The sequence below is a fragment of the Eublepharis macularius genome, chromosome 4, assembly GCF_028583425.1.
Source record: "Eublepharis macularius isolate TG4126 chromosome 4, MPM_Emac_v1.0, whole genome shotgun sequence".
NCBI lineage: Eukaryota > Metazoa > Chordata > Lepidosauria > Squamata > Eublepharidae > Eublepharis > Eublepharis macularius.
In genome coordinates, this window is record NC_072793.1 from 159,239,094 (window position 1) to 159,310,569 (window position 71,476).

A 71,476-nucleotide genomic window follows, 5' to 3' on the forward strand; every position below is an offset into this window, starting at 1 on the left:
AGGACCTGAGCTACCTAAAAGGTTTTACTTTCTCCCATAGGAACCTCTGTTCCATGTGCTATCAGAGGGGTGAGCATGTATGAGAGCGACATCTTTGTCAATAGAACCAATTGTGGAACTCCCTAAGGAGGCAAACCTTATCTATCCCTGCTAGTATTTAAACAGGCAAGGGTGGGGTTCTAAAAATTCTGAAAGGAGTGCTCTGTTTAGCTTATCTTCTGCTGTTCTGGTTTTGGCTGTTGCTTTCTAGTGGCCCCCTCCCAGCATGTAGGTCAGGGGCTTGAGGGTGCCCCCTCTGAGGCCTGGGAGGAAGCAGACCCATGAATCATACTCCAGAGGCTGAGTTTAAAAGCGCCTTTGTTCCTGGCTGTTCCGAGCCCACAGCACATCTGTCACGTTCTGCCCATCAGGGCTGCTGCAAAATTGGCTGTTCCTCCCAGCTGGCATCTAACCTCCAAACTGCAGGCATTTACACGACTGGCTCCAGCCCAGCCTAACACATCCCCTCTAAGCAGAGCAGAGCTCCGCTGCAGAGTCAAGGCATGAAACGAAGCCGGACGTGGCAGCCGCTGACCTCGGCAGCTGCTGGGTGCAGGGAAAACAATTGACAATAGATGCAGCTGAGAGTCTGGGGGGACAGAAAAGCCACAGGGCAGACTGCTTCCCACGTTTCCTCCTTGTAGACAACAGCGTGACAGCAGGGGGCACAGTGCTGAACAGAAAAAAGGGACCAAAAGCTACCAAAACCACCAACACACAGCAATCTGCCAATCCATAGCTGATTTTTTTTGCACACATACATTTTATTTACTTTATGGACGATTCTTGGGAATGTCTGGACCATCAGCCCCAAGCATTACTAAGTCCCATAGTTACCAGCCTAGGATTCTTTCAGAATTAACATTGGGGCTCCAGACTACAGTGATTGGTTGCCCTGGAGAATCACATTTCTACCAAGTCCTTTCCCCTCCACCCTTCCCAGTCACTACCTCCTAATCAGTAAGAATTTCCCAAGACATAATTTATATACTGCCTTTCAGGACAACTTAATGCCCACTCAGAGTGGTTTACAAAGTATGTTGTTATCCCCACAGCAATCACCCTGTGAGGTGGGTGGGGCTGAGACAATTCCAACAAGTTGTGACTGACCCAATGTCACCCAGCTGTCTTCAAGCAGAGGAGTGGGGAATCAAACCTGACTCTCCGGATTAGAGTCCTGCCACTCCTAACCACTACACCAAACTGGTGTAATCCTACCATCATTTGATTTCTGAATTCAAGAAGAGTAGCTGTGTTAGTTTGTCCCAGCAAAAACAAACTGGAGTCTAGAAGCTCTGACAGGATTAATAAAAGTTTATTCCAGAATAAATTTGCCTCTCAAGAGGAGGCATGTCAAATCACAAGATTTTATGCTGGAATAAATTGTTAAATTTTAAAATTTAGATTCTGGTTGATTTCTTAACCAATGGCAGCAATGCGGTATCCATGGCCTGTCTTCATTGCCAAAGGCAACAGTGAACCAGCTCTCTATACAATCAACACAAATTCTGCAACACAAAAATGACTGTTTGAATGGGCTCAATGATTCTTTGTGCATCTGGTCTGCCATACATTAATCTGCGGCAAGTAGATTTTGGTGAGCAGTAATCTGTCCACATGAACCTCGCATTCTTTCTCTCCCCATCTAACTGGGAGCCTCACTTGGGAATGGAAGATACGTCTCTTACCTCTTCGCCAGGGCTTTTTTTCAGTGGAAACGTGGTGGAACGGAGTTCCAGCACCTCTTGAAAATGGTCACATGGCTGGTGGCCCCGCCCCCTGATCTCCAGACAGAGGGGAGTTTAGATGGCCTTCCACGCTGCTAAGTGGTGCAGAGGGCAATCTAAACTCCTCTGTCTGAAGATCAGGGGGCGGGCCCCCCGGCCATGTGCCATTTTTGCCAAGGGCAATTTAAACTTTAAAAAACTCCCCCCCCCTTGTTCCAGCTGACCCAAAGTGACATAATTGTGTGGTCTTGAGTTCCACCACCTCTTTTCCCAGAAAAAAGCCCTGCTCTTCGCAGCTCTAGTCCCCATTCCATAACTCTGGCAAGTTGCCTTCTTCTGAGAGTTTGGGCCACCATTTCTGTTCGCCTGCTGCCAGGGATTCTAAAATTGTGGCTGAAATTTTGCCAGAGAAGAAGTTCCCTCATGAAAGTCCAGAAAGCTCTATAAGGTACACAAGGCTTGCTGAGGTATTTTTAAAGGCCAGAGCAACAGAAAGGTTTCCTCTGGGATGGGGGCAGTGGTGAAAGTGGGAATAGCAGCAACTGCTGCCTCAGTGGTAAAAAGATCTTGAGCCGCTACTGTCCATCAGACCTTTGTTGTAACTGCTGATTCACAGAATCACCCTTAGCCCAGCAGCCATAACCTGCCTGCACCAGACTGCCACAGAAGGCAGGTAGGCAGGTTTGTAGAGGCCCTATCAGGCCACTATGCTTCACAAGAGGGCAACCGCATCCATCTTTTCAGTCCAGGTCACAATCATGCCGCTTGTCCCATCACCTACTGCCAAGAACAAAATGGAACGATGGTTGTTGTGGATTTTCCGGGCTGTATTGCCATGGTCTTGGCATTGCAGTTCCTGACATTTCGTCAGCAGCTGTGACAGCTGTGTGCTGGCGAAACGTCAGGAACTACAATGCCAAGACCACGGCAATACAGCCCGGAAAATCCACAACCACCATTGTTCTCCGACCGTGAAAGCCTTCGACAATATAACAAAATGGGACATTTACAATTCCAAACAAATGCTAGATGTCCACTGCAATTGTAACAGCTTTGGCTGAAGTTTAGATTTTATGTTGTATCCATATTCCTGCTACCTCCGAAGTAGCAGGCCTGTCCTATAATCTGTTTGTTTTCACATCTGACCTTATAGTAGTATCCAGTACAAATTTAGTACTTAGTGGTGTGGCACACACAGTAGATGGGAGTGATAAGGAAAACAGCATCACAACTCTATTCAAGAAAGACCAGGGGGAGGATTACCTCAGAATTCCCAGTATAGCAGTGGTTCTCAACCTTTTTGGTATGGTGACCCACAAGTCTAAATTTATTTCATATGGTGACCGAACCAGGGCTGGCTCAAAAGACTGAGAAGGCGCTGGGTGGGGGCCTTAGGTTGAGGAGATGTGGGAAGATGGCAAATGTCAACAAAGAGGTGGGTGGCAAGTGGCTTTCCCCGCATCAGGTAGAAGGCAGAGAGGTGAGGTAGCGCAGGGACTGGGCAAGGTTTTACTGCTGAAGGTGCAGTGCCAGGACACAACCTGCACTCACACGTACCTTTCCTCGTTTTTCCATGCGCTGAACAGCTCTCACCTACTCTCCAGCCTTCCCCTTCTTCCAGCTTCCAGAAAGAGGGTGAGGCAAGAATATGTGAGAAGCTGGAAAGGAAAAATATGAAAGAGAAGGATGCAAAGGGAAGGAGCTACCATTAGGGATGGCTGGCCTGTGACCCACTTTCAGACTCTTTGTGACCCCCTTTTGGGTTCTGGCCCACAAGCTGGGAAACACTGTAGTATAGTAACCAATGGGCTCTCCAAGGAGCATCCACTCACTGTCATCAAGAAACTTTAGAGAAACGACAGTATTTATATTCACTCGCGTTATCTATTGATGCCCCAGAAAAAAGGAGACGAGAGGAAAACACTGAAACATTCTGTGCTCTAAAATTATAGCCTGCTGTATGTAAAAACTATTCTGCTGACCAAGCCCAAGTTTCATCTTTCAGCCTAGCATTTGATTAACAACAGAAGCCAACTGTCCTGCAAGTCCTCCACAGCAGTCACGTCAAATGCAACATCAAGTTCGTCCCTTAGATGCTCCCGCAGGGAATGGAGGCATCAGTCTTTCTTTCCCCTCTGCAGCCATTTGTCCTTGTTATCTACTACTCAGAGATATATGGTGGTGGAGAGTGCCCTCAAGTCAGACTTATGGTAACCCCTGGGAGGGTTTTCATGGCAAGAGACTAACAGAGGTGGTCTCCCATCCAATGTCTAACCAAGGCTGACCCTGCTTAGCTGAGGAGATCAGGCTCATCTGGGCTACCCAGGTAAGGGCAGAGAGACATATATACTGCCTCTGAAGGAGGTGGTTCACTTTAACCATCATGACTAATGGGACTATCAATCAATGTCACCTTGTCCATTTACCACCTATGTTGACTTCCTCTACAACTACTATGTACGCAACCATATTCTTTGCTTATGCCCAGTGTGGACCACCCTGGTTCCCAGCTCTAATTGCTATTATCACCTCTGGAGCAGAAGAGGTTTCTCAGCTTCGTAGTGAGGTTCCAACTCCTTACACTCAATTCTTGGGGTAGGGGGAAATCATTTATTATTAATGATATTTAAAAAGTGAACTTTTGCAACCTCAGATTTGTTTGCAGGAGTTTTTAATAGCATTGGTCACAGGGCTGTCCATAGAGCTTCCCCAGGCCTTTGTCCACTGCATTCTGCACACCTTACCTTTGTTATTGGCTTGCTTAGCAGCTGTGGTTTTAGGGAATACTGACAGATGCTCTGACTGCTGAGGGGGAAGTTATCACAAACAGGGAGAGGGAAACAGAACACAACAGGCAGAGCAAGGCACAAGAGAGGCTGGGATACTATTAGAAAGAGAAAAAATACTATTAGAAAAAGAAAGGGCTCTGACTCTAAAAAGCTCATACTCTGGAAATCTAGTTGGTCTTCAAGGAGCTACTGGACCCAAATCTTGCTCACCTGAAACTATTAGAGAGAAATGTTAGAAAGAAAGGCAAGGGTTCCAAGGAGCTTAGAATCTAAGGGGCGGTATGTATGTGTGTGTGTGTACGCGCACGCTTCTCCATCACTTGCCCTCCATGTGGCTGCCATAATATTCTGAATTTCACTGGTTCTTAGATTTATGGATGTGCCTAAATGACAAAGAAATCATTCAAAATTATACATTTTGCATAAATGTGTTTCTGATAGGCCGAGAGTTTCGATTCTGATGAAAGGGCAGAAAGTCTTGCAAATGGTGGTCAGGCTTTGTTTTTGTTTGAAAACCAACTCCTGAGGACAGCCACAGGCAATAATGTTGGGCTTTATTATTAGCTGAGCACTTCAGCGGCAGAATGGCGGAGGGGGGCAAATCCTCCCCCTTTGGTAAAGGTCAGACAAGGCACCGTGCTGAGGCTTCACAACATAGTAAGCAGGGCAAAGGCGTGATACAAACATTTCACGTTCTCCCCCACCCTCCCCATCACAGTTACAAGATACCACTCCGGGTCCCTAACATAGCGACTGCAAACAGACCAAGCGTGCTTTGTTTAAACAGTGTCTAGCGGGGGGTCAAGCTTAGGGACACAGCAGCAGAAGACAAAAGAGTGTGCCCTGGCCACTCACTAGTTAGATTGAGAGGCCAAAGGGCGACTCACGACAGCCTGACTTGGTAGGGCACAACGCTCTACATAAATGCAGTGTTCCTGCAGTCAGACAGCAGAGGTGGTTCTAATACTTTCCCCCAGGGCTTTTTTTCTGGGAAAACAGGTGGTGGAACTCAGTGGGTTGCCCTCGGAGAAAATAGTCACATGGCTCGTGGCCCCGCCCCCTGATCTCTCGACAGAGGGGAGTTTAAATTGCCCTCCGCACCTCTCAACTCCCCTCTGTTGGGAGATCAGGGGGCGGGGCCACCAGCCATGTGACTATTTTCAAGAGGTTCCAGAACTCCGTTCCACCACGTTCCAGCTGAAAAAAAGCCCTGCTTTCCCCCATTTCCAACTGATGTCAAATGAAGGTAGGGGAGACTACCCACAGCCAAGTGCAGAGTTCCAGTTTTGTTTTGCAAGTGAGAGGGGTTATCTGTTGTAATGCTCTCCCCACTTTAAACCACTTCCATGCAGAAAATTAGAGGGAAAGGCTAAACCAAGACCAGTGCTTGTTTGCCATGGACAGCACACTCATATCCCCACGGGAGCCCTCCCCCTCTCAATCAGAAATGGTACACTCCCCTGAGATTATTCCATCTGCTTCTCTTGATTGTATATTCCACTTCTTAAAAAGCTCATGTTCCCCCCACCCCCAGGCACGGGAATGGTAGTGGTGCACGATTGTTCCAGAAATTAAGCAGATATAAGGCACATCCAGGCACTGACTGTTAAATGAAACAAAAACATAACCTGCATACCTCTCTGCCTCTGCAATGCATATCTACCAGAATTCCCCTCCCACAGTGACCCCCCCCCTCCTGTATACAACACAACAGATCGTGTGGAACAGGCCCTTTTGCTTAGTTCTGCCTTGCTGATTTCCTACACTTCTGGGTTTAGGTGCAGAGAAGTCTCTGTAAACACACACTCCTTAAAGAGAGAGCTTGCTGGGAGGAAGGGAAAATCCAGGAATGGCAACAAGGGCAAGAAAATCTGTTTTGCCAAGTGAAGCGTCTTAGCAGGGCACAGCGCTCAAAATTTATGGCACAAAAGGAGAGGTTGAATTGGCACAGGAGTGTGTACGTGGGAAAAGATAGGCGGTTTGCAGTGATTCTAGTTTCAGAAGTCCTTGCACCTTTTTTTAAAAAAAATCAGGATGAGTCAGTAATGAAAAAATGGCCCCCTAGAACTTCTTCATACATTTTAACAGTGCCCTGGGAACCCCCCCCCCCCCCCCGCAATCCTTCGTCAACTCCCAGCACTTACAAAACCTTGTAGCAAAGAGTCCAGCAACTAACTTCAAAGAATAAGCCTCCACTTTTCACCATCATCCAAACTACATTCTTGTTGCCTTCCCAATACTACTAGAAGCAGTTCCTTTCTTAGATCTTCGAAGAGATGCAACTTTTAAGACGTATATAGTGGCCAGGAGTGGCCTGCCGAGGGAGCAAGAACTGGACTTGAGTAAAATGTGGTTACACGTCGGGCAGACTTGGCAGGAAAGAGATCGACGGAACCATGCTTTATATGATGCAGTGGACGTTGGGACAGTCTAAGGTACACACTGGGGTGTCACAGGGACACGACGGGTGCACAAGACCTCAGTAGTGCTGAAGAGTGTTGGCCAACATGCAACAATTCAGTCCTTAAAGGTCTGGCGATCTTTGGGGGGGTGGGGTGGGGGGTCTCTTGATAGGGTAGATCTCTACATCAAACACATATAGACCGGGATCACGGGACTTCATGCTCAAGAAGGATCCCACCCACATTCCCCAAATCTTCAGCATTTAGTTCATTCGTCCTGGCTTCTTCTGGTTTATCTGCTGGCGAGACAAAAACAAAAACACCAGATCAAGGCAATCAACCCTCAGAACACAAATGGAACAGCCAATACACAGTTCTTCTTCAGTGTGGTGCAGAGAGAGTGCAAGAGAAAGATGAGGAAGAGGAGAACGGGGTTTCTAAGAACCTGTACTCCCCCCACCCTTCTCGGACATTCATGGGAGTGTGGTTCTCCACCTCCTTCCACTATCCAAATGTCCATTCATCCTTGTGGTTCCACCTTGCTGCATTTCACTAGACTAGTGGTGGTGGTAAATCCAACTGTTGACAGACCTCTGGGTGGAGATGTGAAAGTCCAGAAAAAGCCCCCTAAAGAATTCAGGAAAATAACTTTTTTTTTCAAGATTTAAAAGGAATCTGAATGGAAAATTAGGAAATGTTTTGTGGGGACTTAACTAAAAATCCTACAAGTATTTTCTTGGTTGGAATGAGGGAAAAGAGAAATTAAGACAAGGTTTTAAACATTCATAACATGTAGGATGAAACTAGTTACATATGAAATGAAATCCTGCTCTCAAGTCATAGTGGACTTATGGCGACCCCCTGGTAGGGTATGGCAAGAGACTAACAGAGGTGGCTTGCCACTGGCTGCCTCTGCAACCCTGGTCTTTGTTGGAGGTCTCCCATCTTATTACTGACCAGGGCCAACCCTGCTTAGCTTCTGAGATGTGATGAGATCAGGCTCTAATGGGCTATCCCAGTCAGGGCCTAGTTACTTATAAGAGAATCTATAACATTAGATAATGATAATGTGTATGTATACTGTAGACACAGACAACATATTTTCAAAGATGTGTTCTTTAAAAGTGAGTATTTTTGTGAATAATATGCTATATACTGTGTTTGATCATACATTATTACAGAGTTCAGTGTTCTCAATGTAAGGAAGTTTTACTTGATAGCCAAATAGGCTTCTAGTCCTACTGTGACTATATATTTCTGTCCAAACAACACTTTCGCTTTTGTTTGCTATAAAATTTGTTTCCTAATCTCAACTTTAATTTTTTCCCCAGCTCTCAGATAACAAAAACAAAATTACATGTGCAAAAACACAACTGTTTGCTGCTTACTGTCTCTGTAAAACTGGTATATTTGCAAATATTCTTATAGAAATTTATACTTAAAGTATTTATACTTATATAAAGACATTTATACTTACAAATTCCATAAATATGCCAAATTTTATATGCTAAGTTTTAAATAAGGTATCTCTATTGTTAACATAGTGAAATAAATGTAGGGTTGATAGGAAAGTAAGCTCTGCATATATTTCAATTCCATCCCACCCCAAAGAAAATAAACTGGAAAAAAAAAACCAATCTTCCCCCATGGCTTCAAAATGTCTGGAAACTAGCAACTCTGAATCCAATTTATCACTCTCAATAGGAGCAAAATTCTGGGGGTGGGTGGAGTGAATGAAGGCTTTGGCAACAGGCACACACGCAGAGTGTATTTCTATTGGTCAAATGCACTGTTTTGATAATTCTTACAACAACCCTGGAATGCAGGCCAGTATCATTTAATAACTAATAACATGACAGAGCTTTGTGAAATGATGCATGGCATAGTGAATGTGGATACAGACAACTTCCTTTGCCCTCTCCCCTAACATCCCAACTTGGGAACACTTAATGAAGATGATGGGCAGTGGATTCAGGAAAGAAACACACGCAAGTCTTCATACCTAATTACTTTGGGGAACTCACTGCCACAGGATGCAGTAGACAGATTTAAAATTGGATCAGACAAAATTATGGAGAATGACTATTAGCCATGCTGACTCAAGAGAACCTCCATGTTTAGAGGCAGTAAATATTGCTAAATGACAGTTGCAAGGAAGCAACAAAAGAGGACGGAGCTTGGGGTCTGTGCCCCTGTTTGTAGGCTTCTCAGAGGTATCCGATTGGCTACTCTGGGAATCAGAATGCTGGGCTAGAAGGACCACTAGTGTGATCCAAAAGGGCTCCTTTTATGTTCGTATCCTCATATCTGAAGCACGCACTTATATACAGATACATACACATACAGTACGTGACTGATGCCCACCTAGCAGGTGCATGACTGAAACAGAATCTGAACCAAGGATTTCTCTCCTATTAACATGACGCTTCTGGGTATAGTCAAGGGGAGTGGTTTGCTGTTTGACATCACCCTGGAGCGTCCCTTCCATTGTTAGCCTCTTGTCAATGACTAGGGCACTAGACACATTCCCCTTCCGCCCCCTGAGAATCCCAGCAACTCAGCCTGGTACCTGAGAAATGCTAATGCCGGTGAGTTTCTCCACGGTGTCGGGCAGTTTGTTCATGATTTCTAGGACCTCCCCCGTGATCTTGGCAGCCCCCACGTCTCCAGTCCCACTGGACACCATCGTGATCTTCTTCACCGAGGTCAAGGGCTTGCTGATCTCTTCAGCCACCTGTGAAGGAAATATACACAAAAGGGGGGTGGGGATAAGCACCAATTGGTTATTTTCTAGGTGCTCAGATTTTGCAAGAAATGCAGACCTTGGCTCAGAATATCCCAAGCCGCTACTCCACAGTAACATGTATTTATTTTTGTAAATGCTCCTAGTGGGTTTTGAAATATCCATAAGCAGAACTGCAAAAGTTTAATTATCTAAGAAGTGGCGTTTGTGATCCTCTAAGCCCCTTCCACATAGCCCTGAGTTACTTTCACCTAACCAAATCCTAACCAACACAGTCCCCATGGCACCTACTATGTGCCCTGATGCCCATTTGCTTCTTCAGCAAACATCTCTTCCACAGTGCAAAAAACCATCATGGCTTTCCTCCACTTTACTAGAGCAGGAGGTGCTTTAAAAGATCCCACTGAGGAATGAATAGCTTTGGATCTGGCAGGGAACACTCATTTGGAAATTGCAGCCTCCTTCATAGGATGCTGCCTGCTTTGGAACGTCCCAACATTTTCTAATTGCTTCCCTACGGCAGCCATTTTGTGGTGGTGCTTACTATCCTCTCTCAAATTTTCAGAGATGCCCACAGGCTCAACAAGGTGAGGATTTATTTAAGGCATTTATAGTCTGCCTTTCTTACTGAGACTTAAGGCAGATTATATAGTGTGCTATTAGTACCGTCAATATCAAGGACATTTCAATAAACAATGCCAAAGGGTAAATAAATGCAAGTAACATTAGCAAAAACCCAATAGTTAAAGAAATGCTGTAACAGAGCATAAGCAGTTCCTACTTGCTTAATCTAGACATCCCCTTCTACCACCTCATACCCCCTTACTATAAAAAACATTTCCTGATGTTAAAGTTTGGAGCTTGAAAGATTTGGCACGGAAAGTGAAAACATTCATCGGCCTTACTAGGAAAGTAGAACTCTTATTTTTCTTCAGGAATAATCTGGACGTACAGTTTAATGAAAATACATATTTCTGGAGCCTCTATTGTTTGTATCTGCAGGAAGCTATAGCACTTAGCTTTTTAAAAAAAGCAGGGCTTGTTCTCAAATATATTCTTGGGACCTGGTCTGATCTTTTCTTAAATACCATTATTACTGATCTCTCTTCAGTTCAGGACCATGTGATTCTTTGTCACATGGTCTCCATTCGTGCGTGTGTGGGGGAGAATACTAACCTCTGGAATCTTCTCCAGAAGCATGTCAACCATGGCTGCCTCCTGGTACTGCTGAAAGGCCTCTGCCTTCTTGGCCATCTGCTCAGCATCAGCCCGGGCTTTGGCCTCGATGGCATAAGCCCGAGCTTCACCCTTCACCTACGGATGGGAATGAAAAGAACAACACTGGAATTAGTTTATTTACCATATTTATAAGCTTGTCTTTCTCACTGCCACAGAGATGCACTCACCCTGACTGCTTCCGCCTCCGCCTCGGCCTGCATGATCAGCTGGGACCTGTTAGAAAAACACAAACAGGAACGTGACCACACTCCTGTGGTCCTGCTCCCGACCACCAACGTGCTTCTCATCTGCTTTGTGCTTCTCAAAATGGAGGAGATGGGAGGAAGAGGAGGGACCATAGCACTCAAATGCGACATGTCGTATGTAAAAAGCTGACACCAGGGAGGAGCGGGTAGTGTGAGGATATTAGAGATCACATATAAAGTCAGACCCAGTGTATGGATTGGCTTACAACAGCTACAATTTCTAATTTGAGCCTTTCTGCTTGGGACAGAGAGTACTCATTCCTGAGAATTAATGGGGGGGAAAAGAGACAAGGAAGACTTTGTGCGAGTGGGACACGGGTGGGACAGCTGAGCCGCAGAGGCTGAGGAAAAAGCCTTGAGATGGAGTCCTAGTTCAAGGCACCTCAGGGCCAAGGTGGCTGTGTAAAGAACAGATGTGTGTGTGAGAGAGATTTCAGCGTGTGACCGTAAGTCATAATGCTGGTAAGTCTGCCCTTACCGTTCAGCTTCTGCCAGTTTCTCCAGCCGGAAGCGCTCTGCTTCAGCGGGTTTCTTGACCCTGGCCTCCAACTCCCGTTCCTTACGAATGATCTCTTGCTCCTGCAATTGAATCTGCTGGGTCCGCTCCACCACCAGCACCTGCATCTTCTGCTCCTCGATCTTCTGCTTCGTCTTGGCTACCTGTGGAGTGGGGAGGACATGGGGGGGGGGTCATCTGGCTGAAGAGGAGTTAGGGGGTCAAGGCGGAACTTTGATGCAGCTCAGAACTGTGGAACACCCAGTAGTTGGGCTTGAAATTTTGTTGCTTTGTTAGCCACCTCAAGTCCAACAAAAGAAGGCAAGATATGAATATTTTAAATAAAACAAATTTAACCTTTGGGTCCACACAGACAGCCAATATATTGAATAGTAACACACACTGCGACACCTTTGCGAAGTTTTTTACTGATAAAATAGCTCGAATTCACTCTGATCTAGATGCCATCTGTAATATAGGAAAAACATAAGGAGTGCTTAACACACTGGGCGGTCTGTTGCTGAATCATTTTAACCATTTATTTAACCATATAATCATTTATCCATCACAGTTACGGACACTGACAGGATTCTAGCATCTATGAAGGCCACTACTTGTAATTTGGATCCTTACCCGTCCTGGCTACTAAAATCTTGCAAAGACCACATAAAGGAGTCCTTGATGTCCATTATAAATCAGTCACTATCTCAAGGCACCTTCCCTCAGCCTTTCAAAGAAGTGATTATCCGCCCACTACTTAAAAAAACATCCTTAGACAAAAATGATGCAGCCAAGTATCACCCAGTCTGTAATCTGCCCTATCTGGGCAAAGTGGATGAGAGAGAGCAATGGCTGACCAAATTCAGGCTTTCTTGGACAATTCTGGTTCCTTGGACCCTTTTCAGTTTCATTTTAAGCCAGGCTATGGGACAGGGACGGTTATGGTGGCTTTATTTCAGGACCTCTGCCTTAATGTAGACAAAGGCCATGCTTCATAGTTGCTCCCCCTGGATCTATCTGCAGCCCTTGACACAGGAGACCATGCCATCCTGCTGAGGGGTTTGGAGGCAGAAGGAGGTATCAGGGGACGTGCCTTGGACTGGCTCAAATAATTCCTCATGGGCTGAACTCAAAAGTGTTGCTGTGGGAGACCAGCTATCTTCACACTCAGAAAACACTTAGTAAAATAGTTCTCTGTATTCAAACTATGATAAAGTAAACCAGGCATCACCCAGAGACTTGAGCATGGGGTGTGGGGGAAGGGGGGAGGTGAGCCAACAATCAAGAGCAGAGGCTGTAAAAGCAGCAATGGTGTCTGAGGCCAAAAGTTACTGAGAAAAGCATGATTAAGACTGCCCCCGTACAAGTGAAACACCATGTTGGACTGCACTCAAGTGGACTTCAACTCATGGGTCATGACCCTTGGGTGGGTCGCAAAGACCAACATACTCTGATTCCCTATAATGCCACCTTTTGTGCGGAGACCTGTTGCATAGTGTGCAAGGGTGCTATGCCTTCTGCCTCTCATTGTATGCATATTGAGAAGAGTAGCAGGTGAAGGCACAGGGGTTAGACAGGATTTCTTCACAGCTTTGACTCTGGGCTTATTCTTCACGACAGTACACTGCCTGGTGCCTGGCTTGTGTTTTCCACCCTTGATTCTCTCGGTCTGCTGCCCACAGCTCTGGACTTGACAGTGTAGAGGTTGTACCTCCAGTTGCCCCCTCGTTCTGTGACTATGATGTGAGCTTGTTGCTCAGCAAGTCCCATGCTCAGGAAGTCCTGGATCTGATAAGGGTGCTCTGTACCAAGAAAGAAGGTGCATCTCGCATCACACACGTGAAGATGGTTCATGTGTGTCTTTTGTTGTCAATGATTATCTTCAGCTTGGTTTAGACATAGAAAACCACGGTTTATCTGAACTATGGTTCATTGGTGAAATCAGGATTCAGGCTTTTAGTCACTCCCACATTTTTCTTTGCCTCAACAAATGCTGGTGGTGTTGCTTTTGTTCTGGGTAAGCTTCTTTGCAACAGAGGAGAGTGCAAGAGTGGCACCAAGGAACAAACAAGATACTCACATTTACACATCAGGCAAAACCATAGTTAAAAACTAACTGCCGTTAATAAATAAACCATGAAACATGGTTTCAGACCCAGGTTTGAAGGACCGTAACCACGGTTAGCTGCGTGGACTGTGTCCAGACAATCATGCTAATCAGGTAGTGTAATATAAACTGTGGATTAAATCATGGATTTGCAATATGTCCAAATGTGAACTTATCTAGGCTAGATGGTGTTCGGTAGGCATTATACAACATTTAACCCAAGTCCTTCACAACCCAAGCTATATTTTAAAAAATATCTCCACACAATTCTGAAGCAACCACCAAAGTATCTTTTCTATGCACTTGGAAATGCAATAATCTGAACATGCCTCACCCTTGACACCCACCACTGAAGCTGCCTCACCTGGAGCTGATACGCCAAGTCAGATTCGGCTTTCCTCGTGTTCACCTCGATATCATAGGTCGCTTTCTTCAACTCGTAATCTCGCTGGGCCTTGGCCATTTCAATTTCATTCAAGTACTGAGCAGACAACTTCTCTTGCTTGGCCTTAGCTTCCTACAGGCGGACAGGGAGAGCACAGGATTTGCATGTAAAAGGCACTGGGTTCAAATTATGTCACTGCTGGTTAAAAAATAAAAGATCTCAATTGGCTGGGGAAATCCTTTGGTTGAGTGCCAGGAAAGCTGCTGCTAGTCAGATTAAACTGTTAGATACAGAACATGGAAGCTTTTTCTTGTTTTTATCGAGGATTACTCTAACAATAGGGGCTTTTTGCCTGTGTTACCAGATCCAGCCTAAAATAAAAGCTAAGTTCCCACTATCTAGTAGGTCTCACGAAAGCAAATAAATGCAACGCTAAATTAAGAAATATGCCAAAAGCCCTAAGGAGGCAGAAAAAAACAAAAGCATCCTTCCGACACTGGACCTAGAACTCACCTTGATGCCAGCATCTCTCTTGGCTTCAGCTTCTCCAATCCGGGCATCCTTCTGCACCTGGGCAGTTCGGGCTTTTCCCAGAGAGTGAAGATAATCCTACGATTGAAAGAGGAATTATGGTCAGAGGTGCCCACATGTGGCACCAAATAAAAAGAAGATCCAAATTCAGGAACGAAGAAAGCCTGCCTTTGACATTTAAGCTATCTGCAGTCTCTCCTTCCAGAATCAAAATTTCCCCTTTGCTTAATGGCTAACTTCACTACACTACACTAAAGCCTGTAGTGTACTCTATATGGGGCTTCCCTCAGAGACTGGCCAATCTCCCACAGGGAGCCAGGTCATGGAGGATATGCTAAAAGGTGGGGTGCTGAATTTCACACCAGTTAAGGCTTCTGACACAAAAGAACCTGCCCAGGCTAATTCCAGGTAATTCCACTTCTAAAGTTCTAAATGACTTAGGTATTTCATATTGGAAACTGTAGCTGGTGCAGAAGGCCTATTACACCTCTTGTTACTCATATGCAGGGCTTTTTTCAGCTGGAATGCAGTGGAACGGAGTTCTGGAACCTCTTGAAAATGGTCACATGGCCGGTGGCCCCACCCCCTGATCTCCAGACAGAGGGGAGTTTCGACTGCCCTCCTCACTGCTCGGCGAGGGCAACCCACTGAGTTCTACCACCTCTTTTCCCAGAAAAAAAGCCCTGCTCATATGCATGGATTGACAGTTTGCTCCTGGGCCCAGTTTAAGGCTTAAACCCCAATACAGCCTGGACTCTGCATAATTTCTCCTAAATATTCTGATGGGTCCCCTGAAGTCAGAAGAGAAGGCTTTGTGCTCTGGGTCTCCTCCTCTGGAGGTGAGAAAGACAGGTGACATTGAGCAGGGTTTTCTTGGCAGTAGCACCAGTCCTTTGCAACTCCCTGTCCAGAGAAGTCCACCTTTCCTTTTTTATGCTTATTCCTTATACACTTGCATCATATAATTACAACTGTCCTCCTGAGGGTTTAGTTAGCTGGTTGTTTCCTATTATTGCTGCTACTAAGTTACATAGTATTTTATTCTGGTTGTTGATATCTTTTTTATTTGATTGATGGCGGGGGGGGGGGCGGTACAAGTTTGTATTAAGTTGTGTGTTTTTAAAAAGCATCCTAGCTCTCAACCCCAACAAGTGTATGTGTTCAGCTGTAACCCTACAAGTAGCCCTGAGGCAGGAGCCATGTGCTGGTTCCCTCAGGGACTTCTCAGGCCATACGCTGTCTGGGATTGCAGGAGAGAGATGTTTGATACGAAATTAAGAAACTGAGACCAGGCTGCAGGAACAGAAAAGCTGACTCACTGACAGGAAGGTGGCCAGGCTCCCCTGGGGGCCTGGACACTCCCTTGATGATAGTTCTATTCTTTGGCTTCCTGAGGCTTATCAAAATCCAGTCTGCTTGGCAGTAATTGACCTTTTAGGACCATCAAGGAATCTTGCCTTACAATGCAGACTTCCGTGAGGGGCAGCAAGGGCCGGAGAAGGCGGCTCCAGCCTTCTCTGCCATGTTGCACGCCCGCGTGGTGGCAGCAGAGGCCGAAAAGGCCTTCCCCGCCACCCTGTGGGCCGCTGCAGGCTCAGAGGAGGCGATGCGGCAGCAGTGGCAACAGCGGCTCTGGCCTTCCCCGCCCGGCCAGGTAAGTGGGTTGGAGGGGATGGGGGGGCTAATTGGGGGTGTGAGGGGGTGGGGGTGAGTAGTGGTGCTGGGAGAAAACCCAGCCCCCTGAATCACTTTGGAGTGCTCCGAATCTTTACAGAGCATTCCGAAGCAATTCAAATACCTGGTTTGGGGTATTTCCGAATGTTTTTCCTGCTTCAGGTAAACCTGAAGCAGGAAACTCAAATATTTTCGGGGTGCACACCCCTATTTATAAGTGGGCCTAGGACATCAACCATCTCCTGGTCCTTGTTAATCAGGCTTGCCGCTCAGGTAAATTAATCAAGCCACTACCCAGCCTTTTTCAAACAGGCCTGTGCTGGACACCTGTCAGGTAAACTAACCATCCCAGACTGCCTTTTCCATACTTTCCCTATACATTTAAATCAGGGCAATATCTAGAGTTCTTTCTACAATCCACTCCCCTAAAATTTAAATCTCCCAGTCAGATTCAAAACTTCTATCCTGGACCCAATTCCATTGCAGGAGAGATACTGTCCCCTCCTCAATGCACTAAAGGTGCATAACCACCACCTCTCCACCCGCAAACTGTTGTAGCTGGTTCCTGGATCCCTCTTGCTACCCCAACCCCACGTTGGTCTCCTCCTGCTGAAATCACTGAGTCTGCTCTGAGTTTTACTTGCACTGAAACAAGCTCCTCATGCATTGGATCTCCCCTTCTTCCTCCTTACTGCTGTGCAGAATAGGGAAAGGTCTATCTCTTTGCTCCTCATCGATCTTCCCTTATTTTCCAGTTCACACTGCACTACATAGAGAGCTGACATTTTGCTTCTTTCCATCAGCCAGGACCTCATAGCCAGAAAGACTAAACACTCACTTCTATTCTGTTCCCCACAGAAGTGAGAACCAGTTTGGTGTAGTGGTTAAGAGCGCGGGACTCTAATCTGGAGAACCGGGTTTGATTTCCCCACTCCTCCACTTGAAGCCAGCTGGGTGACCTTGAGTCAGTCACAGCTTCTAGGAGCTCTCTCAGCCCCACCCACCTCACAGGGTGTTTTGTTGTGGGGATAATAACAACATACTTTGTAAACTGCTCTGAGTGGGTGTTAAGTCATCCTGAAGGGTGGTACATAAATCAAATATTATTATTTCCCTCACATTTACACCATTAGCTGCTCCAAACTGAAATAGCTCAGGTTGATATTTTCTGAGTTGTGTTAGGAAATGTGCTATTTCCTTGTACTTTCGTTTTAATATTTGCTAGTATTTATTCAGGATAAGTTCCTCCCCCCCCCACCTTCTTAATATTATACCCAATCCCTCAATAAAGTCCATATTTCTTTTTAAACCTTTAAATCTGTTTCTGTGGTCCTTTTCCTATTGAATCATGTTCCTCACATCAACTCAAAACCACCTCATTAGGTAAAAGATTCCTGTTCCCACTCCCTGTAAAAACAATCAAGCTAATTCCCCATGCTGGTCTGAACATGGATGTTCACAGGTTTTTAGTTATGTGCAGGGCTTTTTTTAAGCGGGAACGCGGTGGAACAGAGTTCCGGAACCTCTTGAAAATGGTCACGTGGCTACTGGCCCCGCCCCCTGATCTCCAGACAGAGGGCAATCTAAACTCCCCTCTGTCTGGAGATCAGGGGGTGGGGCCACCAGCCCAAGTGACCATTTTCTCCAAGGGCAACCCACTGAGTTCCACCACCTCTTTTCCCAGAAAAAAAAGCCCTGGTTATGTGGTAACACTCCCCCCCCCTTAATGTTATACACAAAACATTGTTTACTACTGTGCACACTTGTAACTTATATGTGAACGTAGGTCAACCCCCTCTTTTTCTTGACAGAACACTGGGGGGGGGGCTACTCTTCCACTAGTCAACCTATTCTTCTGCTAAACTTGGAATGTGGAAAAAAATCCCCCCTACTATGCTTAACATTGTAAACCCCAAGCTGGAAATGTCGCTTCTTGGAAAGACTGGGAATATGTGCGTCAAAAGGCAGGGAATATTAGCCATGCCTAGGCAGAGGAACTGTAGAACTCATTGAAATTCCAACCTATGGTCAAGTAATAAGAACGACAAGTCAAAGGACCTTTATGATACAAGCATTCAAACGGAACACAGCAATTATTACAATCTGATTAACAGAGTTATTTCACCATCCAGGATTTTATCTCAGTGGCTACACTGAAAAACGTTGCTGCCCTTTCAGTAATGTGTACATTCTTCCAAGCAAGAAGAATGGTAACTAGCTGTTCTGCTGTGCCAAAAATCGAGCAATTACATTCTCTCTCCCTGATAATAACTGCAATACAGCAGCACATGGGGTACAGCCTCTATCACCCCTGTGCCACAAGGCCCATAACAGATCACTCACAGCAACCCCCAAGAACTGCTGATGGCAAAACGTTACGCAATGTGCTAGGGTCAAAGCTCTCCCATAGTTTGGGATACTTAAGGTATTTAAATAGTTTGCACATTTCTTAAGTATTGGGAAAATTTAAAGGTGAGTAAAGTCTACGTGTCAAGGCATATATGTTCTGGTAATCTATGTCACAAACCCCTTGCTTGACAAATGCCTGGGCTTTCTCCAGATTATTAGCCATGGTTGAGCAGAGGAACAATATAAATCACTGAAATCCCACACTATAGTCAAGCGGTACTCTTAATTCTGAGGATTTGTAACATGTTCTGCACGTGGTCCCAAGTTTAGTGATGCAGCCAGAAGGACTAGAAATATACCTTTTAAAATAAATTCAAATTGTTCTCAGGATTAGTTCAAAAGTCTGAGCCACATACCAATTAATGCACAGCTTCAAACTGACCTCCCCAGCCCATTACACAAACTTATTTTCCTAAAGAAAAAAGGAAACTAGTAAATGTGCAAATCACTATCTGGCTGTTTTGCATAATCAACTGTTGAATTTGGAGTCTCTAGACTCTTTGGTTACAATCCTCTTGGCAGACAGGCTGGAACACTGAATAAAGAAATTGACCACCCAACTTCCTTTTTAAGGGATACCAGTTCTGATGCAGAGCAATATGAAGGCACACTAAGAATTCTGAAACAGACCTGGACATTCTAGGCAGGGACAGGGAATTAAGTTCTGCATGCTTTGGATTAGTTAATGAGGGCAAACTAAAGCACTAATCTCAGATTAAAATGTATCCTCTGGCTAACTGGTGCGACTGACAACAAGCCAAATCTCTTATGGGGCTCAATGACTTGTAGGCCACACAGATTTGCCGCATTCCTGGATCCTGCTATAGATTTAATCCAAGAAGCAATAGGATGATGGTATCTTCTTCTGCTTTTTTCTCTGCTGATGTTGTGTTTCATGGTGAAGACACTACTAGTTTCCTTCTAGCCAGGAAACCCACAACACTGAAGCTGGCAGCCAAAATCAATATGTCTTTTAAATCTGGATCTTCTACAAAAAGGACAACATTTGAATATGTTTATTTTCTAAAGCCATTTTGACTCTGATTATGTTGTAGTCATAGGAAATGCTCCATATTCCCCTAGTTTGGTTGGTAGGTAATTTTCTGAAGATCCCAATACCACACATTTATGATAAGCAAGAAAACAGATTACTTCCTGAGCTACAGAATTGTGAGCAGAGTTATTGCAAGCAGAGGCTCTGATAAAGCCCAATAAAAGCAATTAATAACATTAATTGGGCCTGAGCGTAGTAAAAGGCAAATAGGATGTGACCTATTACAAGTTAGAATCCATACACTTCCTCGGCAAATGGAAAGTACTAAAGATAGTCTTGCCTTCAAATAATGAGTGACAGCATCTATTTATTAAAGTAGTTCTCGCTTTTCAACAGCCCACTATCTTGAAGATCATCAGAATAGCAGAGTTTTGAAATAAGTTTATTAATTGATTAACCAGCTTAAAGTCAAACAAGTAATTTCCTTTAACCCCTTAAATCTATTGATCGTGCTATCAGAAGATAGAACTATTCCCAGACACCTTACCTGATCATCATGGATGTCTTTGAGGGTGTAGCTGACCACACTGATCCCCATGTTGACCAGATCAGACGAAGCTACTTTGAAGACTTGCTCCGAGAACTTCTGCCGGTCCTTGTAAATCTCCTGCAGAGCAAAGGAAGATAGCAGGATGCATTACCGAGAAGAATAGGAGTCTGCTAAATCAGAGGCATCCACACCTGTCTTTGAGACCAAGTTTCCCTGCCTTTTCATTCTGCTGGAATATGACCTATTAAAAAGGTCCCAGGCACAAAGGTATTCTACGGAGGCACTAGCATATGACACTCCAGACCAAGCATGGTGTAGTAGTTAGAGTGCTGGACTAGGATTTGGGAGATGCAGGCTCAAATCCCCCTTCAGTTATGGAAGCTTACTGGGTAACTGTGGGCCAGTTACTCTCTCTCAGCCTAACCTACTTCACAGGGCTGTTGTTGTGAGGATGAAATGGAAGATTCTGTAAGCTACTTTAGGAAGAATGCAGTGGAGGAAAGTGCCATCAAGTTATAGCTGATTTATGGCGACCCCTGCTGAGGTTTTCATGGCAAGAGACTAACATTTGCCCCTGCCTGCCTCTGCAACCCCGGTCTTCTTTGGAAGTCTCCCATCCAACTACTAACCAAGATTGACCCTGCTTAGCTTCCACGGTCTAACGAGATCAGGCTTACCTGGGCTATCTGGGTCAGTGTTAAAAATAGTGGGGAATATCTAAATAGCCTCTACAGAATGGATTCCTGTCCTGGAGCTTTTAAAGAAACAGAACCCCGCTCCAGAACAAGAATGACGCTGTTTGATTGATACGTCACATACTTTCCAGGGTGCAGAGTAACGGAAAGATACATCATGACCAAAAGAACCTCATCCTCTCCAGCAGAGGGCAGCAAAGATGTGCTCACTCAGGCAGCCTCACCTCTACCGTCATATGAGCCATGATGGCTCTCTGATGTCCTTCCAGTGTCTCGAGGGCAATCTGGGCAATCTCAGACTCTGTCTTGCCCAGGAACATTTGGCAAGCGGCAGACAGCATCTCCTTGTTCTGTCCCTGGATCTTCACCTGTGTTGGGAGAAGAGAGGAAGCTCAAGAAAGAGAATGGAAGCCTTTAGTTCCCTACCACCTTTTATATCCCCCTCAAATTTCAGGGATGCATCAAACCAGAGATGCCTCCCCTTTAAGAGCTTGCCTCCTTCTTCCTAGGGCAACCACTGCAGGTGGTAGTCGCCATGGTAAAGTGCATCCCGCTTCTTGGGTCACATGGTTAAACCCCGTTCAGCAAATACAGGATTCAGCCCTAGGAGGTATCATGATGAAATGAGCAGAAAGGAGATGGGGAGGGACACAGCTAAGGCAGATAACACCTTGTAACTGGAGGCAAGAAATAACTTGACCTGCGGATAATGCTATTGTGGAAACATGAAGGAGACAGGAGAGAAAATGTGCAAATGTGGTTGGCACCCTCCACAGAAAAAGGAAGTTAATGGGCCCACTTGTAGCATTTTTAGGAAGAGAAATCTGTGTTTGTTCCTACAAAACCTGCTCTCCTCCCGCAACCCATGGATATTCCCCATAATAACCCTCCCATGATAAAGCAGTGCACCACTGGGAACCTGTTACCTGGGCAATGCCGGTGACAGAGATGGGGACACCGTGCCGGGTGTAAACTTTTTCACTTTTCACATTGAGAGTCAGAGTATTCAGTGAAATCCTGGGTGGAGTGGGAAAGGCCAGGAAGGGGTTAATGAAGAATATTTTCTCTCTCTCGCTTTCTCGCATACACACGCACACAAACATACACACTAATATGCCTTTACAGTGTAGACTTGAGCTGCTTTTTTACTTTTAAATGCAGGCGTTGTTCTGCCATTATATCTAATTGTTGTTAGAAAGCCATTAAAATAGGATCCATTTATCAATGGCAAGGTACATTAATTTAAAATCAGCAGGAGAGGTAATTTATAAAACAAGCTTGTTTCATTATAAACACTGTAATCAAAATTTCCCGGTTTGCAAGTCATGTTTTTTTCCATGAACAAGCAGAGGAATTGGTTGCTACGACAATTCAAACATGTTGGTTTGCAGATTTGGTTAGTCAAAGAACAAGGTAATATACACAGAAGAGCTTTGAACCCCCTGTTATTTATTTATTTCCTGCTTTTCTCCCCAATAGAGATGAAAATCAGTGTACAATGTTCTCCCCTCATCTATTTTTTTCCCTCAAAACAACCCTGTGAGGTGAGTTGATCTGAGAGAGCGAGTGACTGGCCCTAGATCCCTCCCCCATGGCAGAGTCAAGTTTCGAACCTAGGTCTCCCAGATCCTACTCTGATGTCACAACAGTGCTAGAACCTTTAACTGAGCCTGTGTAAAGGCAACGTCCAAAACTTTTGGTGATGCAGCGTCTGTGCCTTTGACAATGTAAGGATTATATTAGCCTACAACCAAAGAAGTGTCAACCTCACTGATTTCTTGTCTGGGTCTCTTTCTTGCAGATGCAATAGTGTGAAGGTTAAGTGTCCAGGAGGACTCAGCGAAAGGACGGCTATTTAGAACGGTCAGACAATAAGTAAAACTGTTTGGAAGGCAGTATTAAAAAAAGGAGAACATATTCACAGCCTAAAAACTGATCACATTGCAGAGCTCCTGTACTTAGAGGATGTCAAACAGAAAAGAGAGTCATCCTTGTTGTGTTTAGTAGATGATTCTGGCTAAATACAGGCTAGCATCTCCTATGATGAGTTGCCATTGTGGCAAGGAGCAGAGTATTGGATTAGGATCTAGGAGACCCTGTGCCACTGAAGTTTGCTGGGTGACTTCAGGCCCATCACACCCTCTCAGCCTAACCTACCTTACAAGGTTGTTGTCGCAATGATAAAATGAAGGAGAGAACATTGTTGTATAGCGCTGTGGATCCTCATTGGGGAAAATTGTGAGGGGCAAATATCTTAAATAAGTAAGTGCCCGCATGGTGTACTGGTTAAAGTGTTGGATTAAGGAGACCGGAGTCAACTCTCCACTCAGTCATGAAGCTCACCTTGGGCCAGTCACGCTCTCTCAGCCTAACTCTACCTCACAGGTGAAGACAAAATGGATGGGAATTAAGGTGGGAGAAATAGCAGTCACAATTAAAAATGGGCCTCCAAACAAAAACACGAATGTCTTTAGCCAGGTATGAGCACCAACAGCTCTTTACGGCTTGTCATTCTCTCAGTATTACAGTAAGGGTGCATTTCAGGTAACAATTTTTCAAACCTAAAAGTTCAGCTTGTCCACACTTCCTCAGCAGAGCAGCATTTGTGAAAGAGGAAGGAGGAGAGATTTTATCCCCTGTATACTTCCTCATTCCAACCTGTGTAGCTGTACCGCTTTCACAGGTCCTTGGGAATAATCTTTTTGGGGCTCAGAAAGGGTGGCTGGAATGGAGAGGAACATAGGAAAAATCTGCCATCCATGAATGGAGTGATACATAGTGATAAAATGGAGAAGAGGAAAACCAGTGTGAGCTGCTTTGGGTTCACATTGGGGGAAAAGGCAGGATATAAACAAAGTAAAAAAAATTATTAATAATAATACCCCTCAACCTATTGTTTCCATTCCTAACTTAACTCCAGTATCTCTTTCATTGATGGTCCCTCATTGTGAGTGTTTTCATTCCGGACTGTTATCACCACTCTCACTGGACAGATTCTACACATCCACTGTAGCATAACAGTATTCAAATCGAGTATCAGGCTAAGATTTGGGAGCTCAGATTCAAATCCTCCCTCTGCCAGGAAGCTTACTGGGTGGCCTGAGACATTCATCGTCTCTCAGACTCATTTGCTTTAGAAGGCTGTTCTTGGTAGACACAAAATAGGGAGTAGAGAGAGAGAACAACATACTCTGCTCTGATCTCCTTGGGGAAAAGGTGGGATAAAAGTATAATTGGTAAACACCACCAGTGAATGAGACCTTAGAATTACCTCATCTCATCACCTTATCCCACCCCTTCCTCAACAAAGACTGCATCCTTCTCAAGCACTTTTGGCATGATGCCCCAGTAAATTCTTAGCTTCACACAGAAAGAATTAGCCTCTCATGGGGAACATGTAAGCCAGGCAGCTCATTTTTCCAACATGTTTTAAACACAATGCATGGTGGTCTGGTAGCTAGAGTACAGTTTCGAGTTTTGTGGTTACTAGCCTTCATTAAGTCTGAAGATATACGGAACTGGTACAAGGATACAGCATGGAAGGTTGAAGCACTTAAAGCTAGTAACTCCAAAGTATGAGAGCCTCACTACAAGTGACATCTTTCACGCGAACGACACTTGATCATTTTCGCAAGTCTTTCTGGGTACTGAAGTCCCTCTCCCACACCTCTTTTCCTTCTGTTCCTTCCCCTCTCTGTTGGCACGGCTGCCTGAAGAGACGGAGAAAGCCTACGACAGCAGCTTTTGCAAATCGTCTTGCTGGGGGGTGGGGGATGCTCTGGAGAAAGCTCACATGTCGGTGAAGTCCTCCCCTCTCTTGTTAGAACTGTTAGGATCGCTGCCTTAAAAGTCAGAGAAAGCCTGCGTTTGCAAATCGTTTCTCCAGTCGCAAGCCTGCTCTCAATGATCTTTGGGGGCGGGCAGCTGCAACTTTGCTAATCGTCTTGCTCGGGGAGGGGGGGGGAAGCTTTCTCTAGAGTATTTCAACAATCTTCTTCAAGCTAAGCAAGTCTGTGTCTGGTAGATGCTTGGGAACCCTACAGAGACCACCCAAGACTTCCCTGAAAGACAAAACGGGAACATGGTGCTTTCCTCCCACCAAAAGCTACATGGTACAGATGAAGTCTGGAACTCAGTACCATGAAGAGCGATACTGGCAGAGCTGGAAAATTTCCCGAAACTCTGGCACCAAGTGGAGGGGGAGGAGGGAGGAGAGACCCTTCCTGATCAGACATTTTAGGGAAACACTGCCTTAGCAAACATAAAGTTATTTTACTGCTTTCACATAAAATGCAGCAATGATATCTAGGCACATAAAGCTGTAACAATAACAACATGCTTATATACTGCCTTTCTGGACATATTAGTAGCACACTCAAGAGTGCTGAACAAAATCAGTGTTATTATTATCCCCAAGGCCACCTGCAGAGCTCATGGCAGCAGTGGGAGTTGAACTAGCAGAGTGCTGATTCGTAGCCCAGCCACTTAACCTATATGCTACATATAAGCAAATCTGTGAATATACCCAATACGAGAGCGAGAGAGACAGGTTCCAATCTGCTGCTTATCTTAGTAACTTGTGATCTGAGTAACTTGTCATCTGAGAAGGGGGGAGGAATTGAAACTAGAAACACTAAGTTTATAGTAAACAATGCAATGTATGATTTGGACAGAAACAGGCTCAAACCGTCACAACCGGACTAGCAGTATGTTTGGATACTGAGTTAAATTCCTAACACAGAAAAAAACCTGAACTCTTCAGTAGCATACTAGCATCACACACATCTAACAGGTTGTGGATGAAATTAATTACAATGGAACAATAAACACTCTCTTGGAAAGATAGCATATATCTATACTATACTCAAGAATTATCCGCACACTACACATTTTGACTGAGTAAAGCCTTAAAAAGCATTTCACTCATTTCAATATTTTATTTATGCCATTTATAGTCCACCTTTCTCACTGAGACTCAAGGCGGATTACGCAGTGTGAGACACAGAGCCAAGCTACAAGTGACGAATGACACTTGAACAGCAAGTGAACAAACTCACGTGTATTGCTCACTGTTCACTTGTGTTCCACTTGATCATGTAGTGATCCACTTCCTAGAATCATAGAGTTGGAAGGGGCCATACAGACCATCTAGTCCAACCCCCTGCCCAGTGCAGGATGAGCCTAAAGCATCCCTGGCAAATATTCATCCAGCCTCTTCTTGAAAACTGCCAGTGAAGGGGAGCTCACCACCTCCCTAGGCAGCTGATTCCCCTTTTGAACTACTCTGACTGTGAAAAAGTTTTTCCTAATGAACAGCCGGTACCTTTGTGCATGTAATTTAACTTGATCATATAGTTCACATAGTGATCCACTTGATCATTACATGTAATCACTCGTGCAAGTAGAGCGTGAGTGAACAGGGAGGAATACCCGTGAGTCTGTTCACTTGCTGTTCAAGTGTCATTTGTCACTTGTAGCTTGGCTCTAAGACAGTTGATTTCCAGGACATTTCCATAAACAATGCCATAGGGTAAATAAGCACAAGTTTACAAAGACGTAATATTAGCAAGAATCCAATACAGAGTTGAAGAAATGCTGAAACAGAACATAAGCAATTCTAGGACTGACATCAGACCACATAAAGCACAGATAGCTCATAGGAGCATATACTTAAAACAACAGAGAAAACACTTTAAATGAGAATTTTTTAAAGTGCTTCTCTCCAAATTTATGATTTTTACACAGGAAAAGTTGAAAACAAAAGCGGGGGGGGGGGGGGGAGAGAAAGATCTTTCCTCCAAAATGTTCTAGTGTTTCTTTGGGGCCATCACATCTCGAGCTACTGGGACATGGTTTCACTGAATAACTAACACTTTCTTTGTTCAAACACGTGACTGGAGCTGCTTCCCCCGCCCCAGCTTTCCTGCTCTACCACATCCTTCCGAGTTAGCCAGAATTGCCCATGTCATTTTAAAGCGGCTGCATAACAGATTTAAAGAACAGAGAGATGTTACTTTAAGCTTTGTTGTCAGGTTTGGTGCCTCCCACTGTGGAATTTTTCACTGCCTTTGCTCACACCGCTGGCATGGTCAGAGACTTTCCCCCTCCCCTCTCACACTAATATCTGCTCCCTGGACTTATTACAGACAATTTAGATCCCTTTGGAAAGGTTTTGATTTTGCAAGACATAATGAGGGCTTGCGGGAGGATGCCCTAATGTTCCAGAGCCCAACAGAGCAGTAACGGCAGGCACAAACAGAGCCGCCCATATCTTTCCTCTCAACCTTACTCCCTCCTTGCCTGCTATCACCAAAAGTATTATCTGTTCTCCCAGCCCGTATAAATGCACCAGCTCCGCACATCTTCCACATTGCCACACCCAATTTAGAAATGTTCCTCTCTCCTACATGCATCTGACGAAGAGAGCTCTGTCTCTCAAAAGCTTATGCGACAATAAAGTTGGTTAGTCTTAAAGGTGCTACTGGACTCTTTGCTGTTTTGCTACAGCAGACTAACACGGCTAACTCCTCTGGATCCTCTCTCCTAGACTCTGCTGACCTCACCACTCTGATGCATGCTTCTCTAACCTCGAGACTGGATTACTTCAATGCACTCTATGAGGGGCTGCTCTTGAAGACCAGCTGGAAGTGTCAATGAGTGCAGAATGCAGCAGCTCTCTGACTTGACAGGATTTGGGTGCGATGCGCTTTGAACACCAACCGTGGACAGTTACACTGGCACCTACGTATCTGAAGGATCGCCTCCCTGAGGTAACCGTGTGCCAACTGAGCTCCTGCAAGCAATTACTCCTCAGTCCCCCCTCCTTGCACGATATATTCTCCCTTTGCCCATTCACGAGCTTTTCCACTCTCTGCCCCCCACAATTATGGAACTGCTGCTTTATAGCGAGTCAGACCATTGGCCTATCCAGGTCAGTCTGGTGTTCTTTGACTGGCAGTAGCTCTCCAGGATCCCAGGTCAAGGTCTTCACTTCACCTACTCCCTGGGAAATGCCACAGATTCAACTGGAGACCCTTCCACATGCAAAAGCGGATCTCTGCTTTGCCGCAGAGCCGCAGGCCTTCCGCCCAAAGTGAACTAATATGGCCACGCTTTTAATCAACTGATCACAAGGGCTCCCGATCAATTAACCTGCACATGGATTTAAAAAATAACAATCCTGAAGAATTAGGGCTACTCTGCAGCCCGAATTATTCTCATCATCTGCTTCCAGACATTTTGTTACGGACACAATAGAGCCTAACCCTTGACACTGTTGACTTCATGAACTTGCCTGCCCTACCCCTTGCAGCTCTGTGAGTTTCAGGTCTGGAAAGACTTGAAGATTAGTGCCCTAAACAATCTTTTAACTTCACTACCACAAATCCCACCTCCTCAGCCTATCTTCCTATTGTCCTCTCTTCACCCACAACTGCACATCAAGGATGCCTTTGTGCAAGGCATCTTCCCTGCTGATCCCAAGGCCAGCTGCCATGGTCATTCAAATGCCCCCTGACGTTTCAGGGCTGCTTCTTTACTGCTTTCCCAGGTAAAATTCCTAGTCCTTTGTATGCCATACTTTAGAAAGAACCTCATTACTTCTGGTTTCTCTCTTCCTCCAACCTTTCCTACAGTTACTCGGCTTAACAGTTCAGCCTTCTAAGATAAAAATAGCAATTCCCCTCAAGTAAATAACCCAGTGGCAAGCCACACCTGGTATCTGCCGAAAGAGAAGCTGACGCCCAACATTCATCTCTGCCTCATCCAACAAAGTTCAGCTGGCTTCTCCCTCCCTCTCAATGGTGGTCTTTTGAGCTAGAGGAGGGAAGAATTACAGCCTCCTTGGGCATTTGGCACAGGACTTCCTCTGGCTGGGGAGCTCTGAGTTGAGGACATGCAAGCAAGACAGGGTAAAACAATAACATCTTTTAAGAGGTGCCCCACTGGATCAGACCAGTGATCCATCTAGTCCAGCATCCTGTCTCACACAGTGGCCAACCAGTTACTCTGGAGGGTAACAGGACATATATGCCAAGGCCTTTGCCTGACAGGAGAAACATATGGCACAGAGGCCAAGGCCTTTGCCTGACAGGAGAAACATATGGCACAGAGGCCAAGGCCTTTGCCTGACAGGAGAAACGTATGGCATAGAGGCCAAGGCCTTTGCCTGACAGGAGAAACGTATGGCATAGAGGCCAAGGCCTTTGCCTGACAGGAGAAACGTATGGCACAGAGGCCAAGGCCTTTGCCTGACAGGAGAAACGTATGGCACAGAGGCCAAGGCCTTTGCCTGACAGGAGAAACGTATGGCACAGAGGCCAAGGCCTTTGCCTGACAGGAGAAACGTATGGCACAGAGGCCAAGGCCTTTGCCTGACAGGAGAAACGTATGGCACAGAGGCCAAGGCCTTCGCCTGACAGGAGAAACGTATGGCATAGAGGCCAAGGCCTTCGCCTGACAGGAGAAACGTATGGCATAGAGGCCAAGGCCTTCGCCTGACAGGAGAAACGTATGGCATAGAGGCCAAGGCCTTCGCCTGACAGGAGAAACGTATGGCATAGAGGCCAAGGCCTTCGCCTGACAGGAGAAACGTATGGCATAGAGGCCAAGGCCTTCGCCTGACAGGAGAAACGTATGGCATAGAGGCCAAGGCCTTCGCCTGACAGGAGAAACGTATGGCATAGAGGCCAAGGCCTTCGCCTGACAGGAGAAACGTATGGCATAGAGGCCAAGGCCTTCGCCTGACAGGAGAAACGTATGGCATAGAGGCCAAGGCCTTCGCCTGACAGGAGAAACGTATGGCATAGAGGCCAAGGCCTTCGCCTGACTGGAGAAACGTATGGAATAGAGGCAAAGGCCTTTGCCAGACAGATGGGGAAATGTATGAGGTGATGACACCCGTGACCCTATTTGGGGGTGAAGGAGGAGTGACTTGGTTAGCAGCCCCACAAAGCTCTGTGTGGCAGGATCCCCAGGGTGTCCTTTGGAAAGGCAAAGAGCTTGTGGGTGTGAGAAGGGCTAGGAATGAAGAGGAAGATTATTTATATCAGTGTGTGCTTGGCGCGTGCAGTTTTTCAGCACCTCGTATTTTTGTTCATGTGTCTGCACTAGAAATAGCGCGGTGCGAAACGGTGCATGTAGAATTGATGCCAAAGGAGGCGTACAGACTGAGGGAATCATACAAACAGTTCATAAATGGAACCACCAAGATCCAGGCAGGGCCTGCGGACCACAGTTTTCATTAGAAATGAAACCAGTCACCAGGACAATCCACATACAGGTGCAGAGCCACATTGTCACACGGCATCAAGGCAGAGATGCCACTAACCGACCCAGACAGACTACAGGGGTCCTGTGCCCAGAAACCTCCCTCAGAGGTGCAATCAGAGGAAGGCAAATCCTATCAGGGAACGAATCACACCTACTGACACCCACTGCCACAATCAGACATTGGTCATTAGGCACTGGCACACACCCGCAGTTGCATGCAGGTGAATGCCCCCAATGGGGTACCTCCACCAATATTTCCTGATGTGTACCCCAAGCTCCACACAAGTATTCATTTTCACTCAGAATGTCCAACAGTGGCCCAGACACCCCATTGCACGCAACCTCCACTAGTTACACTCAGACGCAGTGGAAAAAACAAAGGTGGTGGAAACCCAGTATGGAGCCGTCTAAAATCCCACCACCAGAGATGAAAAGATGCTGCTGCTGTCACCTGGTACTAGCATGAGGGAGGGTACCTGCTCTCTAAAAACGTTGTCTATTCTTTCAGCTGCAACAGTGCACAAGGGCCATCGTTCAGAGGAAAAGGACTTGCTTTGCATGCGGAAGGTCCTAGGATGAATGTACCACAACTCCAGTTTCAAGGGATTCTGGCTGGGAAATCTGCCACCAGTCGAGGATATTGTGCTGGATGGACCAGCAGGTGGACAGACTTGGCAGAAAGCAAGCTTGGGGTATTGACATGAAAGAGCCACTTGCAGCTGGGGATCAGGGCATGAATTATCTCCGGGCCTCGTGACCTTTGGTGCTAAATTGTGCCAGAGAGTAGAAGCCACAGCAGCAGCTGGGCTTGCAGCCAACGACCAGGGAAAAACTTAAGGTACATTGCAAAACCTCTTCTAAGTCCATGCAACACAGCAACCACCTAAACACAAGCTGTCCAATATCTGTACATTGAAAATTAGTACTTTTAAAAGCTGCAACGAAACTAATTAAATCATAACAAAATTAAAATGTTAATGTTCTTCAGTCTTCACCATGCCTTTGCACTCACTGGCCAGAGCTAGGCAAACCAAGTGCCCGCTTCAGATGGGCAACCTCTTACCAATGGGCCCCACCACCTGCCCTCATCTCTCAGACTGGTGGGAAAAACTGCAGGGGAGGGGGCAGAAATGATGTTGGGCTACATGCTGACATCACTTACGGGCAAAAACCTGGACATGACATCAGGCAATGCTCTAGAAACTACGGTAATACCACAGAGTTACTAGAGCATTGGCCAACATGCTAACTGTCACATCTGATTTTTTGCCATCAGCACGTGGCCCAATGTCATTTCTGCCCCTTGCCCTGCCCCCAAGCCACCACCTGTTACCCCTGACCAGAACACCAGAAGACAGCGTAGCAGTATTTGCGCACTTGAGTTCCAAAGCACATAAATTACCTTGCTGCAATCCTTACAACAACTCTGAAAGGGAGGCTGTAATATCGTTCCCTTATTGGTGTTGGATATTCCCCTGTGAGTCAGCTGCAGCTGTCAGAGACCCTATCAATTGGGCTGGCAAGGGGTAGAAGCTTAGAACATCATGACTTGTAGCTGCCGGCCCAAATGACAGCGTAACTGACAGCTGCAACTGACTCACAGGGGAATATCCAACGCCAATAGAAGGTGCTTAGGTCGAGGGCTTAGGTCCTAAGCAGCACAACTGGAGATGAGCTACAGAAAGGAAACTTTCCTGCCCCCTCTCCTGTGGGCTTCTGCGTCCTCCAAAAACTGTGCTCCTGCAGGCCAAGGGGCACCCAGAAGCAGTAGAAGTAGAAGAAGTCAGTAGAGGAAAGGTGGAATTGGCAAAGATTATCCTTTCCTCCTCCACCAATAGAAGAATGTATTTGTACCTTACTTTACTTCCCAATGAGGACCCAAACAAGCTTTCAGTGCTGTTCTACCATTCTATCCTAACAGCAACCTTATGAGGTAGGTTAGGCTAAGAGAGAGTGACTGACCCAGGATCAACCAGAGTGCTTCCACAGCAATGAGGATTAGAACGTGGGTCTCCCAGATGCTAGCCTGACATTTTCACCATTATACCACACTGTTCCATCAGTAGAACAAATGCTATGCTAGTGGAACAGCAGCTCAAGATCCAAGCTGGTGTTTGTTCATGTTAATAGCCTTATGACTTGCCAAGATCTTCACCTACTTTTCAATCGTGCAGTACTAAAAGACTCACCTCTGAATCTGCTGGATACATGGCATCACAAACACCCGGCCTCCAGCGATCATGACCGGAGGACTGCGGCAGAAACCTGGGGAAAGCAGCGAATTAATACAGCACACCAACTCCTCTGAAATACTGCCTCCGACAGAGGTTCAGTAACCCTTATTGGATGGGAGATCTCCAGTGAAGACCAGGGTTGCAGAGGCGGGCAATGGCAAACCACCTCTGTTAGTCTCTTGCCATGAAAATCCCGCCAGGGGTCGCCATAAGTCAGCTATGACTTGATGGAAGGATTTCATTCATTCATAGAGGTACAGTAACACTTCAGGTGCAGAACGGCAAACCAGTCTGACCAGGGAAGCATAATATGATTTGCCAAAATGGGGGTGGGGGGAGATGAGAGGACAAATGGGAGTTTTACCATACCATATGACGAGAACGTGCTACACAACTGCCATTGTGTCTGAAAGGGGCAACTCATATTTTCAGCCATGGCGCAAACATATCAGGATGGTGATATCCCAGGGTTCTGATTCGTGTGTACTGAAGCTGAACATGCATGCATTGCCCCCTTCAGACAAGATAGCAATTGCATACATCAGAAGACTGCAAGTACTGCGTTGTCCTCATACACATGATAAAACATAACCCAGATGGGCTAATATAAGCTGTTGATAGCATGGCTACGACAGAGTTAGGGTTAATATGAGTTGTTAACAGAGAGCGTGGCAACGATAACAGTTCTTTCTGCAACATGAAATTCTCTAACACCGCCCTGTAAGATTCTGCCTCTCTCTATTGTGATCAAATGTAAAATAAAGGGGACTTCTTATTTGCATAGGTTGTGTGTGCACTGAAGAATGAAATTATGGGGCGTCTACCTCCCAGAAATACCTCCTCCAAATTCATACTGTAAGTTTAAAAGGGGGTAGAGAAAAGCACCCTACACAACATCTGATCTGGGCTTGTCTATGTCAGATTCTGTTTGGACGAGTGTTCTGGAAAACAAACGCCTTTGTAATTCTGAGCTATCTTTGGGTCAAACGTAGCAAAAAGTACTCCAAGAAAAGGGAAGGTAACAAGGGGAGGTATTATAAAGCCGAGTTCAATTCCTGCTGGGATGGAAGAGATGCGTCAGAAGGCATGAACTGGAAGGTCTGACACTCTGCAATAAGATGTACAATAACCTGAGTGAGGAACACTTCAGGAATTACAGAGGATCACACAGGACAGAAAGCACCAGAATTTTGTCCTTCCTGATTCCACTCTATCTCGTCTTCTACAACCGATCAGAGGTATCTGTTCCACTGATGTAGCACCCACCCCCCCATCAGTGGAAGGGGAAAAAGACCAAGAGTAACGTGTACCTGAGACAACCATGGCCTCATTGGGGCCACAGGTAAAGAACATCTTGGCACCTGGAAGTTCTGCAGAGAGGAAGGAAACACGGGTATTAGAGATCAGGCACCCAGCTTCTCTCTCCTGCCCCATTACACTACATTCTTCCCTACTATTATACCTTCCCAATTTTTTTTACAATTCGAGTTTCCTAACAATTCTAGTTTCCTAACTTTGATTTTTAAACTTGAACATCAGTTCTCAGCACAGAACATGAAACCAAGCCTGAAATGAAAACTGGCTCAGTTCTTATTTCTGAACAAATTCTACTTTCTGGAGTTCAAACTCTAGAATTCTAGAGTTCAAACTCTCTTTGTTTCAGAGGATCTGAAGCAGATCTGGATTTCTCTCATGGCAGACAAGGATGTCTGAAATGCAGAGAGAACCAGGAGTGTTGCCCTGAGCAACTTGGAAAAGGGGTATGATTAAAACGTAACACATTTTCTTTAGTACACTCATTAAACTGTTCTTCTGCTCACTTGAAGCATCCATGACGATTATTACAAAACCAGCACCCGGATGAGCAAGATTCCAGTCCAGTAGCATCTTAAAGACCAACAACATTTGCAGGGTAGAAGCTTGCAAGAGTCAAAGCTCCCTTCCTCAGATACAATTAGGAATGGAAATCCCTGAGCCCTTATATCCCAGTTGGATGGTGGTGAGGGAAGGTGTTCAAAAGAAGGGAGTCAGGGAATGAAAGTACAATGCAGCTTGATTAGATCAGGGAGAAATGCTTAGGGGTAGGAAATGTAGAAAATTAGCATCTGTGGTAAGATAAGAATCCTTATCTTATAGATTCTTATCTCATAGATCCCTTATTGTCTTATCTCCTAGACTCTTATCTTACTACAGATGTTAATTTTCTGCATTTCCTTCCCTCCTCTAATCAATCTAATTACATTTTGCATCGTAACTTTGCACCCGGATTCCCTTCTTTGCAACACCCCTCCCACCTTCTGACCAGGATATAAGGGCACAGGAATGTCCATTCCTATTTGTATCTAATAAAGGGAGCTCAACTCTCAAAAGCTTATTCCTTGAGAAATCTTGTTGGTCTTGAAGATGCTACTGGACCCAAATGTTGTTGTTGCACTGCAGACCCACATGGCTATTCCCCTGAAATTATAACAGCAGTAAAATAAAAACAGTGGGAATAAAAGTATTCATGAAACACTATTCAAAAGCCTTTTGAAATACAAATAACTTTAATCTGCTCTGGAAAGTCTGAAGAGATGGTAGGAGTTTCACTTCTTGGGGGAGGAAATTACACACTTTGGGGGCAGCTGCTGAAAAGGCCCTGCCAACCTAACAAAGCATGTTCTTGTAGGAAATTCCTATCCACAGATCTCAAGGCTTGGACAGGTTGATATGGGAGGAGGCGGTCCTTCAGGGACATTGGATTCAAAGCTTTACACATCCCTTCGTCTTCTCATAGGGAAATTCTGGTAATCGTTGAGGTGTTTTTAGTTTGCACGATGGGGTAACCATGACCTCCAACATCTAGTTCATTTTTATCCCACCGTTTCCAGGGTTCTCCCTCTTCATTTTAACCTACCTGACTGGATTGTTGTGAGGATCGACATAGAGAAAGCAGCTGGCCCAAAGTCACCCAGTAAAGATCACTGCTGAGTGAGGATTAGAGGTCTCCCAAGTCCTAACCCAACACTCTACCCAGAAACGGACTTGAGCCTAGTATTCTTTCCCCTTCTACACACAACCACCGGGACCTCAGGACTAGAACTTGCGTATGTGAGGAGGGTGCTGGGCCCGCACCAACACAACTTGCGTGCCCCAGCCCAGACAGGTCAGCATGCTTGTCTCTGCTCAACTCCTAAACTGTGTTGCTCTTCTTCTCACAAACGTCATATGTACCAAAAGCTGCAGTGAGCAGAGCATCGACCCTAGTCCAAATAGGCCCCCAGGATCTCGTGCAACAGAGTGGGAGTTCTCTGGCAGACATAGGGCATTTCAGGCTATGCGAAAAGAACCTCTCGACTGTATTAAGCCACTGTGGCCTAGTCCCTAGTCCCTTTCCAACTGGGGCTGCCAGTTGTCCTTGGGAAGCTACAGGGCAGGCATAATGGAGTCCTCTTCCCTGTAATCAGAGCAACAGCATTTCTGAACATGCTCCAAATGCATTATTCGGGATGGCCGGCTATTCAGGGGCCACTCCGGGTCTTGGTGGATATTTATTTAATGCATGTGCTCAGATCTTGCAGGAGGCATGCTTTCCTCCACACGAACACAACATCACAGTCACTCCTAACAACTCCCTCAGGCTGCAAATTCCCTCCTGGTATGAAAATCACCCTGGAGATGTTACTTCTCTTCTTCCCGCAGTTAGATCAGAGATCTCTCGCCCTGCCTTTCCAAAAGGTGTAATTACGCCCGTCCGCTACAAACTGCAGTGGGTGCAAAGACAGGACGTCGGCGAAGCGCCCCGATCGCGAGATTTTCCAGGGCGGAGGCTCAGTGAGGACTAGCGGGTTAATGCAAGATAAATACAAGCGACAGGGAAGCCAGGGCGCTTGTATTTAGAAAGGGGGAGGAAATCGCTTCTGGGGAGGCTGCTGGTAGCCAAGGCGTCTGGATTTTCTGAGATAAACAAAAATAATAGCAACATTTTAAAAAATATTTACTAAGGGAAAAAAGGTGACAACCGCGAAGAGGACTGTTTTCTCCCCACAAGGCATGCTCCACCACCACTCCCGGATCTACCCCTTCTCACTCACCCCTGGGGTGGCCAAGGCTCCCACTGCAGCTAAAATCGCAAGCGATTTGCCTTGCTTCTTCCTGTTCCAAACAGACACGCCCTTCCTGGCTCTGACATCGCCACTTTCCCATCAGGCCTGCTTCGATAGCTTTCCCCATTCCCTCTTTGGCACAAAACGTAAACAGCCATCGCAGCCTAAGATCTGCTGCCACCTGCTGGCTACCGAGAAGCTGTGTAGAAAGCCCCCCTCCCCCCGAAAAATCTCAGCTTTTGAATTTAAAGTTGCCAATTGCCAGGTGGGGCCTGCAGTTCTCCTGGAATTGCGACTGATCCCTAGACTACAGAGATCAGTTCCCCTGGAGAAAAAGGGCCACTGCAGACAGCAAACTGTACGGCACAGTGTAGATTCTAGGGGAAATACCTCCCCAAATTCTCAGCTCCACAGTCACTGTGGCTGCCCCCAAATCTCCAGGAATTTCCTAGGCTGGCATGGGCAGCCCTATTTGAATTATTGGGTTTTGTTGCTGCTTCCTTCTTCAGACAGGGAGCTCTGACTCGCAAAAGCTTACACCCTAAAAATCTTGTTGGACTCTTAAGGTGCCACTGGATTCATATCCTGCTAGGGATACCATACCCCCAGTGGGGGCGGGGGATCCGCCCCCACTTACCCGGCCGGCGGGGGGCGCGCACCTTCTGTGCGCGCTCCCCTGTGGCGCTGTGCGCTCCTGTGCGCAGCCACCGCCTGGATCAGCCCAGTTTGGCCCGGATTGGGGCCGCTGCGGAGCGCTCCTGCGCTCCACAGCAGCTCAAAACGAGGCATGATCCGCACCCAAACGGAGCTGTTTTCGGTGTTGCGGAGGGCAGGAGCGCTCCTGTGCTCCGCAGCGGCTCAAAACGGGCCCCAAACGAGCCCATTTTGGTGCGGATCGGGCCCGTTTGGGGACACTTCGGAGGGCAGGAGTGCTCCTGCCCTCCTCAGTGGCCCAGATCCAAGCCCCTGTGGAGCGTGGGCGCGCTGGGGGGGGCGTGATGACGTCACTTCCTGAAAGTGATGTCATCACACTTGTGGGAGCGTGCCCCCCCCCGGAAAGGTGAGTGCCAGGCCCCAATCCCCCCGACGGGAGGTTGAGGGGGCCTGGCAACCCTATATCCTGCTGTTCTTTTACAGACCAGCATGGGTAGTTGGATACCCACCTAAAACTATACTTGAAGTAGCTGTGGAATAACATAGGAAACATAGGAGTATAGAGTTGCCAGCTCACGGGATCTCATTGTGTTTCTAGGTCCAATTCATGGTTCTGGTACTGAATTTTAAAGCTTGTAGAGTTGCCAGCTCAGGTTTGGGAAACATCTGGAGATTTGGAGGTTGGGATGGAGCCTAGAAAGGGCAGGGTTTGGGGAGGGGAGGGACCTCAGCAGAGTAAAATGTCATAGAGTTCACTGTCCAATGCACCCATTTTCTCTAGGGTAACTGATCTCTGTGGCCTGGAAATCAGTTGTAATTCTGGGAGATCTCCAGCCACTACCTGGAGGCTAGCCACCCAACTTATATGCCTTTGGGACAACATACCTTAGGGACCGCCTTCTCCCATATGAACCTAGGGTTGCCAGTTCCCAATATAACCAGCTTCGTGATAAAAATTGTTCTCTAAATAAGGTAGCACCACCTAAGTTGGTTTTTATGTTATGCAGCATCTCAATTTTTTCTCTAACTTTGTAAATATGGACTATTTCTCTCAGCCTACAAGCGATCTGTGCTTCTTGTTTGACATTTGGGAGCATTTTGCATGAACATTGGATGATTTCTGTATTTCAGTGAAAGAACAAAGAATGGAGATTGACTGCACAAAGCTTTGCAGAGAACCCTTCATTGCTGTGAAGTTAAGCTTACAGCCTGCTGACATCTCATTTAAGAAGCTGGCAAGATCAGACCTTACACCATGGCCTAAGAGATCTGCTTTCCATCCTTCCATCTTTTTAAAACCTTGTAACAAGTCTGATGAAGAGTCCTGGAGGGCTTGAAAGCTTGCACAGTGGCTTGTGCTCATTTGACTCGTCTAATAAAACGTAATACATGGATTTTGCTCTTGTTTCTTAAATGGGATGACTTGGCTTTTGGTTTTGGATTTTTCTTGGGACCAGCATGGCTACCTGGAACCTTTTAAAGTGGCCATTTTAGCTGAGCCTGTAAAAGCCATTGGATCTGCAGCATCTTTTTTTCCTGGCCAGTAGAGAACTCTGTGTTAACATAACTGGCTGTGCTTTGCTAGATTGGTCTAATGCACCAAAGCCAGGCATTTCCCCACTGAGAGCCTCTTCCTCTTCACATTCTTCGTGTTTAAAGATTAACACAGCCACTGCAGCAAAACATTCCCCCTCTACATCCTGTCTCGTGGGGAATGGGTTACATCAATGTGCAGGACTTCCCAGGAGGCTCGCTTTAAAAAAGCTGAAACACATTTATCCCGGAATGAAAACAGGAGGCACTCCCCAAAGGTTTACCTTTAGAGCTCAACTACAGAGAGCAATGACTCGATCTCCCAACAGATGTTTTGAAACCTTAAAAAGTAGCTATGAAGGAATGGGGCAATCTGGATCAGAGCTGTGGGGGGAAAGTTAACGCCTGCTTCCATCTGGTGATGATTTTCCATGTAGCTTTTTCATGGCTATGGGAAATGCAGAGGAATTTGTAGTAGCAACAGAGCCTCTAGGCAACTGCTTAAAGGACTAGATCCCAGTCTGACATTTTAACCACCACCCCACATGAGCTGTAATGAAAGCTAGGGGTGCAGAGGAGCAAGACAGATCATTATATTGCGCTAGTGCAGTCCCAATTACACATTTTTTAAAAAGCCCTCAGGTGGCATGGCAGGGAAAATCTGCACATACATGCCCAGATGGTCTACTGATGGTCCCAGATGTGAATAGGATGCAATTCAACAAAGACAAGTGCACAGTATTACATCTGGGACACAAAAATGGGAAGCACAAATACTGGATGGGGAAAACACTTCTGGGTAGTAGTATATGTGAAAGGGATCTTGGGGTAAGAGTGGACTGTAAACTGAATATGAGCAGTCAGTGTGATGCGGTGGCAAAAAAGGCTAATTCAATCTTGGGTTGTATCAAAGGGGCCATAGCGTCGAAATCGCAGGAGGTCATAGCCCCTCTCTATACTGCCTTGGTCAGGCCGCACCTGGAGTATTGTGTGCAGTTCTGGAGGCCTCACTTCAAAAAGGATGTGGACAAAATCAAGAGGGTGCAGAGGAGAGCGACGAGGATGATCAGGGGTCTGGAGATTGAGCCCTACGAGGAAAGGCTGAGGGCCTTGGGAATGTTTAGTTTGGAGAAGAGGAGACTGAGGGGGGACATGACTACTCTCTTTAAATATTTGAAAGGCTGTCATTTGGAGAAGGGCAAGGAGCTGTTCCAGTTGGCAGCAGAGGGTAGAACTGGAAGCAATGGGCTTAAATTACATGCACAAAGGTACCAGCTGGATATTAGGAAAAACTTTTTCACAGTCAGAGTAGTTCAAAAGGAACCAGCTGCCTGGGGAAGTGGTGAGCTCCCCCTCACTGGCAGTTTTCAAGAAGAGACTGGATGAATATTTGTCAGAGATGCTTTAGGCTGATCCTGCACTGGGCAGGGGGTTGGACTAGATGGTCTGTATGGCCCCTTCCAACTCTATGATTCTATGATTCTATACTAATGTGCCAGGGCTGCATTTAGGGTTGCCAGCTGACCTGAAGAAAACTAGTCTGTCTTTTAATAGAGGCATATTGGGATGTTATTTACCAGGTGGTGTCATTTGCCTCCATGCCATGAAAAGCTTCAGCTGACCATTTCCACACATTAAGTACTAAAAAGGCGAGACATTTTTCAACAGGCCAGTTGGCAATCCTAGCGGCGCTCTTTTTGGAAAGGTTGCACCAAGCCATAAAAACAATGCACCAAGGACATAAAAAACCTGGGAAGGGGTTGATTAGAGGACAATGTTGTGTGTGGATGGTCCAACAGAACAAAACAAATCCTGCTGCAGTTTGGAAGCCAAAGTGGAGAGGAACCTCTGTTGGAATGCAGTCATAGGAAAAACAATGTCAGTTAATAGTCAAATAATGCTTAGCATTTATATAGCACTTTGGAGACTTGAAGTACTTAATTTACACTTTCACTGGTAATTCATAGCATTGTAATGAACTGATAGTCCTGTGGCGCAGAGTGGTAAGCTGCAGTACTGCAGTCCAAGCTCTGCTCACAACCCGAGTTCGATCCTGGGGAAAGCCAGGTTCAGCTAGTCAGCTTAAGATTGACTCAGCCTTCCATCCTTCCGAGGTCGGTAAAATGAGTACCCAGTTTCCTGGGGGTAAAGTGTAGATGACTGGGGAAGGCAATGGCAAACCACCCCATAGCAAAAAGTCTGCCAAGAAAACGTCGGGATGTGACATCCCCCCATGGGTCAGTAATGACTCTGGTTGCACAGGGGACTATCTTTACCTTTGCCTAATGAACTGATAGGGTTGTTAACAACCTGGAAAAAATATCCTCCCCTCTTAATAAAGGCTCAATGGGATGTTATTTACCAGGTGATCTCATTTACTTTTGTGACATGCAAAGTTTTACCTGCCTGTTTCCCCACATTGAGCATCTATTAATGAGGCAGAACTTTTTTCCCTCCAGATCACTGTGGCAAACTTTATTAACTGATATACGCTTTATAGCCACCAAGTGGTGTGCAAGAGTAATTCTCTCCTTCTGAATGTTGCTTCTCTTTAGGGTTACGTATTACTCAAATCATGAAATTCCATTTCAACAAAAAGTCTTCCTTTGTTCAAGGTGTGTACACGGAATATGCGTGAGGAGGGCGTAGGATACATCTTGTTCCGGCTGGTGACAGATGTTCATTCTAGTGACAGAAATGAGTGACAAGGTTGCAAAGACTGGAGACAAGTGGCTATTGGGGGTTGCAGTTCAGTAACGGAGAACATTCCCTTTGTGTGTAAGGGCTCAGATTTAGTCTTCAGCATCTCAAGCAAGAGCTCGCTGCCGCTGAGGGTCACCATCAAGCTTGGGTGGGGTATATCCTACCAGTCACATATCGCACCTGTCCTGTGCCAGCTGCACTGGCTTCTGGTTGAATTCCGAATCAGGTTCAAGGTGTTGGTTCTTACCTTTAAAATCCTGAGCAGGTTGGGACTGGTGTATCTTCGGGACCGCCTCTCCCTGTATGTTCCCCGGAGACTGCTCTGATCAGCAGATAAATGTTTACTGGTGGTCCCCAGCCCTAAGGAAGCCCGCCTTGCTTCAACCAGGGCCAGGGCCTTTTCAGTCCTGGCCCCAGCCTGGTGGAACGCTCTGTCAATGGAGACCCGGGCCCAGTGGGACATATTATCGTTCTGCTGGGCCTGTAAGACAGAGCTGTTCCGCCAGGCGTTTGGTGGTTGAAGGGGGCGGTGCCATGGCAGCCTCCCACCTTTGGGGTGGGGGAGTTCTCCCCACCATTGCACCTTAATGTATTTGGTTAATTTATTTTATTATTGTTTGTTATATGTTGATTTTAGAATGATTGTTTTCTTGTTTTTATTGATTTTAACTGTTGTTCACTGCCCAGAGCCCCTGAGGATGGGCAGTTTATAAATCGAAACAACAACAACAACAACAACAACAACAACAGTCCTGTCTGATTAATAGATGCTTAATGTATAGAAATGGTCAGTTGAAACTTTTCATGGCATGGAGGTAAATGAAATCACTGGGTAAATAACAGCCCATTAAGCCTTTGTTAAAGGGGCAGAACTTTTCCTCCTGGCCTGTTGGCAACCCTTCTGACAGTCCATGTGCCAGATATTTCACAAATATTCCAAACTGTTCACACAAGAGGGTTTGTAGTGTATTATTGGCTTGTTTAGGGTATTCCTATGCTGCCTCTTCAGAGTCCTGCTCAAGGAGCCTTACAATTAGTTGACATTAAACTATTGAAGGAGGGGGTGGGGGTTGCAGTAGGGTTGAGATCTCCAGGTTGGGAAGTTCCTGGAGATTTGGGGCTGGGGCCTGGAGAGGGAGGGGCTTGGGGACAGGAGGGACCGCAGGGCATAATGTCATAGAGGCCCCCCTCCCGAGCAGCTGTTTTCTCCAGGGAATGTAGATGCAGTTGTAATTCTGAGCAACCCTAGGCTGCCAGTATAGCCGGTCTGCTTTTGAGGCATCGGGTTGGCCCCCTTGTCTCTTTGCTGCTCTCCTCCTGTTCTTATAGTACAAAAGCACTATAAGGCTCCATTCCTCTCCCCTTCCAAGGAAAATGGTTATAACAGAAGCTGCTGGGTGGACTGGCCGTTTAAGTTACAGGGAAATCTCCTGTTGGGTCACAGCCCTAGAGGCCCTCAAGTAGTCCGGGGCAAGCAGAGCCAAGCCCCAGCCACTCTGCCGGTTCTAAACAGGAGCCACTTGGCTTAGACCTGTCATTAGCAATGGTGATTGGTGTCTGTGCACCGACTGTCTTTTCCCACACTGCTGCTGGAGGAAGCACTTGGAGACGGGGTGTCTGTTATTGGCGCTGCTGAGCAGAGTGGCCCCAGCAGCCTTCTTGCAGTGCTGCAGGGGCTGCTCGGCTTGGCTTGCTCCAGAAATATTTGCACTTCTCCGTCCACTCCTGGAAGCTACTATCAGAATTTCCTGTTATCTGGAGAAAAGAGACATGATCGCAGAATCTTATCAAAAATTATAATTTAAAACTGGACTCCCATCCTCTATTGTTTATATATATTTATCCAGTAGTGAATATATATTATGGAACTAATGTTGACATTTTTTCATAATAATGTAATGTGTCGTTTAATATGTGACCAAGGTTGCCAATCTCCAGCTGGGGCCTGGAGATCCCCAGAATTGCAATTGATCTCTAGACTACAGGGCCCCTGAAGAAAATGGCTGCTTTGGAAGGTGGACTGTATGGCATTATATCCCACTGAAGTCCCCCCCTCCCCAAACCCTCCCCTCCCCTAATTCCACCCCCAGATCTCCAGGAATTTCCCAACACAGAGTTGGCAACCTTACCGACAGTATTCTGGAATTATTTTTGACTATGAGAGATATTGGAAGTTCTTGTTCTGATTTTTAAACTGCTTTCTCTCTGTCACTCACTCTTAGTTTTATAAGGAAAACAGAAGAAATTTGCATGAAATTTTGAAAATATTTTCAAAAATGTTGGACCGCATTATCATGAGGTTTTTGACCTCATTATCTCTTCAAGCTATCAACAGAAAATCAAAAAGCTTATTCGATGTCGTAATAGGGAAATAAACTACAACACTGGCGACTGTGTGCGGATGTGGAAAACTCATCTCTTTCTCTCCTTCCTCCTCTGCTGCCACTTAAGATCTGCTTTCTCTGATCACACTCATTATGTGGTTAAGCGACGACAGATGTGGACACTTCATTTCCTGCTTTTCTTTTAAGCCAGCGTCCCCTTTGCTTAGCTAGCCAAGGTTTCCACATGCAGGAAGTTAACAGGTTGGGCAATGAAGAACCTCTTCCTCCCCTGGGGGGAGGGGGATGAAAAGAAAGTTCCAACTGATCTTCTGCAGCCATCAAAGCCTCCAGTAACAGATTTCCCACTTCCCTTTCTCTTCACTTCTGACCTATTTATTCGTCATATTTGGGGTATATCCACATTGTTCTAACACTGGGCAGGGAAAACTAACAGGCAACCTTCAGGCCAGTTTTATTGGTCCCCCTTGACAACCCTACTAAATGTTGATTATTGGGTTGGATCACTCCTAAAATTTCCCCTCACATAAGGAGAGGAGAAATTTTTGCCAGTCCCCCCTTCCTGCATCAGACCTCTGATTCCCCCCCCCAAAATTGTTAATGTGCTCCCCCATTCCATGTGGACACCATTTCAAGGGTGTTTTTGATTAAGAAATTTCTTTTACCTTTTCTTGAAAAAAGGTCCAAATGAAGAGGCAGAATGATATTGAAGATATTTCATTATTAACAGTGACGCATCATTGGTCAGCACTTAACAAGATCAAGTTTAGAAAAATGGCTGTAACATTCCTTCAGGCACGCTAGAATATGTAACCTCTCTTCGTTTCTATATTCATCATCCAATCACCTATAACCAACTTAATCAAGTGGCAATCCCTAGCGATGGACACAAACCAGAAAAAAACGAACCATGTGGTTCATGGTTTGTCACGTTTCATGAACCACAAACTTTCACAAATCTGCCCCGGTTCATGAACTAATTTGTTTTTGTTTCGTGAAAATGGCACTTCTGGGTCAGCAGAAGGTCACTTTTGGGTCAGCATAAGATCTGCAGAAAGCCCAACCCCCATTGCCTAGGAAACTGATTGATTGGCACCGGGCTGTCTGCAGTGACGAACCAAAAAACGAACCAAATGAACCACCCTAAAGTTTGTAGTGGTTCGTCAGAAATGGGCTCTGACGAACTGCTGGTTCGCGAACCACAAACTGGCCTGGTTCATGATGAACTTTGGTTCACATTTTGGTTCCTGCCCATCTCTAATCCTTATCCAGTTTGGCACCAAATAACTTTTATAGCCTAAGTAGTTTCTAGCATAATCTTTACTCTCTTTACGTACCCACTAAGTCCAAGTCAGCATTCTTCTAAGTTATCACTGAAGTGCATTCAAAAAGGAGGGAGCGTGACAGAAGCTTTTCATTCTCTTCCTCTTCATTTTGGATTACAGTAGAAGGGGAGGGTGGGAAATCATGCTTCCGGGGATAGAAATTCTTCCATTTGTAGAAATTCTAGGGAGGATCTAAGTCAGGGATGGCCAAACTGTGGCTAGGGAGCCACATGTGGCTCTTTTAGACATATTGTGCGGCTCCCAGAGGTCTCTGAGTATTGCCATGGCTATACATTTTATTTTTAGTTTAGTTCCCTCCCTTCCCTTCTTTCTTTCCATGTCTTTCCCTCCCTTTCCCTTTTTTTCTTTCCTTCTTTCTTTCCATGACTTTCATATTTTCAATAAAAATGTTGGGGTTGCCAGGTCTGACTCAGAAAATACCTGGGGACTTAGCCTAGCAAGGATGTGACATCATTTTTGTGATGTCACTTCCAGCACACTGCACCAAAACCCCACCCCTTCCTGTGATGTCACATTCAGGACACTCCCCCAAACCCACCTCTTCATCTGAAGTCACTTCAATGCATCATGTCTTGCGGCTCTCAAACATCTGACGTTTATTCTATGTGGCTCTTACATTAAGCATGTTTGGCCACCCCTGATCTAAGTCACAGTGTGGCAATGTTTTGCTAGTGATTTATTATGTTAATGCATATTTATCCCACAGCTTCCCCCAAGCGGTTCAGGTTGGGCAACCCAAGTTACACCGCTAGTTCATCACTGACTGGTCACTGCTCTACTTGTAGAGATCTTCATGGCCTACTGGTTTCAAGTTCTTTCAAAGGTGAGATGGCATGGTTTGAATGTGAGGCCTTCTACAGGTAAGGTTGCTTGCTCTGGTGGTTTGGGAAATTCCTGGAGATTTGGAGAGAGTGAAGCTTAGAGAGCAGTGGGAGTTCAGCTAAGATGGACGCATTCTTATCAAAAACAGGCCTTTGACAGCAGGACAGTCTTTGGGATGTGTGTGAAAGTGTCCTGATTATCAGGTGTATATTTGAGGTGAACACACACACATACACACAACAACAACAACAACAACAACAACAACAACAACAACAACATTCAATTTATATACCGTCCTTCTGGACAACTTAACGCCCACTCAGAGCAGTTTACCAAGTGTGTTACTATTATCCTCATGCAGGGCTTTTTTCTGGGAAAAGAGGTGGTGGAACTCAGTGGGTTGCCAGCACAGGGGGCAACTCTTGGTGGGAGGTGGTGCCTCTGGCACTACATGTGCACACGCAAAGTGCATGCATGCTCCCAGGGCCAATGATGTCACTTTGGGTCAGCTGGAACAAGGGTTTTTTTAAAAGTTTAAATCGCCCTCAGTGAAAATGGTCACATGGCTGGTAGCCCTGCTTCAGTGGTACGGAGGGCAATCTAAACGGCCCTCTGTCTGGAGATCAGGGGGCAGGGCCACCAGCCATGTGACGTTCCACCGTGTTCCAGCTGAAAAAAAGCCCTGACAACAACAACAACAACAACAACAACAACAACAACAACAACAACAACAACAACAACAACAACATTTGATTTATATACCGCCCTTCAGGATAACTTAATACCCGCTCAGAGCGGTTTACAAAGTATGTCATTATTATCCCCACAACCAGGGCTTTTTTTCTGGGAAAAAAGGTGGTGGAACTCAGTGGTGGAACTCAGGACCACACAATGACATCACTTTGGGTCAGCTGGAACAAGGGGGGAGTTTTTTAAAGTTTAAATTGCCCTCTGCAAAATGGTCACATGGCTGGTGGCCCCACCCCCTGGGCAATCTAAACACCCCTCTGTCTGAAGATCAGAGGGCGGAGCCACCGGCCATGTGACCATTTTTAAGAGGTGCCGGAACTCCGTTCCACTGCATTCCCGCTGAACAAAAGCCCTGTCCCCAGTCACCCAGCTGGCTTCAAGCAGAGGAGTGAGGAATCAAACCCAGCTCTCCAGATTAGAGTCCTGCCACTCATATTCACTACACTAAGCTACACCACTACACCAAAATTCATGACATTGCTTTCTACTGAGTTCAGATCATTTGTCTATCAAGGTCAGTATTGTCTATATTGACTGACAGCAGTTCTCCAACTTCTTAAATGACTTTCATGTCACCTACCACGTGGTCCGTTTTAAGTGAGATGCCAGGAATCAACCTGGAACCATCTGCGTACAAAGCAGGTGCTCTAGCATTGAGCCATGGCTAGGGCTGCCACCAGGGTTGTCAAATCTGGGTTGGGAAATTCTTGGAGATTTGGGGGGTGGAGCCTGGGGAAGACGGGATTTGGAGAGAGGAGAGTCCTCAGAAGGGTATAAAGTCCACCCTCCAAAGCAACCATTTTGTACAGGGAACTGATCTCTGCCATCTAGAGATCAGCTGTAATTCTGAGAGATCTCCAGGCCCCACCTGGAGGTTGGCAACCCTTGCCATAGCCTCTCCCTGTCTGTCCCCAAGAAGTATTCATATATTTTTCTTAGTTCTGGCCAGAGCTTTTTTTCTGGGAAAAGAGGTGGTGGAACTCAGTGGGTTGCCCTCAGAGAAAATGGTCACATGGCTGGTGGCCCCGCCCCCTGATCTCCAGGCAGAGGGGAGTTTAGATTGCCCTCCGCACTGCTGCAACGTGGAGGGCAATCTAAACTCCCCTCTGTCTGGAGATCAGGGGGCGGGGCCACCAGCCATGTGACCATTTTCAAGAGGTTCCGGAACTCTGTTCCCCCGCATTCCCCCTGAAAAAAAGCCCTGGTTCTGACAATATTGATTTCTGTGTTGCTGGCTTTTAGTTTTAGTTTAACTCTCTAATCATTTTAATGAGTTTAACCTACCTCGTAGGTTAATACACTGTGGTGTATGAATATTTTAAATATATAAGTTATCTATATTTTACATCTATAAGGTATGTGTACCGCAAGTCCGTTTCTTCAAAGCTGCTGCTCATGCATGAGCTGTCTTCTCAAATTAGTAACATAGGAGTAGCAACTCGCGTCAGATTGCCGACTCCCTTTCAGTAAACTGTAAAATCATACTTGGCATATTTCTGGAACTGATTCCTTCACTCTGGAAAGCCTCCAGTTGGCATGCTCAGTAATGAAAAGGAGTTGTTGAAAGTTACAGGGTTGTTTCGAGTATGGCTGCCTGAGAGAATCCCTCCCATTTGAGGCCTAGTAGGGTTGCTAGCTCCGGGTTGGGAAATCCCTGGAAAGTTTGTGGAGGGGAGGGACCCCAGTACAATAACATTGAGTCTACCCTCCAAAGCAACCATTTTCTCCAGAAGAACTCGTCTCTGTTATCTGCAGACCAGTTGTAATTCCAGGAGAGCACCAAGCTCCACTTAGAGGTTGGCAACCCTAGGTCAATAAAGGAGCACATGGGCAGGAACACAGAGTCCTCCTGCGGCCAGGGAGAGACAGTTAATAGCTCTTTATCACCTGCTCTTCTAGCTCCTTATCTGCACTTCACAAACCACTGCCAAGGACAAGAGCACTGGTGGTCAGCCTACAGAGGCCAGCCGATTTGGGTTCTGTGCAGCTGTTGTGAGCAGGAATGAAGGGATGAAAATGTAAAATAAGAGTTAGGACAGAGGCTGGGGTGCAGGAGAGTTGGTTTGTAGAGACTAAAGAGAAACACTTGACATGCATACAAAACTTTATTGAATATCCTTCCTATCCGTTATCTTGGACAACAGTCCTGAAAAGTAGGCCAGACTTATTCTCTAGCCCTTTGCAGATGACCCATCCATGCATGGACTCAACAGTCAGGGAGAAAGAGCAGGAACATGTGCAGTGGTCCTGCCCCTGCCTCTGCACAATTGCTTTGTCATCTGCACCATGTGAATGCACGGTGGACATGCCCATGCACACATGCCCTTCCTGTGATTTGGAAAACAACATGGCTGCTCACGGGGAGGGTGCTTATGCATGGGCACTTCTTCTGCACATCTGCAAACATTCCGTCACCAGTACATGCTGCTCAGCTGGATTGTGGGAGAAAAAGTCAGGAAAGTGGGGAGGGGCAGTGTCACAATGCGTTGATATCACTCGCCATGTGTCTGAAACCCAGGCATCACAGGGAACCCTCTAACATTTGAGCAAAACTCTAGATGCTAGAGTGTCCCCAGCAACATGCTGATGTCACTTCCAGGCTCTCAGAGAGCGATGTCATGCATCCCTGATGCTCCCCCAGGTAAGTCTCCGGTCAGTTGCCAGTCTTGTGCCAGCAACCCTAGCAGACAGTCATGCAGATGTGGAGGGGAGGGGCCAACTTTGCTTGTGCCCACTCTTCCTTCCCACATAGTGAGTCCACATGTGGACAGGTCATCTGCATAAGGCTACAGAATATCATATATGAGCCACTGAGACTGAGGCACGGTATTTACTTAAGGCACTTAGCCACATAGCAGCACTTTGTTTCTTCCCCAAAGCAAAGGGGCCAGTCCTGGCTTTTCTCCATCACACTAGAGCAAGAGGTACTTCAGACGAGCTCGTCTATTTGAAGGTTGTCAATTTCAGCTTGGGAAATTCTTGAGGATTTGCTGGTAGAGCCTGGATAGAGAAGGGTTTGGGAGAAGAGGATATATAATGTCATAGAGTCCACCCTCCAAAGCAGCCGTTTTCTCCAGGGGAATTGATCTTTGTAGTCTGGAGAGCAGTCAAATTTCTGAGACATCTCCAGGTCCTTCCCTGGATGTTGACAACCCTTGCCCCTGCAGGAGTCATGTCTCTGCAGGGAGCACACATTCAGAAACCGCTGCCTCCATCGTGGGAGAAAGGTTGGCTTGGGACCTCCTAACACTCCAGCCCTCTTTTCATGTTAAAGTGACTGTACATACATCCTGCCTGTTTGTGATTATATCGGTTTGTAAGAAAGAGCCGATCCATGTTCACTTTCCGAATGAAACTAGGGACTGGCACCTGCATAAACGTGGGGTTTGTATCATGTTGAATGTAATATAAGAATTTCTCAATGCACAAGAACAATCAAATGTACACAGACTGTATGTGCGTTCACTGTAACTTGCGAACAGGTAGGGTTGCCCGGTCCTTATTCCCGGTGGGAGAGGGGGGACCTGGCACTCATGGGACGAATCGTCCTCACAAGTGAGCTCCAGGTGTTAATGCAATGATGTCACTTCCAGAAGTAACATCATCATGTCGGCTGCAGGAGCGCTCCCGGTCTTTGCGAAGTGCTCCCAAGCAAGGCAAGGGAGCACTCCCGTGGCCAGAGCGATGACGTTACTTCTGGAAGTAGATCCAGAGGAGTTAGCCGTGTTAGTCTGTAGTAGCAAAATCAAAAAGAGTCCAGTAGCACCTTTAAGACTAACCAATTTTATTATAGCATAAGCTTTCGAGAATCAAGTTCTCTTCATCAGATGCCTGATCAAAACCCAGTTTTGATCAGGCATCTGATGAAGAGAACTTGATTCTCGAGAGCTTATGCTATAATAAAATTGGTTAGTCTTAAAGGTGCTACTGGACTCTTTTTGATTTTACTTCTGGAAGTGACGTTGTCATATCTGCCAGAAGAGAAAGACATGGACTTAGTATTCATCATTTCTGTGTCCAATGTGCTTTACAGTTCTTATATCAGATGTGTGTAAGCTGAGGGCAGTGGTTAATTTATAAAGATAGAGGGGACTGCACTGCGTGCTATCTGGAAGCTACATTTCCTAAAATGGGTACTTTGCTGATTCATCCAAGACCAATGCCAAGTGAACACTACTCAGCAGTAATTTAAAACTGGACTTCTTGCATTCATAGTATTTCCCATCCACACATACACACTCTTTTCACTGTACCACACAAGATTAGGAGGGAGAGGGAGGGAAAGAAGGAAGAAGGAAAAGGCGTACATCTGTGCTGCTGTTAGCTTTTTTATTTGGTTAGAGAATCTCCTAAAGGATGTAAGACACCTGGAAAAGCTCCAAAGAAATGCAATCAGGTGTGCGGAATGATTCCCATACAAGGAAAGGCTGTTTCGTGCCGTCAAGCATGATGTGGGATAAACAAGGAAAAGCTGGTGATCTTTGGATGGAATGCAAGACTTAGATGAAATTAAATACGGAAGGCTTAGAAATAAACAGAGGAGGAAGCAATTATTTTTCCTCTCCCCCAGCGTATGCAATTGTGGCAGTTTATGCTACAGGAAGATATGACGTCCAATAACATAAGAGGGGCTTGCTTCCTCTGCTATTAGTGCCCTCTTCCGAACCAGATTTAGCTGTACTGCTAAGAATTCTCTCCCTCTTCAAGGTCTTGGTAGCTAGATAGTGTTTCTTCCTGTCCTGGGTTAATAGTACTGCCCTAACCATTCCAGTGGGACTTGCCATGATTCGTTCACAGGGGGGTTGTGGTTGTGGTTAATGGACAATCCAGATAATATCATAGCTTGCTTCCAGATAGAGACTATTCCCCATGTTTTTCTCATTGCGAATGCAAATTTCCCTTTTGTATTGTTCATCGAGTGTCCCAGCCACTGATCATATTGATTTACACGATGTAATCTTCCTTGAATCTCGGTGAGAGAGGGGACAGTAAATAATGTAAATAAATAAATAAAAATCAATAAAATGCAAGAACATTCACAGCAGTAATGGAGACTGTGCATTGGGATTTTCTCCATGATTACTCAAAGATTGCCGCCTGGAGAAACAAATGTCCTGTCCCTGTAATAAGGGTCTTATTTACTGGGTGATGTTATCCAACTCCATGGCATTAAAAGCATTAACTGCACATTTCCAACCTTATCTTTCTTGCCTGCCCCCCCCCGCCCCCCCGCCAGACACACCAATCTCTGGAGGGATTTTTGCTGTTTTTTAAAAAATGGTAGTAGATATATGCGTCATGATACTGCATGTATCTATTACCAAGTTAAACGGGGGGGAAACCCATTGTCAGGTCTGTTACCCACAGCACTGCCATATTGCTTTCTCACTACTGTTCTGCTGTAATTTTCCGGTGTTGTTTTGTGTGCAGGTTCACAAGAACAGATGTGGTTCCCAAGACAGCCTTATCTGAAGAGGCTTGCAGAGACCTTGGAGCAATAACTTTCACATTCCCCAACTTGTCTACTAACTGGGCATGGGGTGGGGGATGGAAAGAAGGGTTTGATATACTGTTGCAAGAAACTAACACGTCATTCTCAACAAAGGCTTGTGTTCAGCCAGACGCTTCTGTAGCATTTAGATTATCTACGGACACTTGTACCTTGAATATATACTCTTCCAATAAAAACCTTTGACTCAAGAGATGTGGATTTCTTGCTGCAAGGGCTGGGAGATGAAATCAAAGTAACTTGAACTCCATAGACTGACACCCATCAGTGATGAGGGGGCAGAAACGGTGGGCGTAAAGGGGAATGGGAAGGAAAAGGTACCAGATGTGGGCAAAGGGTGTGGACACCTGCCCCTTCCAGTCCCCACTAAAACTAAACCCACTTTGATCTTTACCAAAACTAGTGTGGGAAAATAGGGAGCTAAGGTTACCAGCCTCTAGGTGGTGGCTGGAGATCTCTCGGAATTAAAACTGATCTTCAGGCCACAGAGATCAGTTCACCTGGAGAAAATGGCTCCTTTGGAGGGTAGGCGCTATGGAATTATACCTTGCCGAGGTTCTTCCCCTCCCCAAACCCTGCTTTCTCAAGATCCATCCCCAAAATCTCCAGGAATTTCCTAACTTGGAGCTGGCAACCCTATGAGCCACAAAAAATTGAGAAGGTGGATGAATGCTTGACAGTATCGTGTGGAAGCTCCACGCCACCCCCAAACTCACTGCAGTTTGGAAAGGGGAACTGTGTTGAGCAACAGCTCCATATGGAAGCAAGCATAGTGACCCTTTTGCATTTCAGTATTTTTCTGTTTCATTTTTGCATCGGTTTTTCATACCAAATTTGTGGTGATTTTTTTAAGTGTAAAAAACAATGGCAACCTGGCCTCAGAATGCTATTGAGGCCTCCCAGAGCTACTGTTCCTTTAAATAGGACTGCCTTCTTCCATTTGAACCTACCTGTCCACTTGGGTCATCTTTGGAGGCCTTGTTTCTGGTCTCTCTGCCGTTTGAGGCTAGACGAGTGGCAACACAACAAAGGGCCTTCTTGTTTGTCGCACTAAAACTTTGGAACTCCCTCACCAGGGCGATTTGTCTGTCTTCCTCTGTCATTGTCTCCCACCAGCTGGTGAAGCCTTTTCCGTTTTGTTTGGTGTACCCTTAGTAAACTCCTCCCTGGTTGAGTGTGTTTGTTTGTTGATATGTCTATATGTTTTTATTGTATTTATATATACTTTTAAAATGTTATTTTTAATGCTTTAAATGTTTAAACATTTGTTTTTCACCACCTTGGGAACTTGATTTTGGGGAGAACGGTGGAATATACATGCCTTAAATAAATAAAAAAATAATAAAAATGTTCACTCTTTGTTCTCCTTCCAGCTTAATTAACTCATTCCGTGACCGTTTCCTTTTTCTGGATGATTTGCTTGTAAATGATCACCTCTAGGGATCTTAATAGGGTTGGCAGTCCCAGGGAGTAGAGGCAGAGCATCGGGAGGGTAGAGTTTGAGGAGAGGTAGTACCTCAGTGGGGTATAAAATCTTAGAATCCGCCTTCTAAAGCAGCCATTTTCTCCTGGGGACCAGATCTCTGTCATCTGGAGAGCAGTTGGACTTCCAGGTGCAGTTTCCAGGTGGTCTCCCCCACCCCTGCAACCTGATTGGGATGATCTTCTTTCTTGTACTTTAACGTGTTCGCTCCTGGCTCCAGCACTATGATGTTACTTCCAGAAGTGACATCATCATGCCAGGCTGCTCAGGCTCCAGCCCCTGAGCCTCTCAGCAGTAGATGGAGGCTGCTGGTGGGAAGCTAACCTGGGCCGTTTCCACACTACTCACCTTCATCCAGAATGCTGCGGAACATCGCGCAAAACTCGCACGAGAAGATGCTATCTTCCGTGTTTTTTTCACGACGTTCCGGATGAAGGTGAGTAGTGTGGAAACGGCCCTGGCCAATCCAGCCCTCCTAGGGGTGCGCTGCTCAATGGGGAGTGGAGAGGTGGGTTTGCTGTGAGCCTAGCCTGTGAGTGGCACCACCACCTGGGCCAAGTCTGCTCCTGCCTGTTCTGCAGTAGTGAGTAGGCTGGCTTCCTCTGTGCTGCACTGCTCCCTCCTCTTCTTTGCCTTTCCTTTCCCGTCCTCCCTTCCCTCCAGGTGTCCGGTATTTTCAGTATGTTTCCCCCAGGCCGTCCATGAAAATACCACTGTCCCAGTAAAGGCCGTCATCACACGGGCTTTTATTTAGCGCTAAAATGGCGCTATTTCCCGGCAAACACCCACCTTATTCCAACACTGTAGTGATTTTCTCTCTTCTGCTTTGTGCTTGATAGTTGCGCTATTTTGTGCCTCAGTGTGAATGCCTCACATCGATGTATTTCGCCTCGCAACGTCCTATGCCCTCCCTTCAATCCCAGAATCCATTTCTTCCTGCGACTCCCCCTTTTTTATTTTATTATGTCCTTATAACGCTGTAACGACATAACACAATGCAAACTTTCTGCTGAAGTAAAAATTACTCAATCGCCATGGCAGAGTCTCCAGCGATGGGGATCACGTCAGACAGGGAGTTTTCTGTGGGCAAAGGGCTATTTATATAATTTCAAAGTTGGAAAAACAAAAGGGTCGTAATGTTTTGCTCTAACAGAATGTTTATATGCTGTTATTCCGTTATAGCGGAATTAAACGCCAGAATAATTTTTTTTAAAGGGGGAGGAGCTGCTTCTGCGCGGTTAGAGAGAACAGAACAGAGTGCTTCGGTGTGGACAGCTGGTGGCGCGAAGAGCCGTTAGGTGACCCAAAGAAACGTTACTGTGCCGATAACAGGTAGGACGCTATATGCTGTAAATTTAACGGAAGAGATGCCCGTGTGACGACGGCCAAAAACTGGACACCTGGAAACCCTACTTCCAGGAGATCTCCGGGCTCTGCCTGGAGGTGGGCAACCCTACATCTACAGCACCGTATTGCACTTTGTAGTCACTAAAGTAATCATGCTGTTATGAGAATAAACAGTTAAAAATATTTTGAACAGTAAAACTGACTTATTACAAAGTTTTAAAGAAACAGTACTTAACAGGCCCCATGCCATCACGCACACAAGGCTGATAATCAACCATTTATTCATGAGTGCTCTGGGGAAACTAAGCCAGAGAGAAAGAGCAGGAAGAAATTAATTTAGGCTGAAAACAATGGAAGAAAAGTAAACATTCCAGAGAAGACCTTTGCTGAATGGAAAGTACCTCTGTGTAGACATGTTGTAAGATCTTGATTGTGGAGGTGGACTTTTATGGGAGATGTTTGGGGAAGGGCCATTGCTCAGTGATAGAGTGTACAGCATGCAGAAGACCCCGAGTTCAATTCCCAGCACCTCTGGATAGAATCATAGAATAGAATCATAGAATTGGAAGGGGCCATACAGACCATCTGGTCCCAACCCCCTGCGATGTCGCGCAAAACTCGTGCAAGAAGACGCTATCTTCTGCGGGTTTTTTTCGCAACGTTCCGCAGCGTTCCGGATGAAGGTGAGTAGTGTGGAAACGGCCTAGAACTGGCCAGTTTTAATAACAGTTTGGTCTGCAGTGAGGGTTGCCAGGGGCCTGGAGGAAAATGTCCCAGGCATTTAATAGAGGCTTATGTTACTTATCAGGTAACATTTACCCCCATGCCATGAAAAACTTCAGCTGCCCATTTCCACACATTAAATTGTATTAAAGAGACAGGACCTTTCCCCCCCTGTCCAGTTGGCAACTTGACCTGAGACTCTGGAGAGCAACTGCAAGTAGTATTGCCAAGAAGCCTGGAAGAAAAGGGCCTGTCCTTTTAACAGAGGCTTAATGTGTGGAAATGGGCAGTTAAAGACTTTCATGCCATGAAGGTAAATATAGCCTGGTAAATAATAGCTGCCATTCCAGGCAAACCAGTGCTGACCTAGATAGACCAATGGGATGACTCAGTAGAAGGCAGTTTCGTATATTCAAGCAGGGCTTTTTTTCTGGGAAAAGAGGTGGTGGAACTCACTGGGTACCATACACATGTGCGCTTTGCACGTGCATGCTCCTGGTACCACGCAATGATACTACTTCTTGAAAATGATGTCATCACGCAGGCTGTGGCTGCCCCGGGAGCGATGCCAGCAAGACCGGGAGCATGATTTGGACCCAGTTCAGCCTGGAATGGGACGCTGCCGCGCGGGAGAAAACAAAGGAGGTGGCACCCAGCATGGGCCAGCATGCTGTTCCCCCACCCTCCCGCCACGTGTGTCCTCCCTGCAGGCTTACCAGGATCCAAAAGCATTCTGTAACCCCCCCCCCAACCATTTCCTCCAGGGGAACTTATCTGTGTTTGGAGATCAGGGGGCGGGGGCCACCAGTCACATGGACATTTTTAAGAGGTGCCGGAATGCCGTTCCACTATGTTCTGCCTGGAAAAAAAGCCTTCTATTCAAGTATGTTCATTATAGCACTAAAGTGCTGTACATTGCAGTGCAGTAAGTGAATGGAAGGCCACGGGCTAGAGTCTGGGATTTTATTTGTTTAAAATCTTTCTATTCTGCCTTATCTCCTAGAACTCAAGGCTGAAAACAATGCAGCTACACAGCTGCAAGGACAAAAATTATTATAGTTCAGTTAACAAAAATAAAACACAGATTAAAATACTCAAATTGCAAATTTAAAAGCACGCAAGATTTAAAGAATGGAAACAAACAGGATCAGCAAATTCACAGCTGTATCTGTTGAATAATTCACCCTCACCCAAATGCTCTGTGGAATAAGACTGCCTTACATGGCTTCCTAAAGGTAGCAGAGGGGGGATTTACCAGTGGTGTTATCACATTGCCAGTGATGCGCTGATGTTACTCCTGTGAGCTTGGAAGTGACATCAGCTTGTTACCCTCCCTGGTTTTTCCAGTGACACTGATATCACTTCCAGGCACACAGGCAGGGACATTAGTGCATCATTATGCTGCTGATGTCCCCCCATTTCTCCAGCTGGTCAGCTGAGCAGTGGAGGAATTCTCTGCCACCACGGGAGAATGGTAAGCCTGTAATTCTAGGATGCATGGATCAATGTAGCTAGACCAGCAGAATCTAGATAAGGTGCCAGTTTATGAGCAGCAGCACTGAACCTGACCTGTTTTTCCGTTAAGAAGGTTACATTGGGGGGCACCCCCAAACTCTTAATCCGATCTACTACAAAAAGCTTAACCCCACGTATCTCCCCCACCTCCTTTTTCTTCTATTGCCATCTGCTAATTTTGTTTTCTTTCATTCTCAGGTCTGCCTGCTGGCTTCTTATCACAACATCAGACAAACCAAGCGTCTACTTCTTATGCATAAAGCTCTGCATTGCTCCACCTATGAGTCATAGGTCCAGAGGAGTTAGCTGTGTTATTCTGTAGTAGCAAAACAGTAAAGAGTCCAGTAACACCTTTAAGACTAACCAACTTTATTGTAAGCTTATGCTACAATAAGGTTGGTTAGTCTTAAAGGTGTTACTGGACTCCACCCATGAGTGTTACCTTCCTGACCACACATTCCTTCTCATTCTGGTTGCTCAGTACAAGCTCGCCTTCTAAGGCCCCCTTTGTCTTTCTTCTTCTAACTCCATCTGTATCTCTTGGAACAGAATAAAAAAGCACAAAGCATCAACTATGGATGAAGAGCAGAGCTGCATACTCAAAGCATTGGTCCAGAAAACAGATCTACTTTCATAGACTATCCAGGATGAACACAGAAAGCTCTTTCTACTACGTCATCAGTCTCTCAAGGTCATCATTGTCTATTTGAAATGGTGGCAGTTCTTCAAGGTCCCAGGCTGACATTTTTCACATCACTTACTATCTAATTATTTTGCCTGAAGATGCCGGGGATTAAACCAGAACTTTCTTCATGTAGCAGCAGATGCTCTGTCATTGACATTCAGCCCCTCCCATTGGAAATTCTATAACTTCCTCAAATAAATTTGTCCCTTTGCTCAATATATTTTACAGTAAGGGCAGTTTTTATTTCCTGAAATCTATTTTGGTTCAACTGGAATCTGTTATGCTTCTTCCAGCTGCCCCATTAAGCAAATCTTCTCACTGATATTACACAAGCAATCTCACACCCTTCCTTATTCTGTGACCTAATATGTCCATTTCCTTCAGCCTGCCCTCCTAGGTTAACCAGCCATTCCACACCCTCTTGTCATCTCTGTTGTTCTCTGAACTTTATGAGGTAACTGGGTCTGGGGACACCACAGTGCAGTAGAGCCCCCTCCCCCCCACTTCTGTTGTCTGTCATATGCTTCTATATTACTCACACCCCAGGGTTTAGTGAATGTCACTAAGCGCGTTTCGAAGAAACAAGATTCCCACAGAGATAATTTCAACTCATTTGCTCAGATAGAATAAAATTCACTCATATCAAGCCCATTTATATTCTCTTTCGCTAAAACACTCCCTTCTGAATGAGTATGCAGTTTCCAGTTGAAGACTTTTGAAGAACCGGAGATGAATTTTTTCCCTTGAAAAGCCTGGCTGCTGAGGTGAAGTATTGTTTGCCTTTGCTAGACAAGAATATCTGGTATAAGTGATTTGGCTCTTCATCAGCTCTTCCCGCCTGTCCATAGCATATCATCTCTTCTGATTCCTGGTCCAAGGCCTTCTTGCCACTCAAACCAGCCTTCCACTACCAGTAAGATAGAGAAGAAATAATTATTTCCTCGTTCAGTCTTTTAAAACAGGTACATTTATTTATTTATTTATTTATTTATTTATTTATTTATTTATTTATTTCATTTTTATCCGACCCCTTCCTCCAAGGAGTTCAGAGTGGCATAAAGGGGTCTTCCCATTTTATCCCAATACTAAAATAGGTTTTACATTCCACAGTGAAGCAGAGGCCTTACCCTCCATTTTTAAGCCTAAGTCTAAGGATCAAACAAGGTGAGGCACTTTGGCCTCTTGGTTCCCTGAACCACATTCTTGATCTGAATTGATTCCTGGCATGTATAAGAACTTTGTTTTCCAAGAGCCACTTTTGATTGTAAGAAAATCACTGAGGAACCCAGACCTGAGTTGTGTTCAAATGTTTTGCCTAAAGCTGAGAAAGGAGGAGTGGCCTAAGGTCACCCAATCGGGGACTTTACCTGTCCTAGTCCGACAACTATACCCAGGGCTTTTTTTCAGCTGGAATGTGGTGGAACGGAGTTCCAGGACCTCTTGAAAATAGTCACATGGCTGGTGGCCCCGCCCCCTGATCTCCAGACAGAGGGGAGCTTAGATTACCCTCCGTGCCGTGGCATGGAGGGCAATCTAAACTTCCCTCTGTCTGGAGATCAGGGGGCGGGGCCACCAGCCATGTGACCATTTTCTCCAAGGGCAACCCACTGAGTTCCGCCACCTCTTTTCCCAGAAAAAAAGCCCTGACTATACCACATGGACTCTCATGCATTCAAAAAGTAATAGCCACACTCTGAGGCTACATTCAGATATAATAGTGAACAAACCATGGCTTGCTTTTTATGAAAACGAACCTCTGAAGCCCTCATGGGCTCTCTTCCCTCTCTGCTTCCTCCTTCTCCTCTGTTCCTAGATATTTAGGGGGGGCAGTGCCATGTAGGGTATGGATATCTTTTGTTTGAGGGCCCGTAAACTCCTACTGCCATCTCTGTTCCCAATTTGAATCAACTTTGAAACCTTATCACAAACTAGAATGAGATATGGGATGAACTGGCAAATTGAGGCATGAGGCTAATTTTTGCCATGCCTTCTGCACAACGCCAAGGAATTCCCTCTTTCTCCAAGCGCTCAAGGGAAAGCCCTTCCCGGACCCACAGTGAAAAACTGGGTGACGGTGATAGTGTGCCTCCATCTCCCTGACAGTTGTCATCTACTTTTCAGAAAAGAAAAAGGTAGAGGAATAAATTGCCTGAATAGGGAATTGAAATACTGCTGTTCTGCTACAAGATTGCTGGTGGGATTTTTGAGAAGTTCTGCAAGTTAACTTTTTGGGCATGAAAAGAAATCTTCCAGGGTGTTTCCCCCCCCCCTTTTGTCTCCCTGCTCCCCCTCTAATGGAAATGAAATGAGCCTGTAGCGTTGATGACGTGGGTAGTGAAGTCTTTTTGCCTCAGGAGGAGCACCTCAGAGAGATATCCTTTTTTCGGGTAGTCAAAGATTAGGCATTTTAGTTGCTTTGGGTCCAGAATCAGGTACATTCAATGATGGGAGCATTTGGTTTCCCTATTGATTCCGTATCCTGAATCGTAGACTCCGCCCACTGACTGTAAGAAGTCCACTCCGTTTCTTCTATGCAGCAACAGAATCTTCCAGGCTCTATACTCTGATGATCTTCTTTTGGTGCTCTGTGCACCAAAAGAACACTAGGCTCTCCCCTCACCTCCCAAATCAATAAAAATTTGCCAAGCTCCTCTTCTCCTGACCAATAAAAATCTGCCCAGGACTTTCCACGCTGATCTGGAACTCACAGAATCCCAAGAGGACAACATACCCTTTCCTAAAGGAACTGTGGAAAAGAATTCAGGAGAACACCTTGCCAGCTGCATAACATCTGAAGAGTATCTGTCTGCAGTTCCTTAAAGCCTGTGGCTAGAGGCAGGAGCTGAAAGGGAAGAGCCAGGGCTTTTTTTTAGCAGGAACGTGGTGGAATGGAGTTCCGGCACCTCTTGAAAATGGTCACATGGCTGGTGGCCCTGCCCCCTGATCTCCAGACAGAGGGGAGCTTAGATGGCCCTCGGCACGGAGGGCAATCTACACTCCCCTCTGTCTGGAGAGCAGGGGGTGGGGCCACCAGCCATGTGACCATTTTCTCCTAGGGCAACCCACTGAGTTCCACCACTTCTTCCCCCCCCCCAAAGCCATGGGAAGAGCTAAAAAGCAGACAGCCACAGCCATTGTGTGAGCTTCCCCATGGGCTTTGGGGACTACTCAGGATATAGCTGTGTGGGGTTATTTTGTTTCTGTTTCTTTTGTTTATTTGAATTGCCTTTTTTTCTTCCAACGGTTGTATCTTGCCTTTTGTAAGCCACTTTGGGTCTCCACTGAGGAGAAAAGAGGGCTAATAAATAACTCCCTCAGTAATTCTTGCTTAGGATGTGGTTAAATGAGAATGATGCCCTTCCCCCTTGTGTGATGCTGTATGAATAATCAGGGCATCATGGCAGGGGAAGTATGAAGTTTCTCTGAACTTTTTTGAGCAAAACTGAATGGTCACTTCCCCACCAAGCTGGCTCTCCATTAGAGTTCTCAAAGCATGGAGCTGATACTGGGGGGCAGGGGGGTATGGAACAGCTCAGAGTCCCCCCGCCCCAGAGCTCTAGTTTCCATGCACTGGTTCCATGTCTGATGGTAGTTGGGCCTACATGCTTGGATAAATGTTTGGAGAAAGTGAGCGATGTCCAAAGAAGTATTACAACAGAAAATATTACATGGTGACTTCTGACTTCCTCTGGTTTCACACTTTGGTTGTCATCTCTTGGACCACTTCCCAAATGTCATTTCCCTCTTTTTATACCCATAATGCAATAAATAAATAAATGTTAAGGTCAAATGCAGAAACTGCCACGAGGCTTTCAGCTTTCTCCCTAAGCACGAGGCTTTTCTTGTTTGTCATATGGGGCTCTCTTGCTGCACGTGCACATTGGGCACGGTGGCGCCTCTTCATTGCTCCTAACTTTTGTGGCTGATGATGTGGGTTAATCTGTGTGTGATTGCTGGGCCCTAGTCTACACAATTGCAACACATGGCATTTTGGGTAGAGTTTCTCAGTGCCTTCAGTTGGCAAGTTTACAGATTAAGTTCAGTGTATCTGATGAAGAGAGCTTTGACTCACAACACTTTATGCTGGAATAAATTTGGTTCATCTTTTAAGGTGCCACTGAACTCCTGTTATAGAATCCAACACAGTAATTCTTTTGACAGTTATTACTGACATTAAAACCGATCCCCGTCTGAGTTGTACAAAATGCTGCTTGCCACAGCATTTTGAATTTTAGAATTCTGACCATTCATAATCCTCCAAATCCCTCCTGACTCCCCATGGGAAGTTGCTTTACAATGAATCCATCCACTGTCCCTGTAGCCCAATATTCTCTCATCTGGCTGGAAGTAGCTCCCCAGGGCCTCTGGCAGAGAGAAGACACAACCTGGGGCCTTTTGTCTGCAAAGCATTTGGTCTTCTCTGAGTGAAGGCCTCTCTTTGCTGTTACTCACTAAATCTCGAAACCCAGAACACAACCCACACAATGCCTTTTCTTAGGACCCACCGAACGACCCACAACAGAGCTGCAAGTAGGTTTGCCAGCCTCCAGGTGGTAGCTGGAGATCTCCCGGAATTACAACAGATCTCCAGGCAACAGAGGAGGGTGGAATCTACAGCATTATACTCAGCTGAGGTTTCTCCCCTTCCCATTCTCCCCAGGCTTCACCCCTAGATCTCCAGGAATTTCTCAGCCCAGAGTTGGCAACCCTAGCTGCAAGTTTTCAAGAAGTCAGAGCTCAGCCACTGCTGCATGTCACTTGGTGATTGGTCCTCAGAAACTGTATTCTCCTGCTGTCCTCATCCCCCCACTCCCTCAAGCCTTCTTTTATATCCCAATTAGTGAAGAGAAAGAAACCAAAATCCTTTTTAAAAGGTTTATTCATTTGTTCACAGAACATACAGAGTTCAGATGGTCCATCTGGAACAGTGCGCTGTCATGCGAGGCGTAGTTCACAAAATAAATTAATGGAGTGTGTTTTAGGAAATGCTGCTTTCGATATGGTCGTTGCTCTTAAGACAGAGCGTGCTTACACAGTAAGCAACACACATAGCAAGGAATGCTGCGGGCTGAGACCCAGAACAGAAGAAGTTTAGCATGACATTCTTAGATTTTTTAAATAAAAAGTTTGAATGGCATCCTTATAATCTGTAGTGCCTTCATTTTGAAGTATCGAGGAGCCCAAACTTTTGAGGTTTGTTTGTTTTTCCTCATTAACCTAAGAAATGCCATGCTCACAAGTCAATAATTTAACACCAGTCATTCAAATCACATTTCCCCCCTTCAAACCAGCTAAGAGCATCATAGCACAATCCTCTGATTTATTAGTGCATTATAAATTTAAGAGTTTACACCAGCAAACCGAAAGGTCATCTTATCCAGATCAGAGATTGCAATTCATTTCTAAGGACTTTTGCTAGAATAGCCAAGGAAGCAGATGTAACAAGTGTTTGTAAAAAAAAATTCAGCCCCGCATGCAAGCCAGCATTTCTCTTGCAAACTCCCAGTCTCAAACAATCTTAAATAACAGTCAGTTTAAATTACATATTGAAATAATAATATTATTATCTTAATAAATATTAAATTAATTAATGCCGCTCCCTTTGCGTGTCAGATCTGCAGCCCCTCCCTGCTGCAGATGGTAGTGTCGGTTTGAGTTTGACGTCAGCCTTCCTGGACTCTGAGCAAGTCCCTCCTGGAAGGAGAGGGCCGGGCCGGGCGCCTGGAGGCCTTCCGACGTTTGGGTCTCCAGGTCAAAGATTCCCCCTTCCTGCCTTCAATCGACCACGAGAAACTCGAATGTGGCTGTATTTCAGCCTCGGCTCCTTCCTTCGGGAGACCTTCAGAAAGCAGCCCGGCTCTGCAGCAGAAACTGGGTGATGTCTATGATAGCGGAGGCGGACGCCTCGCGGTTTCCCCAGCGCTGACCGCCGGTGGCGTTGGCCGCCCCGGCCATTTCCCAAGAGCGCTCGGCGGTGGCGGGCTGCTCCAGGAGGGAGGCTTCGCAGCGGGCTTCCCTCGTCTGGGCCCCCGAGGCGGCGAAGAGGCCTTCCCCGGCGCCCGAGGAGGCGACTGCAAGGGAGAGGTCCTCCTCGGCGCTGTAGATTTGGAAGAAGACGATCGCCAGGAGGATAAAGAGCAGGCGCTTGGCGAAACTGCGCTCCTCGGTGGGGTAGTAGCGCTTCACCTATGAAGAGGAGGAAGGCAACGTGATTAGATGCAGGCTCGGAGCGGGGGTGGGAGTGGATCTCACCCCCTTACACTTTTTTAAAGTCTGCAGTTTAGCTTATTTCCCAGAATACTTTTAAACTAATGTCAAGCTGCAGCCTAGAAGCCCCCCCACTGGGGACGCTTTCCTTATGTGCTGCCCTCTTTGCCCCCAACCCAGATGCCTCCTCATTTCTACCCAGGCACAAGGTCACATTTCTCAAAATACACTGCCTTTCCACTCCTCCTGCCTTCTCAGATCCCCACTCTGCCACTAATCAATTTTCCCCGGCTTGTCACTCAAGGAAATCCAACCACAACTGACTGCACTGGTTGGGGGTTCACTCCAGAGATTCCTTATCACTGAGAGCATAGAGAAGAAAGGGATCTTAGGGCATGGGTCACGGGAAGAAGAGTGACGTGCTGGGACAGGTAATGAAGGGTGACTAATTGCAAACATTTCCTGCACCCATGCCTGACTCATAGCGGAGACAGAATTGCCAACTTCTTTGTTTGCCAAGGCTCTTGTGCTTCAGAAGGTTGCATGAATGTAGAAATTCAGCAGGTGGGACTTTCCACTGCCTTGGGGATGCAGTGACAGGGGAAGGTTCACCTGCTGAATTTCAGTCAGCTCAACTTTTTGAGGATTTGCCAGAAAGTGGAATTAACTCTATATACATGGCGAAGGGGATATTTACTATGTAGTTTCTTCCCTCATTCACTCTTACAGAGGATTTTTAAAAGTACATTGTGAAAAACCTAGTCTTAAAGATGCTTAAGTCAAACCTCCTTTCTGAGAGAATCACAGAATCTTGAACTGATTCAGCCCGCCTTTCCCAATGGACCCAAGAGTCTTGGCTGCTAGCACCCAACCCATGAAACTCTTATCCCATTTCAATGCGGGGTACAGACTTACTAACTTACCACTGGGGGGTAGAGAACTCTCCGGGATCTCTTCTTGATCCGGTTGGACCTTGAGGACTTCTTGTAAGCTGAACTCGTCTCGACCTCTGGGAGTGGGTCAAAAGTGAAGTACTGTGGCCCAGTAGGCTGAGCCCGATGAGGGACCTGGGGCATCTTTAGCGCCGGCAGTCTGGGCTCACACGCACAGCACATGCTTGTAACAGAAGAAGCAAGCGAGAGAGCACAGCTTATTTTTGAAGCTTACTCAGCAAAGCGATAAGAGAGGATAAGAGGGCGCTCGCCAGCTGAGGCTTTATGAATGGCAGCGGGCGACACCCCCTTGCAATACAATTGGGTAGAGACTGAGAAGAGGATGCTTGTGATTGGCTGTTCAGATGACAGCTCATTCTGGAAAATCCAAACTTTGAGTTCAGCCAGTGTTGGCTGTGGGCCCGGCTGAACTGTCACGCAAGGCAGGGAGAGAGAGAGAGAGAAAGGAAGGGAAGGGTTGTGTAAGCGCAAATAGTAAGAGTGGGGGAAGGGTGTGCCTCGCTGAAAATAAACACACACCACACAATCTCATTCAACACTTCCTTATCTACCAGTGGAGACGGAGGGGCGTAAAGCTCCCAGCCTATGAAATAAATCCCGAAATGACAGTAACTTTTATACATGTGTGCAACTGAAACCACACACAGGCAAGGGCTGCCGGGCATTCTCTGATACAGTCGTTCTTAATGGAGCTCATACGACCTCTAATCATCTACAAATCTACAAATGTGAAGAAGAAATGAGTATTTAGGGTTTTAGGCAGCCCCTTCTCCCTGCTTGACCAGGCTTCTGACATCCAGTGAAGGGCAGTTGTTTTCTACTGCTACCCTGTCCAGAGGATGAAATCTCAGAACCTAACCACTCACTCCTCCTCTGCACTTTTCTTCAATAGCAGACAGTTACTCCTTTCTTAAGTCCTATACGAGTTCCCCATTGGCTTCAATGTCATGCATACGTGAAGTTGCTTTATACTAAGTGTGTCTCTACACCAGACATCTTACACGAGTAGGATCAAGTGAAAGATCTTAAAATAGCACCGCTAGGGAGACAGAGTACACTTGAATATAAGACCATCCCTGTGTAACATATGTAGAGAGACTCTTAAGTTGCTTTATACTAAGTTGCACACTTCATCTTCCAAGGTCAGCATTGTTTACTCTGGCAGCAGCTCCCCAGGTTCTTTCATATCACGGGATCCTTGATTCTTTTGCCAGGAGATGCCGGGGATTGAACCTGGGACCTTCTGCATGCTAAGCAGATGCGCTGTTGCTGAGCCATGGTCCTGTCTCTTTCTTCTTCCTTGTCTCCACCTGCTGTGTCACCCAGAGCACCCTGCAGCACAAAGGTCTTCCTGTCGTAAGTTTCCCTCACCCCACCATAACCTTCTGATCTCTTTAGCCCCTGGGCTCCCTAACCTCCTTCCAAAGCTGTGCCTGCCATCTTGTAACTCTGCAGCACAAATCCCTCCGGTCCAGAAGCCCTTGTGAGGTTTCCCTCCTGCCACCTAAAGCAAGTTTCCATTTCCTCTACAGTAGCCAAACTGATTGTGTTCTGTGACTAATCCATCTTTACGGCAGTATGGCTCCTTGTAGGAAAGGTAGGATTCTATTCTATTCTATTCGCAACAGAGCCCATTGTAAAAATAAATACAACGGGCTCTAACAGTGGGGTCAAGGCCCTGCTGCCATCACAGGCGGCAGGAAGGCCATGTGGGGAGGCCACCTCAGTCCCTGTTGGCTCTCTGGCCCCGCAGCTGCCACAGATGTGGTGGGAAGACTGCGCACGGTGTGGGGTGGGGCTCCCCAGTGCTGTGCCTCCCCACTGACTCTGCAGGTAGGCCTCTTGAGGGGCCACAGAGGCGGCAGGGAGGCGCAGCATGGCCCTACAGTCACCGTGGAGGTGGCGGGAAGGCTGTGCGGGTGGGCTCCCCAACGCTGTGCCTCCCCACCGGCTGCACAGGCAGGCCTCTGAGGGAACATGGAGGTGGTGGGGAGGTGCAGTGCTGTCCCACAGTTGCCGTGGAGGCAGAGGAAAGACCATGTGGGAGGGGGCTCCCCTATGTTGCATCTCCCCACTGGCTCTGCTGCCCTCAGTGGCCAGCCGCTGACAACTCTCCTTTTATCCTGGCGCAGGTGCACCACAGGGTCCTCAGTGCACCTGCTCCAGGATAATAGGTGAGTTGTCAGGAATACGGCCCACCTTTTACGTTTAAGGATTATATTATATTTATTATATTTATTATATTTAATGATGAGCTCAGCAAGTTACCTCTGCCAATCTGAACTGTTCTTCCTTTCTAGTGTCTGCAATACTTCTGTGCAGGGGTCATTTCGTAGAAAAAGAGCCGGAGGAACCTATTAGCATAACTCATTAGCATAACTCATTAGCATATGTCACACCCCCTGACATCACCTATCCTGGCTGTTTTGGACCCAATCCTGGCCCTTCAATCCTGGCCCAGGAAGAGCACCGTCTCCAGGGGTAGGTCAGCTTGGCTTCAGCTAATGGCCAGAGAAGAAACAGCCAGAGGGAGCTTGTTTACCCCCTCCCTGTCAGAAAGAACTTCCAGTCACCCACAGATGACGAACGTGACAGGAAGGATACTCAGGCCTCTGCCATTAGCTGGAGTTCTAAGAGCCGCTGAGTAGTTGTCACTGTATATAATCTGTAAAATGCTTTGAGGATCATTTGATTAGAAGTTAGGATATAAATTTTTCAAAGAAATAATGCTTTACTCAGGGCAGCTTTATTTGGGCTTCTAAGGAATCTCTAAATGAAGTGCTGAGTGCTCGGCAGCTGCAGTGGTGCCCTGGAGCCATTCTTTGGAAAGCTGCCGATTTTTAAGACCGGAAGTGTCTCTCTACACAAGACATCTTAGAGCCAAGCTACAAGTGACGCCTTACCCAGGTTGGACGCTGGTCAGCTTCCCTCAAGTTTTGATGGGAAATGTAGGCGTCCTGGTTTTACAGCTTGGCTCTCCATTACAGCTGCAAGACCAGGACGCCTACATTTCCCAGCAAAACTTGAGGGAAGCTGACAAGTGTCCAACCCGTGTCAGGCGTCACTTGTAGCTTGGCTCTGACATGCGTTCTTCACGTGTCGGGAGATGCAGTGTTAGCCCGGACGCGTAATTTTGAAAGACAGAGCTGGCAGAGATTGCTCTGGAGGGGCGGATTCTCTCACAGCCTTCCGCCATCTCTGGCGTCTCCCCTTCCAGAGAGTTTGCCCTGCTGAGGCGCAGTTAATTCAAGGTTTTAAGCAGCAAGGACAGCAGCATAAAAGCTTGGAAGGGGAGACAGTCCAGCATGCCAGAGGCAGCAGAAGGCTGTGAGAGAACCTGTCTCCAGAGCGATCTCCTCCAGCTCTGTCTTTCAAAACTACGCTTCCTGGTCATTATAGAAAAGATAACTAACAATCTACACAACCTAAATAACTCCTCCAATAGATCACAGTTTTATGAAAAATGGCTTCCATTTTATGAATACATCCGATCCGATCCAAGCCACACAGTCGTGTCCGACCCTCGGCTACTCCGTAGATCGTCTCCCTCCAGGCCTTTCTGTCCTGTAGCGCGTCGAGAGAGACCCGCAGAGTCTCGCAGTGAAGTTTTCACAGGGTAGTTCACCATTGCTTTCCCCAACCCAACACACTTAGCCGTACGACAGCCACGGATGGTAAGTCACACGTTGCCACCCCCCTTGGCACTTTGAGCCGGTGTGGGATAAGGGGGTATGAATACATCTCTGAGAAAGAATTGCAAGCCCCTACCCACCTGTACCAAGCTATATTTGATACATAGCCCAATTCCCAAAGAAGAGAAACTCCACACAGCTACATCACTACTGGCATTCTCATATCTGTTATTGGTATGATACAACTCAATGAGAAAGAAACCTCACAGAATATACTAATTTTTTACTTCAGTATATCTTTATATTGACAGTTATATACAGCTCTTATAATGTTCTTGCTAAGTTTCATGTGTACAATAATTCAATGTTACCGTTATTATGATTGTTACCCTACTCTTTTTGTATTGTTGATATTCATGCAATAATTTTAAAAAAACCCTACGCTTCCTGGCTAACATTGTGTCTCCCGACACTTGATGAACATGCATCCAGGTGTCTCGTATAAAGAGACTCACAGGAACAGCTAAGTTCTGGAACCTCAGGGTTGCCTTTTTTTGCTAGTATTGATATATTTCACTCTTTTTTTTTGTTTGGTTTTTTTAAGGAGAATCTTAGTGATGAAGAAAAGGTCAGGAAACTGATCATAAAAGGAGGCAAATCAGAACAGTCTGTGGCAATTGCACCAAATGCTTGTTCTGGAGAAGTGGAGCGCAAGCAGCAGCGCTTTTTTTCAGGGGGAACGCGGGGGAACGGAGTTCCGGAACCTCTTGAAAATGGTCACATGGCTGGTGACCCCGCCCCCTGATCTCCAGACAGAGGGGAGGCCAATCTAAACTCCCCTCTGTCTGGAGATCAGGGGGCGGGGTCACCAGCCATGTGACCATTTTCTCTGAGGGCAACCCAGTGAGTTCCACCACCTCTTTTCCCAGAAAAAAAGCCCTGGCAAGCAGTATAGGATGTGGTGGCCCCTGTGTATCCTCCTTGAGTGACTAGCAGCAATACATTACATGAAACATTTTACTGATGCAAATAATGCCAAGGAGTGACAGTCCTAATTAGATTTTCTCACCCCTCCCTGCCCCCTATCCATGTGCTCAGACACCGATTGTTGTAAGTTCTGTGGAGGAAGGTTAATTCCCAGGCATGTACAGATCCCATCTGAATCTGGACCATGATGTAAAGGGATAGAGGGCTTCAGGCAGGCTCCTCTCGTGCAATTTTTCTGTCTTGAAACAGCCAAGAGGCTGATTGTGCAGACCTTGGGAGGGTGAGGAAAACTTAACATGTAGTTAGGCCACATGGTGGTGGAGAGTGCCCTCAAGTCATAGCTGACTTATGGCAACCCCTGGCAAGGTTTTCAAGGCAAGAGATTAACAGAGGTGACTTGCCATTGCCTGTCTCTGCAACCCTGGTCTCCGTTGGTGGTCTCCCATCCAATTACTAACCAAGGCTGACTCTGCTTAGCTCCTGAGATTTGACGAGATCAGGCTCACCTGGACTATTGAGGTCAGGGCGGTTAGGCTGTACACTTAACATTTTCTCAGGGGTAGTGGGCAACCTCCAGGCTCCAGTACCTGCTGGGCCTCTTTGCACCAGTGGGAGCAAGGGGCAGCGTGCAAAGGAACTGTGCAATGACACTCAACATTGTGATGCCACTTTTTCTTTGTACCCAGAAGTGACATTACAATGCTCTAGATTTTTTTTATAGATATGGGCAAATTCTTCAAGTGCCATAATGTTGCTTCTGGATACAAACCAGAAGTGATGTCACAAAGTTGCATGCCATTGCTCCCCACCCCCAAAGTCTCCTATTGGTTGCCGCAGTCTTCTGCCAACCCTATTAGTCCATTTATCTCTCTCATTCAAGCTAGATATATACGGCAAGTGGCTACTGCTGACCCACAGAACGTTTCCATGTCTTTCAAGTAATGCTGACTGAAATGTTTTATCTTAAAATGGTTCAGCAGGCCATAAAGATGGCTAGAGTAACAATAAACGCACCGATTACAACAATTAAAACCCTAACAATTAAAAACAGATGAAAACTAAACAAGGAACCGTGCACAAAGTGCAACGGCTAAGAATGAGGGCACAGACTGAAACGCACCGGCGCAGAGGAGAGGCAGAAAGAAAGGGAAAACTGAGCCATGGAGTTCCCCAGGTTACCTTGGGCCAGCCATACTCTCTCAATCTAATCTATGGTCATTGTGGGTTCAGGCAGGACAAATTATGCCCAACTCCTAAATTTAAATAAAAAGATGGTATCAGAACATGATTTCATGGGAGGGAGTATACAGAGCATAACCACAGAAGAGACTCTTTTTGTAATTCCTGAAGGCAGAGGAACTCAGAGAAGAGCCTCTGATAACAATTTAAACTTAAAGGAAGGTTAGTGGAGAAGGCACTCTGAATTCAGGCTCTGTAGGTCAGATTTTAAAGGTCAGCCAGTACCAGCACATTGATTGTTCCCAGAAAACAGATTCAGGGAAGTTTCAGTTGCCTAGGAAGAAGGGAAGCTGAGTGATCCGTGTGGAGCTGAGAACCAACATGCAGAGTCCTTCAAGCTGAGGTCAGCAGTGCCAGTTATGGGCAGTGGCTCACTCACTGCCACTGTGATTTGCCAATTGCTGTTGTGCCAGTTTCCAGACAGTTTTCCCT

The 71,476-nt window shown here is 46.1% G+C and overlaps 2 protein-coding genes across 3 annotated transcripts; both read right to left on the minus strand.

The window, feature by feature from the left end:
- Positions 1–5,092: 5,092 nt before the first annotated feature.
- On the minus strand, positions 5,093–36,667 carry FLOT1 (flotillin 1). 2 transcript variants are annotated; one of them, XM_054977800.1, is made up of 13 exons: positions 36,603–36,667; positions 33,840–33,899; positions 32,485–32,560; positions 21,952–22,042; positions 21,250–21,393; positions 20,328–20,447; positions 14,686–14,781; positions 14,152–14,304; positions 11,663–11,844; positions 11,107–11,152; positions 10,877–11,014; positions 9,527–9,691; positions 5,093–7,253 (listed from the first exon to the last, which is right to left on the minus strand). In XM_054977800.1, exons 2-13 carry the CDS (start codon positions 33,880–33,882, stop codon positions 7,221–7,223), a joined length of 1,287 nt encoding a protein of 428 aa, XP_054833775.1. In that variant the 5' UTR covers positions 33,883–33,899; positions 36,603–36,667; the 3' UTR covers positions 5,093–7,220. The 2 variants fall into 2 exon arrangements, with proteins under 2 accessions (XP_054833775.1, XP_054833773.1); XM_054977798.1 differs by having other exon boundaries at positions 5,093–7,256.
- A 26,220-nt stretch (positions 36,668–62,887) lies between these two features.
- Positions 62,888–65,403, minus strand: IER3 (immediate early response 3). The gene is made up of 2 exons (XM_054977743.1): positions 65,157–65,403; positions 62,888–64,212 (listed from the first exon to the last, which is right to left on the minus strand). Exons 1-2 carry the CDS (start codon positions 65,346–65,348, stop codon positions 63,868–63,870), a joined length of 537 nt encoding a protein of 178 aa, XP_054833718.1. The 5' UTR covers positions 65,349–65,403; the 3' UTR covers positions 62,888–63,867.
- Between the last annotated feature and the right edge of the window lie 6,073 nt (positions 65,404–71,476).

Excerpts from the sequence above, each read along its gene's own strand:
- FLOT1 (XM_054977798.1), bottom strand. The coding sequence starts at position 33,882 with ATGTTCTTTACCTGTGGCCCCAATGAGGCCATGGTTGTCTCAG. Across the intron at positions 20,448-21,249 it reads TGGCTCATATGACGGTAGAG|GAGATTTACAAGGACCGGCA; the intron begins GTGAGGCTGCCT and ends TTTGCTCTGCAG. Across the intron at positions 7,257-9,526 it reads CCGGCATTAGCATTTCTCAG|CAGATAAACCAGAAGAAGCC; the intron begins GTACCAGGCTGA and ends TTGTCTCGCCAG.
- IER3 (XM_054977743.1), bottom strand. The coding sequence starts at position 65,348 with ATGTGCTGTGCGTGTGAGCCCAGACTGCCGGCGCTAAAGATGCCCCAG. Across the intron at positions 64,213-65,156 it reads GAGTTCTCTACCCCCCAGTG|GTGAAGCGCTACTACCCCAC; the intron begins GTAAGTTAGTAA and ends TCCTCTTCATAG.